Source organism: Aquarana catesbeiana, linkage group LG07 (assembly GCF_042186555.1).
Source record: "Aquarana catesbeiana isolate 2022-GZ linkage group LG07, ASM4218655v1, whole genome shotgun sequence".
Taxonomy (NCBI): Eukaryota; Metazoa; Chordata; class Amphibia; order Anura; family Ranidae; genus Aquarana; species Aquarana catesbeiana.
In genome coordinates this window covers 3,054,198-3,126,286 of record NC_133330.1, presented here as the reverse complement: position 1 = coordinate 3,126,286, position 72,089 = coordinate 3,054,198, and the positions used below count along the sequence as shown (strand labels likewise).

Sequence of the window (72,089 nt, the reverse complement as noted above, 5' to 3'; positions counted from 1 at the left end):
GTGTCCCATCATTGGTATCAATGGGAGGAATAGTGCCCCATCATTGGTGTCAATGGGAGGAATAGTGCCCCATCATTGGTGTCAGTGGGAGTAATAGTGCCCCATCATTGGTATCAGTGGGAGGAATAGTGTCCCATCATTGGTGTCAGTGGGAGGAATAGTGCCCCATCATTGGTGTCAGTGGGAGGAATAGTGCCCCATCATTGTATCAGTGGAAGGAATAGTGCCCCATCATTGGTGTCAGTGGGAGGAATAGTGTCCCATCATTGGTATCAGTGGGAGGAATAGTGTCCCATCATTGGTGTCAGTGGGAGGAATAGTGCCCCATCATTGGTGTCAGTGGGAGGAATAGTGCCCCATCATTGGTATCAGTGGAAGGAATAGTGTCCCATCATTGGTATCAGTGGGAGGAATAGTGCCCCATCATTGGTGTCAGTGGGAGGAATAGTGCCCCATCAATGGTATCAGTGGGAGGAATAGTGCCCCATCATTGGTGTCAGTGGGAGGAATAGTGCCCCATCATTGGTATCAGTGGAAGGAATAGTGCCCCATCATTGGTGTCAGTGGGAGGAATAGTGCCCCATCATTGGTGTCAGTGGGGGGAATAGTGCCCCATCAATGGTATCAGTGGGAGGAATAGTGCCCCATCATTGGTGTCAGTGGGAGGAATAGTGCCCCATCATTGGTGTCAGTGGGAGGAATAGTGCCCCATCATTGGTGTCAGTGGGGGGAATAGTGCCCCATCAATGGTATCAGTGGGAGGAATAGTGCCCCATCATTGGTGTCAGTGGGAGGAATAGTGCCCCATCATTGGTGTCAGTGGGGGGAATAGTGCCCCATCAATGGTATCAGTGGGAGGAATAGTGCCCCATCATTGGTGTCAGTGGGAGGAATAGTGCCCCATCATTGGTGTCAGTGGGAGGAATAGTGCCCCATCATTGGTGTCAGTGGGAGGAATTGTGCCCCATCATTGGTATCAGTGGAAGGAATAGTGCCCCATCATTGGTGTCAGTGGGAGGAATAGTGCCCCATCATTGGTATCAGTGGAAGGAATAGTGCCCCATCATTGGTGTCAGTGGGAGGAATAGTGTCCCATCAATGGTATCAGTGGGAGGAATAGTGCCCCATCATTGGTGTCAGTGGGAGGAATAGTGCCCCATCATTGGTGTCAGTGGAAGGAATAGTGTCCCATCATTGGTGTCAGTGGGAGGAATAGTGCCCCATCATTGGTGTCAGTGGGAGGAATAGTGCCCCATCATTGGTATCAGTGGGAGGAATAGTGCCCCATCATTGGTGTCAGTGGGAGGAATAGTGTCCCATCATTGGTGTCAGTGGGAGGAATAGTGTCCCATCATTGGTGTCAGTGGAAGGAATAGTGCCCCATCATTGGTATCAGTGGGAGGAATAGTGTCCCATCATTAGTGTCAGTGGAAGGAATAGTGCCCCATCATTGGTATCAGTGGGGGGAATAGTGTCCCAAGGGCCAGATAAAAGCAAGCAAAGGGCCGCAGTTTGGAGACCACTGGTCTAAATTTTGGTGACAGTAAAAAGTTGAGAATAAAAGTTAAGTGATAATTCTGTCTCAAGACTTGAAATTGCTCCCGAATTTTAGGTACCAATTTTGAACAAACTTGTAATTTTAGGTTTTTCAGCTTTTGAAGCTTCTGTACTTTTTTTATCAAAAATTTGAACCAACTTTAAGTTCATCGTCTCTTTGAGCGAAGCGTTGGACGCAGGAGCCCCGTTAATAAACATGAAAAGCTCGCCGGTTTCAGTCCGGAAATGAGACATTGTTCACAGCTGGATTCCAAAATGCTAAAGTCAGAAATGATTGGAGCCAGTGGACCGTGAAGGGTGCAAAAACCTTCGCCCACCAATCGCACTCGCTGTTTCAGTAATCGTTTTTTTTTTTTTAGAATAATTCGGGTGAGCGACTCAGGGCTCTGTTTAGAGAGGTTGTGGGGAGGTGAATGCAAATGAAAGAACGAAATGAATGTGCCGTCAATGTGTGGCGAGTTTGCGGGAAACGTGTGGCGAGTTTGTGGGAAACGTGGGCCGAGGTTCAGAGGGGTTGCTTGTTGGAAGTCGTTGGATAATCAGAGTGCCAGATAATGGACCTGGACTCAAAAAGTTCTATTCCAAACGGGATATCTTCGAATTCTAATTGTGTGTAAGCAGAACTCCGAAGAATCTTCCTTTTCTCTGGAATTCCTCCTGGGAAGTTTCCATCCACTGGACACTCCTGTATCCTCATAGCTGTATATATTCAGCGTGAGATCATCTAAGACACTGCTGCCCCGGACTGATAGTCTCATCAGATTTGGAGTGAGGTTTGGTGATGTCATCATTGTGCTGCTCACTGTTCTCTATGCTGCAGACTCTGACCAGTGGCATCGCTATGGGGGTGTGGGGGGGGGAGCAGACCGCACCCAGTTGGTGTGACACCATGAAGTAGGAAGTGTTATCAGACCACAATGGTGTCACTCCCATTCATGACAGCGCATGGAATGACGTGTTGGCACTGACCATATCATTTACAGGGGTCAGTTTGGGGGGCATCGGGCACTTTGGCAGGCTAGACAGGGGAAAGCCCAGTGCTGGCCCAGTGTCTATGGCTCTGTTCTGCCGTCACTCCGCTGCGGCAGGCAGGCTGGGGGGGGGGGACACCCCGTCTTTTACCGCACCAGGTGACATAAACCCTAGTGATGCCACTGGCTCTGACTCAAGGAAGCAAAACTCTGCCCCTACCAAGATGGCGGCCTCCATGCAGAGACACAGCACACAGCTTGTAATGGTAAGTCAGTAACGGGGCAAAGATCATCTGCAGGGAGACCACAGGAAATGCTGGTGACTTTGTGCTCTTGTTGGCAATGCATGTCACTGGGGGAGGAGACAGAGCATGCATGTCACTGGGGGAGGAGACAGAACATGCATGTCACTGGGGGAGGAGACAGAGCATGCATGTCACTGGGGGAGGAGACAGAGCATGCATGTCACTGGGGGAGGAGACAGAACATGCATGTCACTGGGGGAGGAGACAGAGCATGCATGTCACTGGGGGAGGAGACAGAGCATGCATGTCACTGGGGGAGGAGACAGAGCATGCATGTCACTGGAGGAGGAGACAGAGCATGCATGTCACTGGGGGAGGAGACAGAGCATGCATGTCACTGGGGGAGGAGACAGAACATGCATGTCACTGGGGAGGAGACAGATGATGCATGTCACTGGGGGAGGAGACAGATGATGCATGTCACTGGGGGAGGAGACAGAACATGCATGTCACTGGGGGAGGAGACAGAACATGCATGTCACTGGGGGAGGAGACAGAACATGCATGTCACTGGGGGAGGAGACAGAGCATGCATGTCACTGGGGGAGGAGACAGAACATGCATGTCACTGGGGGAGGAGACAGAGCATGCGTGTCACTGGGGGAGGAGACAGAGCATGCATGTCACTGGGGGAGGAGACAGAACATACATGTCTCTGGGGGAGGAGACAGAGCATGCATGTCACTGGGGGAGGAGACAGAGCATGCATGTCACTGGAGGAGGAGACAGAGCATGCATGTCACTGGGGGAGGAGACAGAGCATGCATGTCACTGGGGGAGGAGACAGAACATACATGTCTCTGGGGGAGGAGACAGAGCATGCATGTCACTGGGGGAGGAGACAGAGCATGCATGTCACTGGAGGAGGAGACAGAGCATGCATGTCACTGGGGGAGGAGACAGAGCATGCATGTCACTGGGGGAGGAGACAGAACATGCATGTCACTGGAGGAGGAGACAGAGCATGCATGTCACTGGGGGAGGAGACAGAGCATGCATGTCACTGGAGGAGGAGACAGAGCATGCATGTCACTGGGGGAGGAGACAGAGCATGCATGTCACTGGGGGAGGAGACAGAGCATGCATGTCACTGGAGGAGGAGACAGAGCATGCATGTCACTGGAGGAGGAGACAGAGCATGCATGTCACTGGGGGAGGAGACAGAACATACATGTCTCTGGGGGAGGAGACAGAGCATGCATGTCACTGGGGGAGGAGACAGAGCATGCATGTCACTGGAGGAGGAGACAGAGCATGCATGTCACTGGGGGAGGAGACAGAGCATGCATGTCACTGGGGGAGGAGACAGAACATGCATGTCACTGGGGGAGGAGACAGAGCATGCATGTCACTGGGGGAGGAGACAGAGCATGCATGTCACTGGGGGAGGAGACAGAGCATGCATGTCACTGGGGGAGAAATCAGAGCATGCATGTCACTGGGGGAGGAGACAGAGCATGCATGTCACTGGGGGAGGAGACAGAACATGCATGTCACTGGGGGAGGAGACAGAACATGCATGTCACTGGGGGAGGAGACAGAACATGCATGTCACTGGGGGAGGAGACAGAGCATGCATGTCACTGGGGGAGGAGACAGAGCATGCATGTCACTGGGGGAGGAGACAGAGCATGCATGTCACTGGGGGAGGAGACAGAACATACATGTCACTGGGGGAGGGGATAGAGAATGCGTGTGGTTTGGATAGGAGGCAGAGCATATTATTATTAGTACATAGATGAGGGGTGGAGACAGAATACATACAGCGGGGGAGGAGGGGGACCATAATTCTAAACTGTGTGGGTGTTGGGGGGAGGGGACAGAGGGTGTAGCTGACTGGCCGGGGGGGGGCAATTATTTAGTATTTTCAAACTTTTGCTACTGGTGACCCCGATGGACATTTTTTCTAAACTTTTTCTAAAAATTGGGTTCCTTTTTTTTTTGTTCTTTATATAATTCTTCTGATGTTTTATATCTGTTATTTATAGTTTCTGCATTTGCATCCCCTAAACAGACCGCAGAAGGCGGTCATCTGCCAATTATTGTCAGCCGCAAACCAATTGTTTCACACAGATTGTTTCATCACAAGTCACTGCTGTATGTATATATATATATATCTGTAGTGGACATCTGTATGTGAGCTATGACTAAGCGCTAAGGAAGAGTGAAACGCGTTAGCTGGTGATGCTGTTCCCCTCTATTTGTGTTTTTATGGACTTGCTGAAATAAAAGTGATTTTTTTACTGGATGTGCGGCCAGCCAGAATGATTTTTTGCTCACAGGGCAATTATTGGAGTGGGGGGGGGGGATCAGACCCAGACAGTGACATTGTAATGACATTCATGTCCTCCATTCTACCCCCTCCATAGGAATATCCCAATGAAACCTTCGTTATGTATGAGTGGTTGGCTGTTCCCCGCGGTCTGCATGTAGAAGTGGCCGCCGTTGTCATGGAAAAAACCAACGAAGATGTTGAAGTCATACAAGAGACGGGCAAATCGGCTTCAGCAGATCTCCCCCCATTTCCAGGTGAGAGAGAGGACTGTCACATCGACTAATATTGTCATTATTATTATTATTATTATTATTATTATTATCATCAGTATCTTCATTATTATTATTATTATTATTTGATTATTATGATCATTATCTTTATTATTATTATTAGTAGTATTAGTATCTTCATTATTATTATTATTATTATTATTATTATTATTATCATTATCTTTATTATTATTATTATCTTCATTATTATTATTATTATTATTATTTTATTATTATGATCATTATCTTTATTATTATTATTAGTAGTATTAGTATCTTCATTATTATTATTATTATTATTATTATTATTATTATTATTATTATTATCATTATCTTTATTATTATTATCTTCATTATTATTATTATTTTTATTATTATTAATTATTATTTGTTTTGCTTATTTTTCAGTAAAAAAAACAAACAAACATAAAGATAATAGTGCAAATAATTAATGTAACCACTTCCTACCCAACGACACCCCCGTACATCTCATGTGTCTTCGGGTTTGTTTTCGGGTTATATTGGGACCATGGCTGCAGCTGCACTCATGACTCCGGTATATTTTTTTCCAGCCAGAGATGCTCTTCAATGTAAAAATGATCTGAGCTGCTGGATCACCTTTACATGTGGTGGAAAGGGGTTCCACCCCCCCCCCTGCCACCTTTCTGGGCTCTCCTGCCCCACCGGGGAGCCCAGGACTGATGCCAGTGGCTTTGCCGGCGGACCATAGAGATGACCGGGGACTAAGGTTGCCACCTGTCCGGGATTTATTTATTGGCGCGTTTAGCTGTTTGCTCGGAGTTCAGCTCATGTCTAAGCAGATAGATGTCAGAGCTGTATGTGGGGGAGGGGCACAGAACGCGTTTCGTCCCGACGTTTATTTCTTATATTCTTATTTCAGGAGATGAAGGGACGGCGCCAACAAACGTGAACTGCGGCTTACAGATCGATGAGCCTGGGAGGCATTGGCTTTGCTGTGATTGGCTTCCCGGAGAGAAGGCTCCATTGGATACCCAGTATTACCTTTACTTCAGGTATCATCCAATCAGATCTATATCTCATCAGCCTGCCTTTACACACACATGAACTTTAATGACATCCCAGTCTTAGTCCGGAGGGTTCAATATTGAGTTGGCTCCGCCCTTTGCAGCGATAACAGCTTCACCTCTTCTGGGAAGGCCGTCCACAAGGTTTAGGAGGGTGTCTATGGGAATGTTTGACCATTCTTCCAGAAGAGCCTTTGTGAGGTCAGCCACTGATGTTGGAGGAGAAGGCCTGGCTCACAGTCTCCGCTCTAATTCATCCCAAAGGTGTTCTATCGGATTGAGGTCAGGACTCAGCAAGGTCTTTCTGGACCTTGCTTTGTGCACTGGTCCAAATTATTTGGTAGAGGGGAGATTTTGGTGGAGGGGGGATTATGGTGTGAGGTGTTTTTCAGGGGTTGGGCTTGGCCCCTTAGTTCCAGTGAAGGGAACTCTTAAGGCGTCAGCATACCAAGACATTTTGGACAATTTCATGCTCCTAACTTTGTGGGAGGAGTTTGGGGACGGCCCCTTCCTGTTCCAACATGACTGCCCACCAGTGCACAAAGCAAGGTCCATAAAGACATGGATGAGCGAGTTTGGGGTGGAGGAACTTGACTGGCCTGCACAGAGTCCTGACCTCAACCCGATTGGGATAAATTAGAGCAGAGACTGCCAGCCAGGCCTTCTCGTCCAACATCAGTGCCTGACCTCACAAAGCCCCCCCCCCCCATATGAAGGAGTGTGAGATACATAGTACCCCTACCCATTCTTCAAAAAAGTGTAAAAAGTGAGGACACAGCACAAGTTTTTGACAATTTCTTCATTAAAAAATAAAAAACAATGCCCCCTGATCCATCTTCATTCACACCGCACCACCGTACCCGAAAACCCCCCCTCCTCCAGTCTTGTCGAGCGCTGCTCCTCCCCCATGTTGAGGGCATGCGGCCTGGTATGGTTCGAAAGGGGGGGAGCCCTCACTCGTCCCCCCCATCATTTCCTGGCCTGCCAGGTTGCGTGCTCTGATAAGGGCTTGGTATGAATTGTTGGGGGTGAGGGGAGGGGCATGCTGTTTTTTGGGTTTTTTTTGGAATTTTCTATTGCCGGCATTATATTGTTTACATTTCAGCTGTTGGTGGGGAAGTCCGCTGACAGCTGATGACTCATTGGTTGCTAAGGATGAGGCGGCCGGCTTCCCGACCCGCCCCTTAACAACCAGCTATTTCTTCACACAGAATTCGAACTGGTACGAAAATTTGGAATTCGTTACTATTTCGTTCGGTGATTCAGATACCAAAATTCGTCTGAATTCACATATGGATCAAAAATGACCAAAATTAATTGCACATGTCTAATAGATAGATAGATAGATAGATAGATAGATAGATAGATAGATAGATAGATAGATAGATAGATAGATTTTTGGGGTACGTTTTTCCGGCTCAGGTTGGACGTTCGGTGGGAATCTCATAGAATGTTCTTTTTTTTCCGCAGACATATAAATGGGGCTCAGGAGTGCCTCTCCTATGTGACCGAGCCCGGTGGGGGAAGGGCGATCGGCTGCCAAACGCTCTTCGGTGACTCCTCATTGAAAGCGGTTCAGTTTCTGGTTCACATCAACGGGTCCAGCCAGAGCCGGCAGATCCGCGCCACAGAACACGTATACAACATACACGACGCAGGTGAGATACGAAGGCGGAACTCCGCTCACAGCTGAAAAGGTAAAGCGTATCTGAGCCCAGCAACAAAAATGTGACAGGTTGCAGCTCATTGCTCCTTAGTTGTGGCGGCTGCATTCCTTTTCTTTTCTCAGGCTAAGAACATTTTCAACAAGTAGAGAAAATACCTGTTGATCCTGCCAGAAATACAGTGTCCTCGTCACTTCCTGTGAGCTAAACCGACAGCAAAAACAATGTTGTAAACTGCGAATCCCATCAGCCCCCCTGAAATGGAGATAACGGGGGCAGATCAGTTTGAAGGCCTCCATAGATAGAGGAGTGTTGTCATGGTGGAGTGGCAGAGCCTCATCCTCCGCACCGCATACACTATCTGGGAAAGCTCGCCCAGGTTGGATGTGCTCCATGAAGGCATCCCATGGATTCTTTTTCAGTTCTGGCTGGAGAGTGCCTTTCATGCCGGAAAAGATGTGCTTCTGGGCATGGGCAGCCTGCGACCTCCTCCTGCCAGTGCTTGGCCCTGAGCAGCCAATTACCACGTTCCAACACAGTCACCTGATGGAGTGATGTCATCCCTCTGACACCATGGGACATGGAGCTTACACTGAGTTCCTCTCCCGGCTCTGAGAACGGAGTGGACCTTTCACTGGGTATAAGTGTCTCAGGTGTGAATGGGGAGCAGGTGTGTTAAATTTGGTGTTATCGCTCTCACTCTCTCATACTGGTCACTGGAAGTTCAACATGGCACCTCATGGCAAAGAACTCTCTGAGGATCTGAAAAAAAGAATTGTTGCTCTACATAAAGATGGCCTAGGCTATAAGAAGATTGCCAAGACCCTGAAACTGATCTGCAGCACGGTGGCCAAGACCATACAGCGGTATAACAGGACAGGTTCCACTCAGAACAGGCCTCGCCATGGTCCACCAAAGAAGTTGAGGTCACGTGCTCAGCGTCATATCCAGAGGTTGTCTTTGGGAAATAGACGTATGAGTGCTGCCAGCATTGCTGCAGAGGTTGTAGGGGTGGGGGTCAGCCTGTCAGTGCTCAGACCATACGCCGCACACTGCATCAAATTGGTCTGCATGGCTGTCATCCCAGAAGGAAGCCTCTTCTAAAGATTATGTACGAGAAAGACCGCAAACAGTTTGCTGAAGACAAGCAGACTAAGGAGATGGATTACTGGAACCATGTCCTGTGGTCTGATGAGACCAAGATAAACGTATTTGGTTCAGATGGTGACAAGCGTGTGTGGGGGCAACCAGGTGAGGAGGACAAAGACAAGTGTGTCTTGTCTACAGTCAAGCATGGTGGTGGGAGTGTCATGGTCTGGGGCTGCATGAGTGCTGCCGGCACTGGGGGGCTACAGATCATTGAGGGAACCATGAATGCCAACATGTACTGTGACATACTGAAGCAGAGCATGATCCCCTCCCTTCAGAGACTGGACCGCAGGGCAGTATTCCAACATGATAACCACCCCAAACACACCTCCAAGACCACCACTGCCTTGCTAAAGAAGCTGAGGGTAAAGGTGATGGACTGGCCAAGCATGTCTCCAGACCTAAACCCTATTGATCATCTGTGGGACATCCTCAAACGGAAGGTGGAGGAGCACAAGGTCTCTAACATCCACCAGCTCTGTGATGTCATCATGGAGGAGGGGAAGAGGACTCCAGTGACAACCTGTGAAGCTCTGGTGACCTCCATGCCCAAGAGGGTTAAGGCAGTGCTGGAAAATAATGGTGGCCACACAAAATATTGACACTTTGGGCCCAATTTGGAGATTTTCACTTAGGGGTGTACTGACTTTTGTTGCCAGTGGTTTAGACATTAATGGCTGTGTGTTGAGTTATTTTGAGGGGACAGTAAATTTACACTGTTATACAAGCTGTACACTCACTACTTTACATTGTAGACAAGTGTCATTTCTTCAGTGTTGTCACATGAAAAGAGAGAAGAAAAGATTTACACAAATGTCACTGAGGGGTGCACTTACTTTTGTCAGATACTGTGTATCTATCTATATTTAGATAGATATATATACCCACACATATGTGTGTTTGAGTTTTCGGGTGCACCCTGCTATGGGCTTGCTTTGGCTATTACATTCTCAAATGTTTTGTGTAAGAAGTTGACGTTCCGATCGCTCCACATGCTGATACAAAAATCGCTTTATGTGTCTTAGAAATGATTCCTCCAGTCTGGAATCTGAGTATAAAGGAGAACAAAAGCCTGAGCTGGAAGAAGCCCATCGGGTCATTTTCGGACACTTGTTTTAACTATCAGATCAACATCTGGTCACAGGATAAAAGTGAAACGGTAAGGAGCAACCGGTGTGGGGGTGGAGCTGAGATCTCCTCACCATGGCTGATATCTGGAGGTGGAGTAGACGACTTACATTAGAATTTTGTTCTTTTTGTCTTCTGGGGGGAAGATCACAATCAGTAAAGACCAGCAGTATTGGAAGGAAGATCTGTGGAAGTCAGCCAGCAAGCACCATGTGCGGGTCAGGGCGGTGGGGAAGGCGCCCTGCTGGCAGGCGGAGAAGTACAGTTCCTGGACCTCCTGGATAGAAGTCATACATACAGGTAAGGGCAGGATTGTTCAACTTGTGTGATTTATAGATATACTGATTATAGGGATCCTTCATCACTAGATTAAACATTTGTGGTCTTCTACAAGTCTTGTGGTCTTCATTCATTGATAGGAGGGGGAAGGAGACGGGACACTTGGACAACACAGATGTTGGTCTTAGGCACAACAGGGCCAAACATTCCTGGCTGTGGCAGGTATTACACTCATCTCAGAAGTAATAGTGCTCCATATAAAGTACTCATCACTAGTAATAAGGAAACATTGAACGTTCCTTCTACTGCCAGCTGAGAAAAAACAAATGAGATGTACAGAGGGGAAAATAACGATCGGCCCTTCTGCAGTTTGTGTAAGTTTGCCCACTTACAAAGAAATGAAGGGTCTATAATTTTTATCATAGGTGTATTTTATATGATAGAGACAGAATATCAACCAAAAATCCAGAAAAATCACACAATACAAATGTTATAAATGGAGTAAAATAAGTATTTGATCCCCTACCAACCAACATTAATTCTGCCCCCCACAGACTGTCTACAGTAGGTGCTCATGTGGTATATATATGGAGTATATAGAGAGTGTATATAGTATATATGGAGTATATAGAGAGTGTATATAGTATATATGGGGGGTATATATGGAGTATATAGAGAGTGTATATAGTATATATATGGAGTATATAGAGAGTGTATATAGTATATATGGGGGTATATATGGAGTATATAGAGAGTGTATATAGTATATATGGAGTATATAGAGAGTGTATATAGTATATATGGAGTATATAGAGAGTGTATATAGTATATATGGGGGGTATATATGGAGTATATAGAGAGTGTATATAGTATATATGGAGTATATAGAGAGTGTATATAGTATATATGGGGGGTATATATGGAGTATATAGAGAGTGTATATAGTATATATGGAGTATATAGAGAGTGTATATAGTATATATGGGGGGTATATATGTTGTATATAGAGAGTGTATATAGTATATATGGAGTATATAGAGAGTGTATATAGTATATATGGGGGTATATATGGAGTATATAGAGAGTGTATATAGTATATATGGAGTATATAGAGAGTGTATATAGTATATATGGGGGGTATATATGGAGTATATAGAGAGTGTATATAGTATATATGGGGGTATATATGGAGTATATAGAGAGTGTATATAGTATACATGGGGGTATATATGGAGTATATAGAGAGTGTATATAGTATATATGGGGGTATATATGGAGTATATAGAGAGCGTATATAGTATATATGGGGGGTATATATGGAGTATACACAGACACTACAGTAGGTGCTCATGTGGTACACAGATTAGTCCTGTCAATGTAAGAAGGTTCTCCTAACGACAACTCGTTATGTGTATAAAAGACACCTGTCCACAGAATCTCTTTCTTCCATCCAATCCTCACCATCATGGGGAAGACCAAAGATCTGTCAGAGGACGTCAGGGAGAAGATTGTAGACCTGCACAAAGCTGGGATGGGCTACAAGACCAAGGAGACAACTGTTGGAGTGATTATTCACAAATGGAAGAAATACAAAATAACCATCGATCGCCCTCGGTCTGGAGCTCCATGGAAGATTTCTCTTCATGGGATGAGGATGGTCATGAGAAAAGTGAGGGATCAGCCTAGAACTACACGGGAGGAGCTTGTGAAGGATCTTAAAGGCAGTTAGGACTCTAGTCCCCAAGCAAACCAATACGCCGCCATTGATTGAAATCCTGCAGAGCCCGCAAGGTCCCCCTTGAAGAAGACACATGTACAGACCCGTCTGAAGTTTGCCAATGAACATCTAAATGATTCAGAGAAGGATTGGTGGAAAGTTCTGTGGTCAGATGAGAAAAAAATTCAACTCTTTGGCATCAACTTGACTCGCTGTGTTTGGAGGAAGGAAAATGCTGACTATGACCCCAAGAACACCATCCCTACAGTCACACCATCCCTACAGTCACATCATCCCTACAGTCACACATCATCCCTACAGTCACACACGGAGGTGGAAACATGATGATTTGGGGCTGTTTCTCTGATAAAGGTTCAGGCCGACTTTGCCTCATTGAGGGGCCAATGGACAGGGCCATGTATTGTAAAATCTTGGAGGAGAACCTTCTTCCCTCATCCAGAACACTGAAGATGGGTCATGGATGGGTCTTCCAGCATGACAATGACCCAAAACATACCGCCAAGGCAACAAAGGAGGGGCTCAATAAGAAGCACATTAAGGTCATGGAGTGTCCTAGCCAGTCTCCAGACTTTAATCCTATAGAACATTTATGGAGGAGATGAAACTTCGAGTTGCCAAGAAACCTTCAGGATTTAGAGAAGATCTGTAAAGAAGACAAAATCCCTCCTGAGATGTGTGGAAACTGATCACCACCTACAAGAAACGTCTGACCTCTGTGATCACCAACAAGGGTTTCTCCACCAACTACTAAGAGGATCAAATACTTATTTTACTCACTCCATTTATAACATTTGTATTGTGTGATTTTTCTGGATTTTTGGTTGATATTCTGTCCCTATGATATAAAATACACCTATGATAAAAATGATAGACCCTTCATTTCTATGTAAGTGGGCAAAACTTACACAATCTACAGGGGTTCAAGTTTTATTTTCCCCTCTGTAAGTCCTCTTCCTCTCTGCCTAGTTGTAGGATGTTCCTGGAGGGGCTCTTGGCAATGAAATGGTTCTCCGACTAATTGGCATAGACCACACTTCACCACCGATCTCACACCTCCACCTGAACCTTCTACTGCTCAGTCCACCGGAGCGCGCTTCTGCCCTGAAGGGAAGGCTTTGCTCTACCCACGTGGACTGGCACAGAGTTTGAAATATATACCTATATTATTATTAGTAGTATTATTATTATTATTATTATTAGCAACTGTAAAAATTATATTAATGACAATAGTAATAATATAAATCAATAATAATAATATAAATCCTGAATAATAATAATGTAAATTCAGTCTACAATAATAATATTATTAGTATTATTATTATTCAGGATTTATATTATTATTAATTTATATTATTATTATTATTGTTATTAATATCATTTTTAAAGTTGCTAATAATAATAATACTACTAATAATAATATAGGTATATATTGCAAACTCTGTGCCAGTCCATGTGGGTAGAGGAAAGCCTTCCCTTCAGGGCAGAAGCGCGCTCCGGTGGACTGAGCAGTAGAAGGTTCAGGTGGAGGTGTGAGATCGGTGGTGAAGTGTGGTCTATGTCAGAGAACCATTTAATTATTATTGTTATTCATTTAGATTATTATTATTATTACTGTTAATAATGTAAATGCAGTATAATAATATTATTAGTATTATTATTAATAGTAACAGTAATAATAATAATAATCGTAATGAATAACAATAATAATAATCATAATATTAATATAAATGCAGTATAATAATATTATTATTTTTATTATTAGTAGTAACAGTAATACTACTACTACTACTACTAATAATAATTTAAATCCTGAATAATAATATAAATGCAGAATAATAATAATATTAATGTAAATGCAGTATACTAATAATAATATTATTATTATTAGTAACAGTAATACTACTACTAATAATAATGTTATAAATCCTGAATAATAATAATAATAATAATATAAATGCAGTATAATAATAGTATTAATAATAATGCACCTGACACTGTATTATTTCTCTATAGGGGGCGCTACTGCTGTATAGTATATTAACATTGAAAAATGAATTTTCCAGCAGAGGGCGCTGTTACAATACCCCCCTGTAGTGGTAAACTGTTTATGCCAATAGGGGAATGTTGTTTCATCCAATTCTTTCCGAACAAAATTCTATCCTGCGACATTCTCTGCTTCTCTCTAGAGGAGACCAATGGAGATACGCTGTGGATCACAATGACGGTGTGTCTGTTTGTAGCGTGCCTGGCGCTCTGTCTGCTCTGCATACGGTAAGTACTGCCGGGTACCTACCTCATATAATCTGTGCTTACAATCCTCAGTGAAATCGCAACAGCATTTTTTTCTGAATCAGTCCTCAGCCTATCATATTGTGTGGTGATAATGATATCCACTTCAGCTGCAAAAGATTTTACCCCCTTCATGGCCAGGCCATTTTTTGCTATTTAGCACTGTGCTACTGAACTGGTAATTGTGCGGTCATGCAACACTGTATCCAATGAAACTTTTATCATTTTTTCCTTCACAATTAGTGGTGGTATTTGATCTCCACTGGGGTTTTTTATTTTTTGCAATATAAATAAAAAAACTAAAAATGTTGAAAAAGAAAGATATTGTCTACTTTCTGTTATAAAACATTTCCAAATGTATTCTACTACATGTCTTTGATAAAAAAAATCCCAATAAGTATACTGTATATTATTTAGTCTGTTATAGCGTCCACAAAATATGGTATATATATATATATATATATATATATATATATATATATATATTAAAATTGATCAATCTCTCCTTGAGGCCCTTAAAACACCAGGACAGTACAAATACCCCCCCCCCCCCCCCCATGACCCCTTTTGGGAAAGTAGACTTTTTTAGGCATTTAGCAAGAGTCCTGAGTTTTTGGAAATATAATTTTTTTTTTGTCACAGTTTTTAAAAAAATGTACAAATGAAATTAAAAAAATTCACATTTTTTTTTTTACATACCGTCACCAGCGCATCATGATATGACTGTCAGGGACCCTGACTGGTGACAGCATGTTAAAAAAAAAAAAAAAAAATGATTTTTTTTTATTCAATATTTTAAATATTTCTATGTATTTTTTTATCATTATTATTTATTTTTTTATATATTTTTTTATCAGAATAGTTCAGTGTTACCATAGTAACATTGTACTACTCTGGGGGGTGATTTTATTTTATTTTTTTAATACTTTGATTGTTGGTACAATGAAGATCTTTGTACCAGCAATGCTTTCAACTGTCATGAATGGGTTAAGTTCATGAAAGGTGTGAATACTAGTGATCTGTGATTGGCTACAGCTAACCACATGGTACCGGGTGCTGTGATTGGCCCAGGTACCATGTGATAGCTGTGGGGCAATCACAGCTTACTAGCAAAGGAAGCAAAGCGGTTATGAATGATATTGATTCATAACAGCCTTGTCGACATAGTGATCATGTGATCACCACACAGCGATCACATGATCATTGGGCCCCAAGTATCGCATGTCTGGTGGACACACGGGGGACCCCCTTGTGTCTGTATAGGCAAAATTACACACGCCTGTACATGTTGTCCGCCTGTAGAAAATGTACTGTGGGCGCTTGGCAAGTAGATATATACAGTATATATATATATATATATTATGCTTATACATTCATTAAAAAGAATCTCCTTTAGGCTCCTTCTTCTGAATATTCTTTTATTATGAACATTGCTGAAATACCACATTATGACCATTAGATGGAGCCAAGGAGCACAGGAAATAAATACTTCTTTGTAATAAGAGATACACCGATACATTTATTTGCTACTTTTGTTTTGCTACTTTTGTTTATTTGTTACGTCTTTAACTTCTGGTGTTTCTTTCTTTATTTGAAGATTGTGGAGGAAAATATTTCCTCAGATCCCCAAACCAAAAGATGATTTGAAGGACGCATTTAAGAGCGCACAACATCAGGTATCTGCCTTCCGTGAGCTAATTAATAAAAACATTATCAATATTGATAGGAAATCATAAAGCAGAACTTCGGCTTGTGCTTTATTTTTCAAATAATGGAGATTAGGAGATCAGACAGCGAGGAGAAATAAGATAAAATGCAGGGGGGGGGTGAGGGTTGGGATTGGGGGTTGGTGGGGGGTGAGGGTTAGGATTGGGGGTTGGTGGGGTGGGGTTGGTGGGGGGTGAGGAGTGGGATAGGGAGTTGGTGGGGGGGTGAGGGTTGGGATTGGGGGTTGGTGGGGGTGAAGGTTGGGATTGGGGTTGTGTGGGGTGAGGGTTGGGATTGGGGGTTGGTGGGGGGTGATGGTTGGGATTGGGGGTTGGTGGGGGGGTGAGGGTTGGGATTGGGGGTTGGTGGGGGTGGGGTGAGGGTTGGGATTGGGGTTTGGTGGGGGTGGGGTGAGGGTTGGGATTGGGGGTTGGTGGGGGGGTGAGGAGTGGGATAGGGAGTTGGTGGGGGGGTGAGGGTTGGGATTGGAGGTTGGTGGGGTTAAGGGTTGGGATTGGGGGTTAGTGGGGGGTGAGGATTGGGGGTTGGTGGGGAATGGGATTGGGATTGGGGGTTGGTGGGGGTGGGGTGAGGGTTGGGATTGGGGGTTGGTGGGGGGTGAAGGTTGGGATTGGGGGTTGGTGGGGATGGGGTGAGGGTTGGGATTGGGGGTTGGTGGGGGGTGAGGGTTGGGATTGGGGGTTGGTGGGGGGTGAGGGTTAGGATTGGGGGTTGGTGGGGGGTGAGGGGTGGGATAGGGAGTTGGTGGGGGTTGGTATTGGGGGTTGGTGGGGGGTGAGGGTTGGGATTGGGGGTTGGTGGGGGTGGGGTGAGGGTTGGGATTGGGGGTTAGTGGGGGGTGAGGATTGGGGGTTGGTGGGGAATGGGATTGGGATTGGGGGTTGGTGGGGGTGGGGTGAGGGTTGGGATTGGGGGTTGGTGGGGGGGTGTGGGTTGGGATTGGGGGCTGGTGGGGGGTAAGGATTGGGATTGGGGGTTGGGGGGGTGAGGATTGGGATTGGGGGTTGGTGGGGGGTAAGGGTTGGGATTGGGGGTTGGTGGGGGGTGAGGATTGGGGGTTGGTGGGGAATGGGATTGGGATTGGGGGTTGGTGGGGGTGGGGTGAGGGTTGGGATTGGGGGTTGGTGGGGGGTGAGGGTTGGGATTGGGGGTTGGTGGGGGGTGAGGGTTAGGATTGGGGGTTGGTGGGGGGTGAGGGGTGGGATAGGGAGTTGGTGGGGGGGGGTGAGGGTTGGTATTGGGGGTTGGTGGGGGGTGAGGGTTGGTATTGGGGGTTGGTGGGGGTGGGGTGAGGGTTGGGATTGGGGGTTAGTGGGGGGTGAGGATTGGGGGTTGGTGGGGAATGGGATTGGGATTGGGGGTTGGTGGGGGTGGGGTGAGGGTTGGGATTGGGGGTTGGTGGGGGGGTGTGGGTTGGGATTGGAGGCTGGTGGGGGGTAAGGATTGGGATTGGGGGTTGGGGGGGTGAGGATTGGGATTGGGGGTTGGTGGGGGGTAAGGGTTGGGATTGGGGGGTGAGGGTTGGTATTGGGGGTTGGTGGGGGTGGGGTGAGGGTTGGGATTGGGGGTTAGTGGGGGGTGAGGATTGGGGGTTGGTGGGGAATGGGATTGGGATTGGGGGTTGGTGGGGGTGGGGTGAGGGTTGGGATTGGGGGTTGGTGGGGGGGTGTGGGTTGGGATTGGGGGCTGGTGGGGGGTAAGGATTGGGATTGGGGGTTGGGGGGGTGAGGATTGGGATTGGGGGTTGGTGGGGGGTAAGGGTTGGGATTGGGGGTTGGTGGGGGTGGGGTGAGGGTTGGGATTGGGGGTTGGTGAGGGTGGGGTGAGGGTTGGGATTGGGGGTTGGTGAGGGTGGGGTGAGGGTTGGGATTGGGGGTTGGTGGGGGAGGGGTGAGGGTTAAGATTTGGAGTTGGGGGAGGTAATGGGCACCACCACAGTTCTGATTTTGTTGTCTTCTTCCTAGGCTCTGATTCGCTGTAATTCCTGGGACACAGAGGAAGTCATCAGTTACATCGAGGTGATGGGAGGCGGGGACAAGCAATGTGGGGTTCCCGGGGACTACGGCCACATCGCAGATTAAGGGGGTCCTCCGGGATTCCTCCATTGGATGTACTGCAGCCGGAGATTTGGGTTTCCTCCCACAGCAATGGGCGGAGTCTTCTCACTTCATGAAAGGAAACGCAGAGGGGAGCTCCGCCTCCTTCCATGGCAGCTCCACCCCTCTCCCACCTTGTCCTTCATCTGTCATAGCCGGGATGGGGGGAGGGGGGACTGTGTTCATCAGAAGATTCATATACATTGTATCTGAGAGCTCAGAGGGGGGATGGGTTGGGTCATGTGACCCCCCCATAAGTGGACATTGCATCGGATACATTGTTTCATATGTAACATGCTGAGTATTGTGTGTGACGCACTCGCTGGTATTTATTACCTCTCACAGAGATCATCTCCATACCGCTCTTCTCTCCAGAGGGATGGCGCCATCTTTGTTCCGGCATCACCAGGGTCTTCGTTCTCTTCCCTCACAATCATGTGACTCCTGGTGCATGCGCTGCTCAGCAACTGCTGTCAGGTTGTTACTCCATCAGTTCTTATATAGATCTGTAAAGTCCCCCAAGCTTTGCCTTGTGATGATGGAGGGGGGGAGAAACTTTGCCTGCCGAAACGCGTTGAATGTTTTTTTATATACTATTATAGACTATTTTTTTAACCAGAAATAAAGATTATCTTGGACTTTTTCATACAGCTTTAGTCTGGTGCTCTTTTCTGTATTTCTAGAGCCTGTGCAGTTCCTGGGTGTTCACAAATGTCTGACACAGATCAGCCCCTGCTGCAGCATCTCACCTTGTGATTTGTTACAATGTACAGTCTGATCTCCGGGCTCCTCCTACAAAGTTACAATGTACAGTCTGATCTCCAGGCTCCTCCTACAAAGTTACAATGTACAGTCTGATCCCCGGGCTCCTCCTACAAAGTTACAATGTACAGTCTGATCTCCGGGCTCCTCCTACAAAGTTACAATGTACAGTCTGATCCCCGGGCTCCTCCTACAAAGTTACAATGTACAGTCTGATCTCCGGGCTCCTCCTACAAAGTTACAATGTTGCAGTTTGATCTCTGAGGGAGAGAAGACTGGGGAAAGGCCTCCTCCTGCCTGCAGCAGACTGAAGGTATAATTTAGGATGAGGCAGATAAAAGGTGAAGCTTTTGGTGTATATTGTGACACTAGGGGGCAGACACAGCTGTCTCCATCTCTCAGCTGCATGGTGATGGGTGGAGAAAACTGTCAATCAGACAGCCAGGTGGATCTTGACAACATTGTTGGGATCCTTCCAGGAACCTGAAGTGGCTGTGTTTCGGCAATAGCAATAGCCCGCTATCAGCTGAGTAAAAAATAACTGTACTCCTATCACCCACAAGAGAACTATGGCCAGAAAATAAACTCTGACCACTTTAATGAATGTGTGAATGTTAACCACTTCAATACCGGGCACCTTCGCCCCTTTCCTTCCCAGGCCAATTTTCAGCTTTCAGCGCTCTTCCCCTTTCAATATGAATTGCTCGGTCTTGCAACACTGTTCCCAAATGAAATTTTTATCATTTTGTTCACACAAATATAGCTTTCTTTTGGTGGTATTTATTCACAAATCAATTTTTTATTTTTTTGCGATATAGGCGAAAAAAAGAGCGGAAATTTTGAAAAAAAATGTTGGGGAAAAAAAATATATTTTCTACTTTGTTTGTTTTAAAAAAGATCCAATAAAATCTATTTTTTAATAAATTTAAGCCAAAATGTATTCTACTACATGTCTTTGGTAAAAAAAATCCCGTTAAGTGTATAATAATTGGTTGATCACGTACAGATGTGCGCAGATGATCACGTACAGATGTGCGCAGATGATCACTGACATATGTGTGCAGATGATCATTGGGACATATGACTTTAGTGTTATGTATGTGGGGACAGGTGTGTGGGGATAGTGTTTTGGGGACACTATTTTGGGGACATTGTGTGCTTACATTATGTGTTTACAGTGTGGGGTCACTGGGCCGGTGATCAGTGTGTAAAAAGCTGTAAAAAAGAGCTCATACTCACTGATCACCAGCTGGCTGCAGTGATCTCCTCTCCTCACTGACCCCTTCCGTGTGAGGAGAGGAGAGCCAAACGTCTAGCAACCAGCTCTTTATTTACATCACATGACGGCTCTGATTGGACACAGCCGTCATGTGATCAGGAGGGACAATCGCAGAACCCTCCTGCTGATCAGAGATGAGCCGTGTCCGGGTGACACGAGCGCATTGGGATCGCGCTGCTGCACAGGCGTGCGCGTGATCCCCCTCCTTTCAAGGGACATTCCTGAACGTCCACTCAGAAGGAGGAAGCTCCCACCCGGCCGTATATGTGCAGAGGCCGGGTGGGAGGTGGTTAAGGTCCAGGTCGAATGTTATTCATTCATTCAGAATACAGTGAATCAGAAAACTGCATTATGGCCACTAGATGGAGTTACTTATGTTATGAGTATTTCAGCTCCATCTAGTGGCCATAATGCAGTAGTTTACTGTGCTGTGTATCATAACCTGCCGTTTTTAAAATTCTGTATCCATTTTTTTTTGGATCATTTTTTTGTATCTCAGTGCTGATCTCTTTGCAGCCTCTTTCATTCCTGAATGAACACAGTGAGTGATCTGTACCAATCACACCTGTGTCCATTCACCACTGAAGCACGATAAACTGTGTTATGCTTCAGTTTTTGAATGAGCAGGAAGCCTCAGAGCGCTTCCTATTCCTTCATCTGTGCAAAGGATGCTGCAGAGAAAGGGACTGATAGATCTAGGCCCTCAGTCACTTTCGACCGGGGGAGGGGGGCCCTATCAGGTAGGGCTATATGGGGCCCCCGTGATTTCTAACAGCAGCCCTGCTCCCAGTACATACCAGTATAGATGAATCCCCCTATAGTGGGGGTACGATTGCAGTCCTCCCAGTACATACCAGTATAGAAGGGGTATGATCCCAGTCCTTCCAGTACATACCAGTATAGATGAATCCCCCTATAGTGGGGGTATGATCGCAGTCCTCCCAGTACATACCAGTATAGAAGGGGTATGATCCCAGTCCTTCCAGTACATACCAGTATAGATGAATCCCCCTATAGTGGGGGTATGATTGCAGTCCTCCCAGTACATACCAGTATAGAAGGGGTATGATCCCAGTCCTTCCAGTACATACCAGTATAGATGAATCCCCCTATAGTGGGGGTATGATCGCAGTCCTCCCAGTACATACCAGTATAGAAGGGGTATGATCCCAGTCCTTCCAGTACATACCAGTATAGATGAATCCCCCTATAGTGGGGGTACGATTGCAGTCCTCCCAGTACATACCAGTATAGATGAATCCCCCTATAGTTGGGGTATGATCGCAGTCCTCCCAGTACATACCAGTATAGAAGGGGTATGATCCCAGTCCTTCCAGTACATACCAGTATAGATGAATCCCCCTATAGTGGGGGTACGATTGCAGTCCTCCCAGTACATACCAGTATAGATGAATCCCCCTATAGTTGGGGTACGATTGCAGTCCTCCCAGTACATACCAGTATAGAAGGGGTATGATCCCAGTCCTTCCAGTACATACCAGTATAGATGAATCCCCCTATAGTTGGGGTATGATCGCAGTCCTCCCAGTACATACCACTATACAAGGGGTATGACCCCAGTTCCTCCCAGTACATACCAGTATAGATGAATCCCCCTATAGTGGGGGTACGATCGCAGTCCTCTCAGTACATACCAGTATAGAAGGGGTATGATCCCAGTTCCTCCCAGTACATACCAGTATAGATAAATCCCCCTATGGTGGGGTATGATACCTGTCCTCTCAGTATAGAAGGGGTATGATCCCAGTTCCTCCCAGTACATACCAGTATAGATGAATTCCCGTATGGTGGCGTATGATACCTGTCCTCTCCGTATAGAAGAAGTATAATCCCAGTCCTCCCAGTACATACCAATATAGAAGGGTTATGATCCCAGTTCCTCCCAGTACATACCAGTATAGATTAATCCCCCTACGGTGGGGTATGATACCTGTCCTCCCAGTATAAAAGGGGTATGATCCCAGTTCCTCCCAGTACATACTGGTATAGATAAATCCCCCTATGGTGGGCTATGATACGAGTCCTCCCAATATAGAAGGGTTATGATCCCAGTTCCTCCCAGTACATACCAGTATAGATGAATCCCCCTACGGTGGGGTATGATACCTGTCCTCCCAGTATAAAAGGGGTATGATCCCAGTTCCTCCCAGTACATACTGGTATGGAAGAATCCAGCAGCAGCCAGTTGCTCCGGGGTAAGCCTGGTGTATTGCGGTCAGTTGCGGAAGGTTCCCTGGTCATGTCCAGTAGCTCGGGGTAGACAGCAGGGTCAGCGTTCTCCTGTTCCCCGGGCAGTCGGTGGAGCTGGCTGAGGATGTGTCCGTCTGGTTGCTGGGGGATGGGGACGTTGCTGGGCTCGGTTCCCCGGAGGAAGGGACAGGTAGGGAAGTATTTGCAGTATTAGGCCAGTCCCCGGGCTCCTGGCTCTGGAGGATCTCCCTGCAGGAGAAGCACTGGACCAGGACCCTGGTGCCCAGATAGAAGAAGCCAGCCTGGGCCAGGTGATGGGGGGACACCGAACCAGTCCCAGAATGTCCGCAGTTGGCTCATCTCTCTCTCTCCATCCCTGACTTCACCACACCGGGGGGGGGGCAGGAGCCCAACACCTCCCGTATCAGGTCCATGGTGGAGCGCTGACCAGTGACACTGCCCAGAGTCACCGGAGCAGAGGAGCGGAGGACATTCTGGAAGAGACCACGGACAAAGTTCCTTAAGCGCTAGAACTGTCAGCCGTATATGTGGGTTTACGAATCGTGGAAAAATATAAAATGGGCTAAAACCCAGCGCAGCCGCCAACCACTGGAAAAAATGGATAACAAAACACAAAAACAAAGAAGCATTATATAATTACTTTTATTGAAAAAGGGTCTTCATTTTTCTCCCTCCAGGCCGGGACCCAATAAATTCGGCCTTTTTAAAATTCTAAGTAAATGTATTCGTTCCCTCAGTTTGAAACAACATTATGCCAAGTGTCTTTTCCCGAGGAATCCCAATGAGATTTTGACACCAGGGGTCACTAATGAGGCCATTCTTCATTCTCATGACGATATCTTGCAGGTCCTTGAGGACTTATGGTCAGAAGGGAATATAGAAAGCCAAACCCAATGTCCATTCTTAGATCCAGACATTGAACATACCAGCTTCAACCCCCATTTATATTTAATCGCACACAGTCTAAAGGTCCACATATTGAGACATTTTACCAAGCAGTCTATAAAGATTTCATACAGCCCTGTGATGTCTCGGCAAAGAAGAGTCCTTGCAAACTTAGTGTAGCTGAACATCAAGCCCTCAAAGATCTAACATCCAATAAAGACATTACAGTGAGACAGGCAGACAAAGGAGGCAGCCTGGTTGTCCAAAACAAATCAGACTACCTCCGAGAGGCTTATCGGCTACTAGCCTATACCGATACTTAAAACTTCTTTCTGACCCCGTTCCCCAATATCAGCAGGAGCTCACTGCTTTGGGTTAAAGCAGCCTGCAGTGATGGTGTGCTAAACAATAAAGAGAAGCGGTTTTTGCTCCCGAAAGTGTGCAGCACCCCTTTTTGTTACCACCTCCACAAGGTGCACAAATCCTTGGTGGATCCTCCAGGTAGACCAATTGTTGTCAGTACCAATAGCTTTACCAGTGGCCTGTCAGTCTATATAGATCATTTACTATAGCCTATGGTCTGTCAGTTGGCATCGTATATCAAAGATTCTAGTCACATCATCAACACTCTACAAGGCTATTCCTGGCAGGATGGGTATCTGTGGGCCTCTTTGGATGTCGCTTCATTGTACACATCCATACCCCATGAGGTTGGAATCACTGCTGTACATTACTTTCTCACCAAGAATGGTGGGATAAATTCCAGACAATCTGAGTTTTTGCTCAACAGTATAGATTTTTGTTTACAGCACAATTATTTCACTTTTTTAGATCAGTTTTACCTCCAATGCAAGGGGACAGCTATGGGGACTAATTTTGCCCCAGTGTACGCTATTCTCACTATGGGGTACTGGGAGGAGATGCACGTCTGAGCCGACAACCCCTTCTCTGAGCGCATTGTCTTTTATGGTCATTATATTGACGATGTCTTGCTCATTTGGAGTGCTGGCCCAGACTTATTTTCCTCCTTTGTTACCTATTGTAACAACAGCATACTGGGATTATTGCTCACACGTGTGCTAGATCCGAAAGACTTCATTTTCCTTGATCTGGTCCTATCTCACGACCAACAGAACATCATTACCAGTAATTGTATTAAACCTACATGTGGTAATTCATATCTTCATTTCAACAGTTGCCATCACCCAACGTGGAAGAAAAATATTCCCAATGGTCAATTTCATAGACTAAGAGGAAATTGCACAAAAATGGAAGATTATACCACACAGGGCGAGCATACGCAGAGAAAGTTTGAGGGAAAGGGGTACCCCAGAGATTTGGTCATGAATGCTTTCCTTCTGAATAAGAATAAACAATCTAAACACAAAGATAACACCTCCAAAGAAATAGAAAATATTGATGCTAGATTTGTGTCGACGTTTAATACTAAATATAGGGCTATATCAGGAATAATTTACAAACATTATAATATTTTCAAATTAGATCAATATTTAGTTCCTTTGCTTTTCCTCCCAAGCCCCAAATAACTTTCAGAAGATCACACACTATAAAAAAACATAATTGCTCGGAGTAAGATTGGAAAAATCGAACAAAAGACCTCTGCCTCGACATTAGGGCCTATTTTGACAACAGGGCAGGTATATATTTCAATGTCGAAAAAAAGAGGTCGTCTGACTTGCCAATTCTCTTCTCATGGATGTTCGAAGATTGTCACCAATAGACGAATTTCCGATTCAGATCTAACAGTTCATCACATGTTCAACTGAATTTGTCATCTATGTTCTGCAGTGCCCATGCAGACTCCTGTATGTGGGTCATACGATACGTACCCTTCGCACCAGAGTGGGTGAGCACCGCAGGTTTATCAAAAAGGGTCGTGTCACACACAGTGTCCCACGCCACTTCCTCCAGGCGCATAATAAAGGTTTCGGATGCCCGGAGGTTTTTGCGATTGAGGCCATCCCCAAGGGTACGCTTACCCACCACGAGAGGTTTTCCCTCCTGTGTAGGAGGGAAACTTTTTGGATTTATTTGCTGGGTTCCCTCTTGCCGGGGGGCCTCAATGAAGAACTTGATGTTTTTAGTATTATGTGACATCACACTGTAAGCCTTTCTAGTATTAGAGTCAGTTGGCTATATTGACAGCACAATAGTACTACACCAATAGAACTGTATAACTGTTAGCTATATGTGTGAATATGTACATGTGATGGATTCATACATGTAGTTTTTCTTTCCCTTTCATTATACATTTGTTTTTTTCACAATATTGGGTTACTCTCATAGCACATAGTCAAGTGTCGGTTTTATCCGGATAGGTTGTCACATGATGGTACCCAGAGTTTCATTGGTAATTTTTTAATTTTTTTTTTTTTCATTTTTGTCTTTTTCTCTCATTTTTTATTATTTTTTTTATATTTTTTATCGTATCTTATTTTATTTTAAATTTACTTTTTACCATTTTTCACTAATTATTATTATTTTTTTATTAATTTTTCTTATGAATTTTTATTTCATTTTTCCATCATTTTTCATTTTTATTTATGATGAATTATTTTGTTGATAATTTATTGCCAATAATTTCATGAATTGTTTATTTGTTTTCACCAATTTGTTCTTACCAATGTTTTTGATTCAGTCTCATTTATGTATGTCCCATTATTAGCGTATTACTATTAGTATATATTTCAACATTCTGCATGCTTTGTTCAAGCTGTAGGGTTGAGTGAGGGGTTAACATCATACTTCATGCTTATTTTCTCCACCCCCTCCCCATTCCCTTCAACGTGCTTAAATTCCGCTGTTCCCGTGAGTTTGAAAAAGCGCAATTCGCGCAAAAAATGTAAGCCACGGTAGTCACGGCAACCTAGAGCTTGCGGTCCACCACGACAGATTGACATCCTGGTTACCTTCACTTCCGGCGTGACGCCCACGTCATCCGGTGCGCCTGGTGTTCTGCTGAGAAAGTTCCGCTCGGCGGCTAAGTTCCCCCCTCTACTACGCAGGCGCTGCGCCTGCGCAGTAGGATCCGGCGGAAATAGCCGAAGCGGAATAGCTGAAAATCAGCTGTACACAGCGCCTGTAAGAGGGCCCCTTGCGGGCTCGCTTCGCTCGCCACGCTTCGGGCACGGCCTCGCTTCGCTCGCCACGCTTCGGGCACGGCCTCGCTGCGCTCGGCACTTTTAGATTCCCCCTCTAGGTCCACTTGGATGGTGGGGAAGGAACCTGGACCCAGAGCGCAGGCGCCGTGTACAGCTGATTGAAGCATTTGAGCTTCGGCTATCTACGGCGGCTGACAGTAGTCCGTACTGCGCAGGCGCTGCGCCTGCGCAGTACAGGGGGGGAACTTATCCGCCGAGGAAACATTCTCGGCAAGACACCGGCTCCAGCCAGCTCGTACGGCTCTCCTGGTCCCATTCATCGGCGGTGGACATTACACCACACCTCCTGCAGCATAGCGGGGTTTACACCCGCGATCAGCCATAGAGCTGCCCACAAGGATTCTCCACCATTGGGGTTGATCTTGGACACTGGTTTGAGTCTGACTTCTGGTTTATGGTTGATGTTAATCCCTCTCCACCCGGATGTCACAGTGATACCACTTTTATTCTTTCACATTAATATTATCTACATTGACTACTTGCTTTTTATGATTGCCTCTGCAACCCCTGCAAGTTTTTATCATTGACAGTTGTTTATCCCCCAGAAGTGCAACTAATAAATGAACTTTTTACTTGGCCAAAGGTCTGCAAGTTTTTTATGCTTCACCCATCGAGCGCTGCTTCTTTGTTTTTGTGGAAGAGAGCGCGGACAGTCGCTTCTCCTCCCGGCCAATCAGGTCTTAAGACCCGCTTCCTGATTGGCCGGGAGGAGAAGCAGGAAGACGATAGTAAATATTAATTTCGCTAATCTCACACGAGTGAGTGGGCTCAGGGCTCAGTGCTCTACACCCCAAGCCCACTCTTTTTAAAGCCAATTAGAGCCTCAGGCTCTAATCATGTGCTTAAAAAAATGTAGATGTAGATACATATAGATTAGGGGGGCGGTGACCCTTCCCCCCCTATGACCGGCCGCCCACTGGATGAGAACCTTCTTCCCTCAGCCAGAACACTGAAGATGGGTCATGGATGGGTCTTCCAACATGACGATGACCCAAAACATACCGCCAAGGCAACAAAGGAGTGGCCTAAGAAAAAGCACATTAAGGTCATTGAGTGGCCTAGCCAGTCTCCAGACCTTAATCCTATAGAAAATATATGGAGGAGCTGAAACTTCAAGTTGCCAAGAGAGAGCCAAGAAACCTTAAAGCGGAGTTCCACACAAAAATGGAACTTCCGCTTTTTGGAACCCTCCCCCCCTCCGGTGTCACATTTGGCACCTTTCAGGGGGGAGGGGGGTGCAGATACCTGTCTAAGACAGGTATTTGCACCCACTTCTGGCATAGACTCCCATGGGAGTCTATGCTTCTTCCCATCCCCACCGCGCTGTCTCCTGGGAAACACACAGCTCCCAGCAGAGAGCGGGGACCACTTGGGACGCGTATTGCGACTCGCGCATGCACAATAGGGAACCGGGGAGTGAAGCCGCAACGCTTCACTTCCTGATTCCCTTACTTAGGATGGCGGCGGCAGCTGCCGAGAACCGAGCGGGTTCTCGGCGTCCCCTGCCGACATCGCTGGACCCTGGGACAGGTAAGTGGCCATGTATTAAAAGTCAGCAGCTGCAGTATTTGTAGCTGCTGGCTTTTAATATTTTTTTTTTTTTGGCGGTGTGGGTGAACCCCCGCTTTAAGGATTTAGAGGAGATCTGTAGAGAAGAGTGGACCAAAACCCCTCCTGAGATGTGTGGAAACTGATCACCACCTACAAGAAACGTCTGACCTCTGTGATCACCAACAAGGGTTTCTCCACCAACTACTACATCACCTGCCGCCGATATTGTGTTTCCAGCGTGATGGGATCGCGCTGGAAATCACGGCTGCGAGGCTGTGCTTCTTGCGCTCGCCGTCCCCACGAGATGCCGCGCATCCATAGGAATCCATTGGGGGCGGCGAGGGGGAGGAGCGACAGAGCTCGGCGCTGGCTCCCATGACGGGGCTCGCAGGCGTCAATCTCACCGCTGTTGACACAATATCGGCGGCACCTACTGTAAGTCATGTTTTGCTTGGGGATCAAATACTTATTTTACTCACTGAACTGCAACTCCATTTATAACATTTGTATTGTGTGATTTTTCTGGATTTTTGGTTGATATTCTGTCTCTATCATATAAAATACACCTATGATAAAAATTATAGACCCTTCATTTCTATGTAAGGGGGCAAAACTTACACAATCTGCAGGGGAGACGATCGTTATTTTCCCCATTGCACTGTATGTATTTCTTCTGTGCAGCTGTTTGGCCAGAGTTCAGCTCTAAACCACGCACACACATTGGTTGGATGTTGACACTCAGCGGATCGTATCGATCATTTCATATAAAAAGTTGTCTTTTATTATCAGTTTTATCCCATGTATGAGAATACACAGAACGCCCCGGCGCCTCTGCTGCTTTGCCTCTGTTGGGGCATCTCCGTGAATTTCCAGCATCGGACGATCCCCACACGAGGCTGCGTTATTCTCTGCGGGGCGATTAATATTAATATTTGGAGGTTATTTGCTTGGTGGATGGAGAGTGTCTGCAGTCTGATCCATTCTCATCGATCGTCCTCGTCTTCTCTCCCTCCCACCATTATCTGCGTTACACAGAAGTGACAACGTGTACAGAATGTGACCGAATGCGATCGTTTGGCTGTAACATTCGCCCACAGAAGCTCCTCATTGACTGTCAGCGCGCCGCGTGACATCATCCTCCAGGAATGCTGGCCGCAGTTACGGGGCGAGGCCGCGGGCTCACACTTCACCGCTTAGAAATAAAAAAGAATTTCAGGAAACTTTTTTGTGAACAGAGAAGAAATGATTTGCTTAAAGCAGTATTAACCCCGTCAACCCCGAGGGTAAAACAAGTGTTAATGCCTAAGCACAATTTTGTGACTTTGACATGTGTTAGTAAAACTGTACATATTATTACATCTACTCTGTGTATCCAGGTGGATTATACCGCATTTTTTTTCAGGATAAATTGGGCTTTCATATGGTGGTAAATAGTGATGGATATCTCCTGATTCATTTTTTATTATCTAAGGCCCAAAATGGTAAAATAAAAAATCTTTTTTTTTTTTTTTTTTTTTAATTTAGCGTTATATTTTTTGCTATTACTATAACTTTCCACCAAAGAACAACCCCAAATCCATTCTCCTTCTCCTGACGATCGCAGCGATACCCCATGTGTGTATGTGAGGTGTTGTTTGTACCCGGAGTACCGCCCAGAAACAATAGTGCGCATTTTTAAAAAAATGTTTTATTTTTTATATCCTACCTGAAACACGCCGACACTGATACTAATTAAAAAAAAAAATCTGTCTCCCCCCCCTCCCAAAAAAAACCCCACTGACCCTGACCTTGACCCTGACCTTGACCCAAACACTAACCCTGGCACTGACCTTGATCAAACCTTAATCTAGGTATTTTTTCTTCATTTTTTCTTTTCTTTTTTGTTATTATTTAATTTTTTTGTTTTTTTTACACGCTTCTTTTTTTTTTCCTGTGCAAGGACAGAGAGTGATACGTTGTATCTCTCTCCTCCATTCACAGAAAAAGATACACGGGGGCGGGCTTAACAGTGACCGATTACCTAGATACCCAATCAACGGAAGTTGCGGGTCCCGAGTTAGTATGGGGCCTGGGGGGCTCACGGTGGGACCCTGGTCTCTTTGAAAAGAGCACAGCACGGTGTGCTCCCAGCCAGTGGCGGCCGGTGGTAAATTTTTTTTTTTGGGGGGGGGGGGGCAGCAAGCAGTAACACCCCCCTCCCTGGTCGGTCAGCCGGTGGGGTGGGTCTGGTGCACTTACCCCATCTATGGTGGGCAGTTCCTCTCCCGGGCTTCACCAGCGGCTTCCCTTGCTCGGCGGCGACGGCTTTCCCTCCCCCTGCTCTCCATGGGCATTGTGGCGGCTTCTGTTTCCTCCCTCCTCCTTCGGCGGCCAATTAGGACGCTTCTCTTTTTGGCCAATCTGAAAACGGGTCCCAGACCTGCTTCTGATTGGCCGGATTGAGGATCAGTGTTTCAATAGTGAAAATTAATTCGCTGTTGTAACACCTGGGTGGGCTCCTGGCGCGATGCTCTGCACCCCGAGCCCACCCTATTCTGACGCCTATTAGAGCCTCTGGCTCCAATCAGGTGCTTCAGAAAAACACCCACACCATAGGAATTCATGTGCCCGACGTCCTTAAAGGGGCCAGACGCATGAATAGGGGGTGGTGGCTATGGATAGAGCATGGGAGTGGCGGCCATTGATAGAGGGGGCGGCGCTCAGGCGCCCCTAACGGATGGGCCACCACTGCTCCCAGCACAGAGGGAGGTACGCTAATATGTGGCTGCATGGCTGCTGTCTGTGTCAATGGAAGCAGCGGTGGGGACTCGGGAGCGAGCCTACACAGGTGCCCCATGGAAAGTGGCTTTCCCTGGGGGGGCACCCAATGAAAGGGAGGAGCCAGGAGCGCCGGCGGGACACCCCAGAAGAGGAGGATCGGGGCTGCTCTGTGTAAAACCCTTGCACAGAGCAGGTAAGTATAACATGTATATATATATATATAAAAGAACCTTTACAACCCCTTTAAACCTCTATGTAACAATTCTAGAGAACGCTGGAGGGAATTAGCAAATAAATGTAACTAATAGTTTCCTTTGCTGATTCCCCCCTAGTATCCTTTAGAATTGTTACATCGTCTCCAATGGTTAAAGTGATGACTCTATTCACACTTGTGCAGTGTTGTGTGACTTTGGAGTGCAACTTTGATGGATGCGGCTTGGATGCTTTGGCTTTGACCAATTATAATGGACGACTGTCGCATGCATAACATTCAGGGGCGACTTTCATGCAGTTTATAACCACTCGCCGACCGCAATATGTATATCTACATTGTGGCTTGCAAGTGGTTTACCGGGATTACGGCTGAAGCAGTCATTGTATTTTTTTTTTTCAGCTGGCGATTCTCTTTTTTATTAAAAGCAGTTGAAGCAGCTAATTAGCCGCTGGATCACTTTTAGAAGCAACGGGAGGGGTCACCCCCCCTCCCCCTCCAGTGTTTCTCAGGCTTACAGATTTCCCCGGTGAACTCTGGAAAAGATCTGACAGTGCGTGAAGCTGGCCAGAGAGGTGAACAGAGACCAGATCATCTCTGATCGCCTCTATGGCCTTGGAGGACCGGACCAATGTCATGACATCACTTCTGGTCTAGGGCAGAAGTAAACTTTTTTTTTTTTTTTTTTTTAAAGCATACTTATTTTTGATATTTTGCTTTCAAAGATAGATGAGAGATTTGGGGTCTAAATCCCTAAACAGTTACCTGAGCCTGTCAGCGATCCAGAGCTGTTCCCGGCTGCAGCTCTTCCTGTGAACCAATGACAATCCTGCTCAAGGCTCCAACAGGTTCTCTTCTATATTAAGCCGCTGGGAGCGCAGACGAGGGCGGAGCTTGTCCTATCTCCGTGGATACCAGTGCAAAGAGAGAGGAGTCCTAAGCTGCACATCACTACAAAATAAGGGGAACACCGCATGATTAGGCCCCATGGTTGGGGCGAAATGCGTTGGATGGGGTGGCCTGGTTGGAGCCTGTTTTCACTTCTCACATACAGGCTTTTGTAGTGATGTGTGGCTTAGGACTCATCTCTCTCTCTTCACTTCCGACCAAGGGCTGCTGCCAGTCAAATCTGGTGAGGAGGGAGCAGGGGGGTGTGGCCAAGCCACGCTGTGTGTGTCTTTGGATGCACACAGCCTGGTTCAGAATCCCAGAAGAGGAGAATTGGGGCCACTCTGTGTATTACCATTATGAGAATTGTATATTTTTTATTTTAATGCACATTGAGAAGATTATTTTTATTACATCGGACCTGTTAGTAACTCTACACACCACCTTTTATTGAAAGCCATCATTGAGCTCCAGTCAGTGACCTTGCCGAGGCTAAGATGATGTCATCAGTCTGCTGCAGGCAGGAGGAAGCATTTCCTCAGTCTCCCCTCCCCCAGTGATCAGATTGCAACATCGTAACTCAGTAATACATCAAAAGGTGAACATGAGAAATGCAGAGGCAATGATGGACCACAGATTCTTCATTTACTTCAATGTTAGCAAAACTTTGCTGCCCCCTAAGGGCTGGGGAAGCCCAGACGTCACACATCAGAAAACAAAAAACAGGACACTCCAGTCTTGGGTACTGTGTAAGGGTGAGTGTGGGGGGCCGTGCCGCAGAGGGGTGAGTGCAGGGGGGGAACCATGCCGTGGAGGGGTGAGTGCGGGGGGACTGGGGTGTGGAAATGTGAGTGTGGGGGACCGCACTGTGGAGGAGTGAGTGCGGGGGGATGTGTCGTGGAGAGATGAGTGCGGGGGGGATGTGCCGTGGAGGGGTGTGTGCGGGGGGGGGGGGCGTGCCATGGAAGGGTGAGTGCGGGGGCACCGTACAGTGGAAGGGTGAGTGCAGGGGGGGCGTGCCATGGAGTGATGATTGCGGGGGGATGTGCCATGGACGGGTGTGTGTGGGGGGGCGTGCCGTGGAGGGGAGAGTGCAGGGGGCGTGCCATGGAGTGATGAGTGCGGGGGGATGTGCCATGGACGGGTGTGTGTGGGGGGGGCGTGCCGTGGAGGGGTGACACCATAGTGTGGAAGGGTGAGTGCAGGGGAGGCCGTGCCATGGATCGGTGTGTTCCGGGGGGGCGAGCCATGGAGGGATGAGTGCAGGTGCACGGTACCGTGGAAGGGTGAGTGCAGGGGAGACCATGCCATGGAGGGGTGTGTGAGGGGGGGCGTGCCGTGGAGGGGTGTGTGTGCGTGCCTTGGAGGGGTGAGTGTGGGGGGATGTGCCTTGGAGGGGTGAGTGTGGGGGGATGTGCCATTGAGGGGTGTGTGTGGGGGGCGTACCGTGGAGGGGTGAGTGTGGGGGGGCGTGCCGTGGAGGGGTGTGTGGGGGGGCGTGCCGTGGAGGGGTGTGGGGGGGGCGTGCCGTGGAGAGATGAGTGCGGGGGGGATGTGCCATGGAGGGCTGTGTGTGGGGGGGTGTGCCATGGAGGGGTGAGTGCGGGGACACCCTACAGTGGAAAGGTGAGTGCAGGGGAGGCTGTGCCGTGGAGGGGTGTGTGTGTGTGTGTGTGTGGGGGGGTGTGCCGTGGAGGGGTGAGTGCAGTGGGGAGGGTGAGTGCGGGGGGGGCGTGCTGTGGAGGGGTGAGTGCAGGGGGGACCGTGCCGTGGAGGGGTGAGTGCAGGGGGGGACCGTGCCGTGGAGGGGTGAGTGCAGGGGGGGACCGTGCCGTGGAGGGGTGAGTGCAGGGGGGGACCGTGCCGTGGAGGGGTGAGTGCGGGGGGGACGTGCCATGGAGAGGTGAGTGCGGGGGGGTACGTTCCTGTGGTGGGGAGAGTACAGGGGGGAATGTGCCATGGAGGGGTGAGTGCGGGGAGGGGACCATGCCATAGAAGGGTGAGTGCGGGAGGGATGTGCCGTGGAGGGGTGACGTGCTATGGAAGAGTGAGTACGGGGGGGACGTGCCGTGGAAGGGGGAGTGCAGGGGGGGCATGCCGTGGAGGAGTGAGTGTGGGGGGGGGAATATGCAGGTGGAGGGGTGAGTGAGGGGGGGAGGACCGTGCCGTAGAAGGGTGAGTGCGGGGGGGATGTGCAGTGGAGGGGTGAGTGCGGGGGGGGACGTGCCATGGAAGGGTGAATGCAGGGGGGGATGTGCCGTGGAAGGGTGAGTGCAGGGGAGGGGTGCCATGGAAGGGTGAGAGTGGGGGGGTGCCGTGGAGGAGTGAGTGCGGGGGGACCGTGCCATGGAAAACTGAGTGCGGGGGGGGGACTGTGCCAGGGAAGGGTGAGTGCAGAATGGGGGGGGACCGTGCCGTGGAGGGGTGAGTGTGGGGGGACCATGCCATGGAAAAGTGAGTGGGGGGGGGCGACTGTGCCATGGAAGGGTGAGTGCAGGGGGGGGGGACCCGTGCTGTGGAGGGGTGAATGCTGACCTGGGGGGGTTTGTTTGCCTCCCCCCAAAAAAAGTTTAGCACTAGCCACATCAGCAATCAAGCACATTAGTATCCACAGTGTCCTGATAACCTGATCAACTGAACAAGTCCCAAAAGCAAGATGCTGATGCATTTGAGGGGGGGCCATGGGCTCTGAGGAAGAGGGGATTCCCCCCTCGAAATGCGTTAGCTATTTGTGAGGGTCTTCTTGCGTTAGGGACTTCTTCATTTGACCAGGTCATCAGGACACTATGGATACTGATGTGTTTGATTGCTGAGATTGTTTGTGAGTATACGTCTCATTATTAGGGTAATGCGAAGGGCTGGTGTGCCCCCCCCCTCTGTTTTTTGTTTTCTAGTGTAAGTCAAAAGGTGTGAGACCACAGCAGGGGGCTGACCTGTGTCAGGCATTTGTGAACACAGCCAAGAACTGCTCAGGCCACCAGGATTTAGAGGATTGTGTCATCTCAGTCCAGAACGGTGACCCTGGATGATGGCTGAGCAAAGATGGCTCCGTTCTTCTGGAGTGAAAAAGCAGATGAAGGCATTGTCGGGGGGAGTCCTGTAATCTCTGGGGAGAGGTAATAAATACCTGGAGGTGTTACACTGACATTGTACTCAGCATTTAACATAACAAAAAAAATATTTAAATTTTTTTGGACCTAAAGGCAGGTCCTCTTTAGGTTTTCATGCTGATCTCTGTATCTAAAATAATACAAATAAAAAAATTCTGCATACTGAACTCTGTGTATAAAAAAATATATATATATAAAGCAAAGCAACACTTGTAAACAAAACAAAAACAATACAAAATCAGAACAAAAGTAAAAAAAAAAGAAAAACCAAATACAAACATTGTATCATTTAACAAAAGTGGAAACAGTGACACCTGCAGGCAGCTGTTGGAATGACATGCGCTGTACAATGCCAGCAGAGCTGTATATGAATTGTCATCCAGTATATAGATCTGGGATCTGTCTCTACATCTGCAGACATGTGCTGAATATAAAAGTGAATGTGAATAAATCAGCCATCCGATCCTTAGGAACAGAAGTTTAATGAACCGCATGGCAGACATGTTTCTGTACAGAGAACCTTTAAGAAAAAAGTTGCATACTGGAGATTTGTAAACAGAATCACAAAGAAGCAGATTTTATGTGAAGACAAATGAAATGTCCGGAGATCAGAGGTAAGAAAATAAAGTGCCTTTAATGAGTTCATGAATCCGCGCTCTCCCCCTCCACCGAACGCTTCTCCGGGGCTCCGCTGCCTAAAGGTGGCCATACATGTATTAATACGATCAATCAATGCGATCAATCAATGCGATCAATCAATGCGATCAATCAATGCGACCAAAATGAATGGAATATAAATCTTAAACCACAGACCCTCCATTGGATCGATTTTGTGAGTTCTCAACTCTGACGCTGGCAAGGTGATTGGCTGCGGTGGAATTTTATTAAATGTTTGCGATCGATCGAAGGAAAGTCTGTGCGTGTGTCAGACAAGCGATCATTGATACACATTGATTAAATAATTGTTTTGAATAGTTTGTGACAGATCAGATATTCAACTGATACATACAGTGTCTATTGAATTGTTTGATATTCTATTTGATAATCGATGAATTATAAAAACATAGGAATCTGTTTATATATAAAAAAAAAAAAATCTGCATAGCCGTTCATCCAACAAATCTGTGAATGTATATTCATTCTGTGCAAATTGGCAAAAATGAATGTTCTGTATCACAGGTGTCAAACACAAGGCCCGCGGTCCGAAACCGGCCCTCCAGGTCATTTCATAGGGTCCTCGCACCTCCCCTGCAGCTGCAGGAGAGCTCCGGCCCTCCTCTGGTCCTCCTCCAGACCCTTACTTTCTGCTTTCAAGCAATGTATTCAGCTTCTTCCCTGCAGTATCATAAGGAAAGGGGGGGCACTGTGATGTTAGGGAGAGTGGGGGACTCAACTTCTGATGGTGGGGTGGCTCTTGACATCTAATGTAAGGGGAGGGGATGTGCTGGACATCTAATCTTACAGATACAACCGGCCCTTTTGAGGACAATCATAATGCTGATGTGGCCCACAATAAAAATTGAGTATGACACCCCTGATCTATAGACTATTTTCTCCTCTGAGCAAATGGGCAATGGTAAAATACGGCATTTTGGTCACTAGATGGAGCTATGGGAATTATATACATCATTGTAACAAGAGATGCAGCAATTTTAGAGAACTCCGGAGACAAATGTAACCATTGGATACAATGTAACAATTCTAGAGAACGTTGGAGGGAATTAACAAATGAATGTAATCAATAGTTTCCTTTATTTGCTACTTCACTCTGGTTACATTTATCTCTAGTGTTCTCTAGAATTGTTACATTGTATTCAATGATTATCTTTATCTCTAGTACTGTTACATTGTATCCAATGGGTACATTTAAGGGGTTGTAAAGGAAAAAATATTATCTCCTAACTAGCTTCCTTTTACCTAATGCAGTGCTCGTTCACTAACCTCTTCCATTGATTTCCTTTGCAAATGTCCTTTTTTCTTCATTAAAATCCCCACTTCCTGTTACTCTGTATGTAACTACTCACCATCAGGCGAGCCGTTCTGCCTGGTGGTGAGTGTCGTGCTCACCCCCACCCTTGGACTACATGAGTGCGTCAGGACGCTCTCTACGTTGAACATAGAGACACAAGGGCTGTGTGTTAGTGGGCGTGTATATCACACAGCAGCGCCACCTCCCTTGGCTTAGTTTCTATTCTTCACTGGCCCGCCTTGACTCCGCCCCCTTGCTGCCTAGATGAAATAGTCCTGCTGCGTAGGCTGGGGAGGCGGGAATGGGTGGATACTATGGGTGGCGTGTGGACGAGAACTTTGCTCGTTCTCGTAAGGCGAAAAAAAAAAAGGCTCTGCACATGCGCGATGACGCTAAGCGTAATGGGAACTGTAGTTCCGTTATTGCCGTGACGTCGCTGTAGTGCACGCATACCGCAAACCAGGAAGTACAGCATACTAACTACACAGGAAAGCCGGAGGATGATTTATAAGCGCTATTTTAACAGATATCTAAATTTTTTTAATGAAAATAATTACTTTTTTTGATATAAGCACCTGACAAGGAATAATTATAGGGGAAAACATTTTTTCCTTTACAACCCCTTTAGCTCCGGTATTCTCTAGAATTGTTACATTGTATACAATGGTTACATTCATCTCTAATGTTGTCCAAAATTGGTACATTTTATCCAATAGTTACATTTCTCTCCAGTGTTCTCTAGAATTGTTGCATTTTGTATCTGTTCTTACAAAGCTCATCAGCTCCATCTAGTGGCCATAATGCAGTATTATATTACTGCCTATAGATAAAGAACATTTCTTCAGAAGAGAAAATCGTCTAAAGAATATTCCCTTTTGTCCAATTCGCACAGAACGAATGTACAGGCAGATTCCTTAGATTAATGGCTATGCAATGTATTTATTTGTATATATATATATATATATATATATATATATATATATATATATATATATAAATAGACCCCATACAGTGATGGCAGAAAAAAGATCAAGTGGTCCATGGAGTTTTTTTACCTTTGATATATTTATATATGTATTTTATAGATCTTATCTCACACCAAGCATGTTAAGCCCCTCACCACCGACTCCTGCTGGCCCATTTCCTTCAACCCAGAGGGTCAGCCATTGGCCAAAGGCGCTGATGGGGATGCTGATTGGCTGCTGGTTTTCCAGTACAATCGTTCGACAGAAGTCAGTCATGAGATCGGCTTCTAATGGGCGAGCAGCTGTACACACATTCCGAATGTCAGCCCGTGTGTACGAGGCTTATAGGCCACCAGGTATACAGGTACGGCCCGTCGCAATACATTCACCTAATCGCTTGTTTGTGATCGCTCATTCATAGATCAATCAGAAATCAATAATATATAGGCCCCTTCCCCCCGCACCGGTACAATGTCACATCATCTAATATCCACATTCAGTACATTCCTCTCTGTGTCCATACAAGGGAAGACTCCACAATCACAGGGTGTATCTAAAACAGCCCCCCTCCAACACCCCAAACCCCCCCAACACCCCCCCCCATATCACATCATAAAAAATACAAGAGAATGAAAGAAAGACGCTGTTTATGGCTTTCATCTCCCGCTAACTGCCGGACACACAAGGACAGGAATCAAAATTTTGGGGCAGTGGTGGCCCCGCAGCCCCCCTATCCATGTGCCCGGCCCCTAATCTACATGCAGGGCTCCGGACACATGGATTCCTATGGGGTTTTTTTTTTTTTTAGTGTGTGATTGGAGCCAGAGGGTCTAATAGGCTTCAAAAAAGGTGCCCATCCAGTTGTGTGACAATAGTGAATGAATATTCACTATTGTCTTCCTGATTCTTCTCCCAGCCAATCAGAAAGTGGGTCATGAGACCTGATTGGCCGAAAAGAGAAGTGCTCCTATTGGCCGCCTAGGAGGAGGGAGGGAGGGAACGCACGGCGGTAGCTGCCATGATGCGGAGGAGGAGGAGCCGCAGGGGAAGCCACCGCCCGTCGTCCGTCAGAAGCACTGCCCGATAGATGGGGTAAGTGTGGGGATGGTGACCGACCGACCCGGGTTGGAAGGAGAGTGCAGGTGACCCGCCGACCGACTGACCGGGGGGGAGTGCAGGTGACCCGATCACTGACCAAGTGACCCAGGGGGAATGCAGGTGACCCGATCACTAACCAAATGACCCGGGGGGAGTGCAGGTGACCCGACGACTGACCAATTGACCCGGGGGGAGTGCAGGTGACCCGATCACTGACCAATTGACCTGGGGGGAGTGCAGGTGACCCGATCACTGACCAAGTGACCCGGGGGGAGTGCAGGTGACCCGATCACTGACCAATTGACCCGGGGGGAGTGCAGGTGACCCGATGACTGACCAATTGACCCAGGGGGAGTGCAGGTGACCCGATCACTGACCAAATGACCCGGGGGGAGTGCAGGTGACCCGATCACTGACCAAATGACCCGGGGGGAGTGCAGGTGACCCGACGACTGACCAATTGACCAGGGGGGGAGTGAAGGTGACCCGATCACTGAACAATTGACCTGGGGGGAGTGCAGGTGACCCGATCACTGACCAAGTGACCCGGGGGGAGTGCAGGTGACCCGATCACTGACCAATTGACCCGGGGGGAGTGCAGGTGACCCGATGACTGACCAATTGACCCGGGGGGAGTGCAGGTGACCCGACGACTGACCAATTGACCCGGGGGGAGTGCAGGTGACCCGACGACTGACCAATTGACCTGGGGGGAGTGCAGGTGACCCGATCACTGACCAAGTGACCCGGGGGGAGTGCAGGTGACCCGATCACTGACCAATTGACCCGGGGGGAGTGCAGGTGACCCGATGACTGACCAATTGACCCGGGGGGAGTGCAGGTGACCCGACGACTGACCAATTGACCCGGGGGGAGTGCAGGTGATCTGATCACTGACCAATTGACCCGGGGGGGAGTGCAGGTGACCCGATCACTGACCAAGTGACCCAGGGGGAGTGCAGGTGACCCGATGACTGACCAATTGACCCGGGGGGAGTGCAAGTGACCCGATCACTGACCGACCCGGGGTTGGAAGGGGAGTGCGGGTGACTGACCGACCGTCCTGGGGGGTGTGGGTAAAGTGGGTGACCCGACAACTGACCGACCCACCCAGGGGGGAGTGCGGGTGACCCGAGGACCAACCAAATGGGGGGGGTTGCATTGTTTGCCACCCCCCCAAGAAAATATACCAGCAGACGCCATTGATTTTGGGTACTTTGTTTCTCCTTGGTGTGTAAAGTCTGATCCAGAAAAAAAAGAGGGCAGCTCCCAGGATGCACTGCAACATTCTGTGCTTTTCTCCTGTATGAGCTGTGCTGCCAAACATTCTAACTGATTGATTGGTTGATAGGCACAAGCGTGTCCGGTGCTGGAGAGCTACCAATGGCTACTCTTCTACTGCAAGCAAGCTGGGGGGCAATGTTAAAGTAGAACCCCAGCCAGACGCACAACTGAAATACATGTTTTAGCCAGCAAGATCCATGTAATCCTGTGCAGTGAATGCCGTGATTCACGTATCCCTCCCATGGTGCACTGCGGTGACACCTTTTCAGTTCCTACGTCTTCAAGCTGGGCTATAAATGAGCCGAGTTCCCCTTTTGTAGGCTGCTTAGACAAGAAACCCCCAGTACCTGAAACATGTTACATGGCTATATCTGTATAAAATATAAAAGACCTTATGACCTCTTTTTGTTATATTTAGTAACATTTCACAACAATCCTCCTCAGATTCTGCGTTTTAGTTGAGAGTTCTGCTTTATAGGCAGTAAAATCATTTTGTGATAAAAACTCAAGTTTTCAAAGCTGCAATATATGAAGGAGCGGCTTAAATTGCCAACACAGCAATATGAATTTAGGGGCTGCCACACCCCTGGTTTAAGATAGGGGCGGCCCTAAGGGGGCAACATGGGTCAAGGGCCCTAAGGGGATAACATGGGTCAAAGGCCCTAAGGGGGCAACATGGGTCAAGGGCCCTAAGGGGGCAACATGGGTCAAGGGCCCTAAGGTGGCAACATGGGTCAAGGGCCCTAAGGGGGCAACATGGGTCAAGGGCCCTAAGGTGGCAGCATGGGTCAAGGGCCCTAAGGGGGCAACATGGGTCAAGGGTCCTAAGGGGGCAACATAAGTGAAGGGCCCTAAGGGGGCAACATGGGTCAAGGGCCCTAAGGGGGCAACATGGGTCAAGGGCCCTAAGGGGGCAACATGGGTCAAGGGCCCTAAGGGGGCAACATGGGTCAAGGGCCCTAAGGGGGCAACATGAGTCAAGGGCCCTAAGGGGGCAACATGAGTGAAGGACCCTAAGGGGGCAACATGGGTCAAGGGCCCTAAGGGGCTAACATGAGTCAAGGGCCCTAAGGGGGCAACATGGGTCAAGGGTCCTAAGGGGGCAACATGGGTCAAGGGCCCTAAGGGGGCAACATGGGTCAAGGGCCCTAAGGGGGCAACATGAGTCAAGGGCCCTAAGGGGACAACATGGGTCAAGGGCCAAATGTACACTTTCCAGCTTTCTGAAAAGGGAAAGAGGGACACCTTAGAGCACAGAGTAGGTAAGCAAAAGACACACCCCTGCCACGCCCCTAATTTAGCAGCCCATAAAGTATATTAAATATGCTTGGTTAAACCCACAAGGTATTTTTCACCTCCATTTTTAATTTATGTGAACTTTTTAAAATAATAAATGCAATAAATTCAGTCCTGTTCACACTTGAGCTGAGCGTCTTTGGTGTTTTTTTAGTGCTTTTACAGGCGTTTTTGTACATGTTTGTAGCACAGCCTGATCTAGAGGGGTGCTGGGGGGGGTGGGCTGTGCTCCCCCAGATTTTACACATCTTCAGCAAAGCTTGATGAAGAGGAGGGCTGGGGTGGGCTGTGCCCCTGAGACTTTGTATGTCTACAGCAGAGCTGGATCAAGGGGGGTTCTGGGGTGGGCTGTGCCCCTGAGACTTTGTATGTCTACAGCAGAGCTGGATCAAGGGGGGTTCTGGGGTGGGCTGTGCCCCCCAGACCGCAATTGCTCAAAAAACCACTTTGATGTCACAAAGGATGAACAACATCACTTGTGATAGTATGGGCAATGGCAGGTACTCTTTACTGAGACGTCTATTAGACCCCAGATCTCTCCTCTGCCCTTCAAAGCATTGGATCAAACTGAGATGGGTTTGATCCGGAAGTGACAAAATACTCGTTGATTCTGGTTTACCTAGACTATAGAGATGATTGAGGACGTTCCGGTCCCCGGTCATCTCTATGGTTAGCTGGGTACATCGCTGGGGCTGAAGTGGATACTCTTGTAGAAGCTCTTGTACTTTTTTTGAGGGGCGACCTTCAAATGACTTCAAGTTCCGGTGTGAACTGCTGAATATGATGGAAATCCTGAAGTGCTTCTGGTGAAGCTTCCAATCTCTCAGGTGTGGGGCCTTAGAGGTTGCAATGAAAGGGTTTAGTGGAATAGACATCTATGGTGGTTCAAAAACAGAAGGATTTAGTTCTAAATGAGGGACAGTTGGGAGCTACAACCTCCAGAATTTCCAGTTAACCAAGAGACATCAGCCACAGACATCTATGAAGATCTCTCAATCCCTGTGATCTGAACCCTAACACCAAAATTCCTGGTCTACAAAACTGCTTCTTACAGAAACTGAGGGTGACGGGTCCACCTGGAGAGCGAGGTCATCATAACTGAAACCCCTAAAACAGGGGTCTCCAAACTTTCTAAACAAAGGGCCTGTTTACTGTCCTTTAGGCTTTAGAGGGGCCAGATTGGGGCCAGTGGGAGTAGAAAATGTCTTGGCATCCGTGGGAATGAACAATCACCCATTTTTGGTATATAAGAAATAGTGCCCCATCATTGGTATCAGTTGGAGGAATAGTGCCCCATCATTGGTGTCAGTGGGAAGAATAGTGCCCCATTGTTGGTACCAGTGGGAGAAATAGTGCCCCATCATTGGTGTCAGTGGGAAGAATAGTGCCCCATCATTGGTGTCAGTGGGAAGAATAGTGCCCCATCGTTGGTACTAGTAGGAGAAATAGTGCACCATCATTGGTGTGAGTGGGAGGAATAGTGCCCCATCATTGGTAGCCAGAGGAATAGTGCCTCATTATTGGTGTCAGCGGGAGGGATGGTGCCCAATCATTGGTGTCAATGGGAGGAATAGTGCCCCATCATTGGTATCAGTGGGAGGAATAGTGCCCCATCATTGGTATCAGTGGGAGGAATAGTGCCCCATCACTGGTATCAGTGGGAGGAATAGTGCTCCATCATTGGCATCAGTGGGAGGAGTAACGCCCCATCATTGGTGTCAGTGGACAGAATAGTGCCCCATTGTTGGTGTCAGTGGGGGGAAAAGTGCCCCATCATTGGTGTCAGTGGGAGGAATAGTGTCCCATCATTGGTGTCATTGGGAGGAAGAGTGCCTTCATCATTGGTATCAGTGGGAGGAATAGTGCCCCATCATTGGTGTCAGTGGGAGGAATAGTGTCCCATCATTGGTGTGAGTGGGAGGAATAGTGTCCCATCATGGGTGTCAGTGGGAGGAAAAGTGCCCCATCATTGGTATCAGTGGGAGGAATAGTGCCCCATCATTGGTGTCAGTGGGAGGAATAGTGCCCCATCATTGGTGTCAGTGGGAGGAATAGTGCCCCATCATTGGTGTCAGTGGGAGGAATAGTGCCCCATCATTGGTGTCAGTGGACACAATAGTGCCCCATTGTTGGTATCAGTGGAGGAGAAAAGTGACCAAAGAGCCAGATAAAGCCAAGTAAAGGGCCACATCCAGCCCCTGGGCCACGGTTTGGAGACCACTGCCTTGAAATTTCAAGAAAACATGAAAATATTGAATTTTAACCCTCAGTCGCTGGCAGAATACATCCCTCAAATTTTAGCAAAATTTGAGAGATTTCAGCAAAACTTTACCATGACAGCAAAGACGTGTTGTAATCAAAGGGGAAGGAGAAGATAAGGGTGGTTTTTAAAGGTGCAAAAAACTATAAATTCATAGAAGACTTCAATAAAATCAACAAAAATACCGTAAACATACCCCAAAACCCAACAACTCAATGAGCCAACTGAGTTTACACATTGGCAAAATGTTGCCTACTGCTAAAGTAGTCATTTGGCAGCAAAATCGGTTTTGCCAAATTCACTCCGCTTATCCCAAATCCAGGAAATCCGATTCAAGCTCTATTCGAGCCTTAATCTCGGCTTTCTAGTGATCTTTTCTCTGATCCGAACACAAATCATTGTGTTCAAACCCTGAAGAGGGACTGTTCCCTCAAAAACTGTTGGCTGCATCTGATGTTCTTATACATTTTAGAGGCGCCTACAAGCGAGATAAACTTTTTGTACCTGGTACTCCTAACCAAACATCCAGGAACTGAACCGTCTGATGAGGGATTTTTCCATCATGACCAGAGAGGTGGCAGCCCAGGACCAAAACCAGGTCCACCAGACTTCCACCGCAGGTTGACTTCCTTATAAAATAATGGAACAAAAAACCTATCAGCTTAAATTTTAACATATTTTTATGACTTCCATGACTGTTGATCCCTCATCTAAAAGGCCAGTTCATCTAAATACAAGTCCCTGAAATCTACTTTTCATATCCTAGACTCCACATTTGGAGTCTGCAAACACGGGTCTCAGAAGCAACGCTGATCTACAAGAGTACCTTTCATCACATTCATGAAAAAATACAAATATTGATGGCCCTCACTTGGTTTAGAACAACCATTCTTAACCTTTTTACCACCAGAGGAACCCTTGAAAAAAATGTAAGGTCCTATGAAACCCCTAAAATGATATCTACTACGCAAGGAATGTTATCAATGTCATAATATATAAAAGGAAATACAAGAATAAAGATTATGGCATACACTCATGGTGGATCATTATTTAAGTGATCTAAATAAAAAATAAAAATTTCAGTTATAATTACAAAATATTTAACACTAATAATAACACAAATAAAAAAGTAATAATAATGTGTAGAAAAAAAACACAGACTCCTTTACACCAGCGGTCAGTGGAGAAGGACCTCCTTACAATGGTGGTCAGTGAGAAGAATGGCACCTACAGATGGCTGAAAAGATGGTTGATGCCCCCCCACTGACTCTGCCAAGAGATGTTGGCCCAGGAACTATGCAGGCACTATCAGACGGGAGGTCAGACCGCAATTGCTCAAGAAACCACTAGCAACTTCTGGAGGAACTTTAGGGTTCCATGGAACTCTGGTTGAGAATTGCAGGTTCAGAATGTCCCTGTAATGCGTTTTTAGAATTTTGCGTTTAATCAACAGCTGTTAATCATAAACAAAGATTGAATTTGACACAATGTGGTGGAAGCACCCAAAATGCAATGCAACATGAGTGTTTTAAAAATAAAAAAAACTGAGCTCAACAACCTTAAAAAACAGAAAATGCAATTGCAAAAGCAACACAGATCTACCTGTCCATGTACGTAAGCCCTATTGTTGATGTCAGGTGGATGCATTTTACAATGGAAGCACATTGGGGACAATGTAACACTTGCAAATGTTTTTGCTACAGGCTAATCTGCTGGCGGTGTGGACTGCACTTAAAAAAAGATAAAGATCTCTAGTTTTCTGTCACATGTGGCAAGACCATGAAGTCCTTACACTCATAAAACCATCAAGCGAACATTTTCCATCATTTAGACAGGTGCTCCTCTATGTCATTAGCCTGAGGGCCATGTTACACTATTGTTGCTGACAACTGGCCAGTAGCAGGATTGCTAAGAGGTACCTTACCCTCTCCTATGGCATTGTACCTTTACTGTCTGAACCGGCAAGATACTGCTTTGTCGCTGTTCTCTTGCTAGTCAACAGTGTTTTGGCCAGTGGTGTCAGTGGTGGTAATTCTGGTGTCGAAGGTGTGAGGTCGGCTTTATGCAAAACTTGCACTACATTGTATTTACATTTACTGTTGTGCTCAATCTTGGAGTGCCTCATGCGAAAAGGGACACCAGGGAACTGACTGGCCAAATGTCCAGTCCAGTCCAGCTTGCAAAATACAAATGCTATATGGCCACGAGTTTGTGAACATCTGATCCTCACACCTACATAAGCCTGCTGAACATCCTATTTCAAAACTTTGGCCATTAATTTGGAGCTTATTTGTGGCTTTAACATCCTTCTCTCTTCTGTGAGGATTTTTCACAAGATTTTGGACGGTGTCTATGGGAATTTGTGCCCATTTGTGACATCAGGTACTGATGTTGGATGAGAAGACCTGGCTCGTATGTTGGGCACCAAAAAAAAACAAAACTGGTTCACAACCTGCATTCCAAGTTATGCCAAAGGTGTTCAGTAGGGGTTAGGTCAGGGCTCTGTGTAGGACACTCTAGTTCCTCCACACGAAATTTGTCAAACTATGTCTTTATGGAGCTGGTCCAAACTGGTCAACCCATGTCTTTTTTGGAGCTGGTGGTCCAAACTGTTCAACCCATGTCTTTATGGAACTGGTCCAAAGTGGTCAACCCATGTCTTTATGGAGCTGGTCCAAACTGGTCAAACCATGTCTTTATGTAGTTTGCACAAACTGGTCAAACCATGTCTTTATAAAGCTGGTCCAAACTGGTCAACCCACGTCTTTATGGAGCTGGTCCAAACTGGTCAACCCACGTCTTTATGGAGCTGGTCCAAACTGGTCAAACCATGTCTTTATGTAGTTTTTCCAAACAGGTCAAACCATGTCTTTATGGGGCTGGTCCAAACTGGTCAAACCATGTCTTTATGGAGCTGGTCCAAACTGATCAACCCATGTCTTTACAGAGCTGGTCCAAACTGGTCAACCCATATCTTTATGGGGCTGGGCCAAACTGGTCAAACCATGTCTTTATGGGGCTGGTCCAAACTGGTCAAACCATGTCTTTTATGGAGCTGGTCCCAACTGATCAACCCATGTCTTTACGGAGCTGGTCCAAACTGGTCAAACCATATCTTTTATGGAGCTGGTCCAAACTGGTCAAACCATGTCTTTATGTACTTTGTCAAAACTGGTCAAACCTTGTCTTTATAATGCTGGTCCAAACTGGTCAAAACATGTCTTTATGGGGCTGGGTCCAAACTGGTCAAACCGTGTATTTATGTATTTTGTCAAAACTGGTCAAACCTTGTCTTTATGGGGCTGGCTTTGTACGATGGAGTATTACCAGGACCATTCACTGGAGACACCTGAACTCCATCATTTGGAGGGGAATCCACATACTTGTGCCCATATAATGTACCTATTTTTTGGTTCATTCACAAATCTAAAATGAACCTTAGACACTTTAAAAAAAGTACATTCAAATTTGATCATTTAGCTTGGGAATATGGCTAACCTACCCAGGCTATTACTTGAGTAAGCCAGCCAGACCCCCACCCCCCACTTTATCCACAGGTTTCTGGTGTTTTTAGAACACCTTATCCTAACCAGGGATTTTGTCAGTGAGCGATTCTCAACTCCACCCACCTCAAACTGCGCTCCCCCGATTAGTCAGAAGGAAATGTCTAATTTTACCCCTTTTCTGCCCCCTCTGGAGTCTACAGGCAGACACTTCCACTCCATTTTAATGCAAGGGGCTGCTGGAAAAATAATTTAGCATCTGAAATAGGATAAATTGATTAGCATTGCTAAAATATTGGTATTATTAGCAATTCACTGACTGATTTTACTTGTCGCCCTAATATAAATATTTTCCCACAATAACTTAAAGAAACGCACCCCGAATTCTTATCTTGTACCAAAATGGGCAGAATATGTTCTACTTCTAAGTACTGCCAAAACTCACACCACCACCAAGCAATCATCAACAAATAATTTGCCGCTAAACACCTCTGAGGTCTCAGTATTCTTTATACCGGGGAGATGAAGCTGAAGCTGTGCCTCATTTTTTGGAACATTTTCTGTGGAAGAAACATTCCACTTAACGATATTCTAAAATGGCTGCGTAACCGAACCCAGCTATGCATTTTAAAAGCTACAACTTTCTGCTGAAACAAAACAAACAAAAAAAAAAGTACTGATGCCACCAACTGCCAGGCACATGTGGAAGAATGTGAATTGTTGCTCCTGTGTGTGGTCACTCTTCATACAGCTGAGAAAACAAGAGAAACCCTCAGATCCCATTGATTCTAATGGCTGCTTATTTTTAAAAATATCTTGCTTTCAAGTAAGGCTGGTGTTACAAAATTCTGCATTTTTCATGTTGGGTGGAGTTCAACAGATGACAACAATTCGGGAACCTCTGAAAAAAAAAAATCTACGTACATACAATCATTTTTATATTAACCCCAATGCATATCTCATTTCAAACCATCTTCTATGCATAATGTACATTATATCGCCCATAAGTACCTTTTATATAGTCTCTATAATATAGATATATATATATATATTAAAAACTCTGATTTGGATATTTAACAAAATTCATTATGTAAGGGTATATTTTATAAATATATTAGAGGTTTTAATTGATTTTGATTGTTTACAACCAAGATATGAGATGAGGAACATAGCTTAACTGTCTTCTCCAATTGGATTGGACGACAAAATGGATGGCAGCCTTGCCTTAGTTAAGCCGATGTTTATATGAAACCTTTGACCTCGAAAAAGGCCTGGTGAGTCATCTGCAACGGGAGCCTTACTCAGGGTTTATATAATATCCAATATATCCAATATCCTACATCTTAACCGCTAAAAGGTGAGAACATGAAGCTTTTCTAATGGTCCTTCAAGGAAAAAAAAAAAGAAGTGTCCTAAATGGCGCTTACTTCCTGTAGAAATGAGATTATGACTAAAACTCATAAACAGATTGGAAACTCTGCTTCCAAAGAAAATGATTTTAAACTGATCTTAATCAGTCTTGTAACATACGAAGGCAGGTCCCTGTCTACTCTTCAAACGCAAACATCATGATCTCTTGTAGGCTAGAAAAAGTCAGAGCTCCAACTCATTGTCCATAAGAAACCTTAGGGTTATGTCCTTGGACAACTTCGACCACATGCGATGTCCATAACAAACCTTAAGATATTGTCCTTAGACAACTTCAACCACACGCAATGTCCATAAGAAACCTAAGGGTATTATCTTTAGACAATTTCAGCCACAAACAATGTCCATAAAAAACCTTAGGGTGTTGTCCTTGGACAACTTCAACCATTAGCAATGTCCATAGAAGACACTGTCTACTAGTCACTACCAGTCTTCAACTCACTGCCTATATGGAATTGTCCTTGGATAACCTAAATCATTGTCCATAACAATTTGTTTTTATTGAGGCGATACCTTCTACTAGCCACTCTTCACATAAGACTGGAACGTCACTTGCTGCCTATAGAAATTAAGGATATCTTCAAATCACTGTCCAAAAAGAACTACCATTTCCTCTACAAGACCTTTATAGTCTATAAAAGGTTATGTCTTCAACAAGATATCCATAACAGGTTTTGCATATGAGTTCAATGGCTATCAAGCTCCTTTAATTTCTGTCCATAAAAGATGAAGACTTATTAATGTTCATAGGACATCACCTTTAAATAAAGTTCATAAAATATTAAGGCTTTCCATGTCCCTATTTCTAAAAATTCATTCAGAAGATCTCAAAGAGGGGACCTTCTGCCGAATGACCCATAAAAAATGGACATCTTCTTCTTACTGCCCAAAGAACGTCTTTTCACCCTTCATGCACTGAAGAGCTCTTCCATTTACAGCCCCTACAAGGTCTAGTCCTCACAAAATTGCATAATATCAAGTCTGAGAACCCTTGCAGTGCCACCTCAGTGATATCAGGTATAATCTTGGATCCAGTATCTCCTGGAACATCTCAAAGATATCAGGTATATACCTTGGATCCAGTATCTCCTGGAACACCACTTTGATGTTATCACCCGACAGTCCAAAGACACTCTTTCTGGAATGAAAATGGAAATGACTGGTGAAAGCCAAAGATTATGGAATGACTGAAACTTAGGGGCTTCATACCAGTTAAATGTCATAAAACCCATGAGTAAAACAACCAGCCAAAGATGACAAAGACCTTTCCAACAAACCGTGTTTTTGTTTTCTGTTGAATTATCAAGACCCTCCAAAAGTCAATTTCCAAAAAGTCTTGTCCCCCGTACCCCATTCCAGCCTACGCCGACTTCTTCAAAGGTCCAGAGAATGGCGTTGACGATTGGTCTTGTGACGCCAATAGTTGGGTTCAGGGTATGTGACATAGAAATAGATTACAATCTATAAAATATTATAGTCCTGGGTAATTAATCGTTACATAAGGAGAGGAAGGACAGAAAAGATTTGAATGACACCTGCAGCATTTTACAGCAAAAAACGTAGATATCTACATCATGTTAACCTTAAAAAACTCTATAAAACACTAGATATTAATAATAAAAAATATGCATATACGGCATGTAAACTGCTTTGGTAACATCGTATTCCAGATGTCGTCAGTGCATAAGAATCCTCCCCCAGGAGAGGAGAGGAGGAAGCTCAATAAGCTGAGGGCTATCTCCGGATATTCCTACGGAGCCATCGCTGTGTGGAGGATAATCGCGGTCCACCGTCCGAGAGTAAATAGGGAGTCTCTGGGGGATCTGGCAGGCTCGAGGTCATAAACTGGAGCGCGCAGTGAGGGAGATCATTAAGGTGCTGATGGCAGATAAAGTGCAGGCATTTGACGTGGAAGCACCTGATCCTTGTGCGTAGGCATCTGGAAGACAGAAAAGTGGAGAAAAAGCTGTTTTTACCGTGCCACTGAGGAGAAGCCATCCGCTAGTGATGTAAACAACCTCAACATCGCTCATTATCCAAATCTCAAGTAAATGATTGCTTTGAAAAGTGTTTCCTATATCCTAGGCAATCTTTTTGTGATTGATCTATAATTGTCCTCGTTTACCCCTGGGAAGGTAAATTACTGTGCATATGCCTGTCACAACAAATTGAAGGCAACAATCACAGAGATGTATCAGCAGAAGAATACTGATCTGAAGACTGGCGGATCTTGGATCTACAAAGCCTGCTCATCTATGGCCTACCTGGCATTAGAACCCTCGTCAGTACTAGATGACACATAAATGATAGCAGTCTCTTCTACTTCTGGTGTGTGACCCAACAGTTCAGGGGGTGCAGGACCAGTGGCGCATCCTCCATGGGTGTGCAAGGTGTGCACCCCAAGGGAGGAGCCCAAATTTGGCACTCAGGCAGAAGGACCCAATTTATGATCTTGAACACAGGCCCACTGCTTGCAGAAAATGAACCTGTGCGGGACAGAGGGACAAAAGAAACCTCAAGCTCCCCTTGTCCAGAGAGATCATGTACCCAGGAAGCAATGATGTGCAGCCTAAAAACAGAATAAAAAAGGAATGTATAAGACTTACTACCACCTTTGATAGGGCGTAATAAGCCTGATAAGGTATCATTGTTTTACGATGCCAAAGGTCTGTGTAGTGGGAGGAGCATATAAATAAATATCCATAATACAGTTTGAAACATTGAATATCATCTCCATTAACACTTTCCATTCCGGACGAACCCCCAATATGCCGACATATACATGAATATACGAAAAAAGAAACAAATATGCAAAATAGCTCAAAGTATATCTGTAGATCTGCTTACATTGTAACAAGTACACAGAAGCCATATGAGTTAAAGTGTTACTAAACCCAAAACAGTAAAATCACTCTGTATATGCAGTAAAGCATGCTCGTTATATGCACTGTTGTACCTAAGGGGTTAATCCTCTTCATTGTGTAAAAAAGGCTGTTTGATCCTGTCTTCTCTGATCCTCCCCTTCTTTTACTGGCCCTAATCCATCTGCTGATAGTACAGAGCCTTGGAGGCACTCTGCCCATGCTCAGTTTGGTGTGTATTGCTAGAGAGTTTTTTTATTTTTGGGAGGGTGCATGTGATCAGCACAGGGCCAATCAGCACTGTCCAGACAGAGGGTCAGGGGTCATGCAGCCTCATAGGACAGTCAGAGGAGAATGAAAACTCCTCCTACAAGCTTTAACCAGTGTGCAGCTGGACAATGATAGAAGTCATAAGGCTGCTATGTACTGCTGAGAAAGGGTGTTTAGCAGTTAATATTTACTAAAATAATTGCATTTCCATGTTCTGTGTACTGTATGAGACCAGATATAGTGAATGCAGAGTCCTGTGGAGATCAGATATAGTGAATGCAGAGTCCTGTGGAGATCAGATATAGTGAATGCAGGCTCCTGTGGAGATCAGATATAGTGAATGCAGAGTCCTGGGGAGACCAGATATAGTGAGTGCAGGCTCCTGGGGAGATCAGATATAGTGACTGCAGGCTCCTGGGGGGAGCAGATATAGTGACTGCAGGCTCCTGGGGAGATTAGATATAGTGAATGCAGAGTCCTGGGGAGAGCAGATATAGTGAGTGCAGGCTCCTGGGGAGATCAGATATAGTGACTGCAGGCTCCTGGGGAGATTAGATATAGTGAATGCAGAGTCCTGGGGAGACCAGATATAGTGAGTGCAGGCTCCTGGGGAGATCAGATATAGTGAGTGCAGAGTTCTGGGGAGATCAGATATAGTGACTGCAGAGTCCTGGGGAGACCAGATATAGTGACTACAGAGTCCTGGGGAGACCAGATATAGTGACTGCAGAGTCCTGGGGAGATCAGATATAGTGACTGCAGAGTCCTGGGGAGACCAGATATAGTGACTGCAGAGTCCTGGGGAGACCAGATATAGTGACTGCAGAGTCCTGGGGAGACCAGATATAGTGAATGCAGAGTCCTGGGGGTACCAGATATAGTGAATGCAGAGTCCTGGGGAGACCAGATATAGTGACTGCAGAGTCCTGGGGAGACCAGATATAGTGACTGCAGAGTCCTGGGGAGACCAGATATAGTGAATGCAGAGTCCTGGGGGTACCAGATATAGTGAATGCAGAGTCCTGGGGGTACCAGATATAGTGAATGCAGAGTCCTGGGGAGACCAGATATAGTGACTGCAGAGTCCTGGGGAGACCAGATATAGTGAATGCAGAGTCCTGGGGGTACCAGATATAGTGAATGCAGAGTCCTGGGGAGACCAGATATAGTGACTGCAGAGTCCTGGGGAGACCAGATATAGTGACTGCAGAGTCCTGGGGAGACCAGATATAGTGAATGCAGAGTCCTGGGGAGACCAGATATAGTGACTGCAGAGTCCTGGGGAGACCAGATATAGTGAATGCAGAGTCCTGGGGAGATCAGGTATAGTGAATGCAGAGTCCTGGGTTTAGTAACACTTTTCATCCCGGACAAGCCCCCAATATGTCAGGATATGCAGAAAATGAAACAAATATAAAAAATAACTCAGCTTAATTCTGTATATTGGCTTGCATTGTAACATGTACACAGATAACAAGGAGTCAAACATTTAACAGGTTATTTAATTGGTTAGCAGTCCACATATATACAGAAATATTGTCTTAGGAAAGTATATGACAGACAACGCAATAGATGAAAACATACATGCAAATAATAATTGCTTCTGAAAAAAAAAATGAAAATAAGAAAAATGCTTCTCCTGATAGCCTCCAATATTCGTTTTGTACAAAAGTTTGATAAATTATAAACAGGAAGGCTTAGTCAGGACTTTACCCTTCAGGTGAGAACTCAGTTTGAAGGTAATACCGTCATGGTGGATTTAAGGATTTAAAAAAAAATATTTGCTAAGCGGCTACAGCTTAAGCTTAAAGTGGAAAAGTAAATTTGAAGTGAAGCCTATGACTAAACCTCCATTTACTGATGTATGTGTATCTGCCGTACATTAAAGTAGAATTCCAACCTAAATCTAAACTAAATAATGTCCCCTCCCCCCTCCTAACACCTATGTGAAAGTGAGAGGAGGGAGCACCAACAACGGCTGGGACATGGAAGTCTATGGGTGACGTCACCTCTCTTGGAATCCTTAGCCATTGTCAGAGCGCTCCCTCCTCTTCCCTGCAGCTGCCGCTGGCTGACACAGGGGGTCACCAGACCAGAACGGGCTGAAATTAGGTAAGTATATACAGCTTTCCTACATAGGTTAATCGGCATGGGTTTTCAGAGGGAAGAGGGGGCATTTTCAGGACTAATTAAGTTTAAGCTGGAATCCTACTTTAAGCTTCTGTTGATAGTTTTTGGGCCCACCATTTAACTGATACTCCACAGATAAGCGAGTAAGATCCAGTACATAGTTACATAGTTACATAGTAGGTGAGGTTGAAAAAAGACACACGTCCATCAAGTCCAACCTATGTGAAATTACATATTACCCTGGTACTTGTTCCACGGAGTCCACTTGATAACAACGACTTCAAACCCTGGCGAAGGAGTGTGTTGGCCCCTGAAACGTGTTGGCTGTTTTATGTGATCATAAGATGAATCTTTAAAGTGACTTGGACTCTCAACATTTGGTCTAGCGATCCTGTTGTGTTTTTTTTACATTGGGAGTCACATTCTTGGTACCCACGGAAGGAAAGCCTACTTTCATGTGAGTGGCCTCACCAATACAAAGAAGTGAAGTCTAAGCGCCTCTTGGAAATGTCTTTTTGGAGTTCATCTCACTTTCTGTCACCTGGAGACTGAAGACCCTGAGATATGGAAAGGCCCAGAGAATGGATACCCCGAGATATGGAGAGACCCAGAGCCTGGAGACTCTGAGATATGGGGAGACCCAGAGAATGGATACCCTGAGATATGGGGAGACCCAGAGCCTGGAGACCCTGAGATATGGGGAGACCCAGTGAATGGATACCCCGAGATATGGAGAGACCCAGAGCCTGGAGACCCTGAGATATAGGGAGACCCAGAGAATGGATACTCTGAAATATGGGGAGACATTGAGATATGGGGAAAACCAGAAACCCAGAGACCCTAAGATATGTGGAGACCCAGAGACTGGAGACCCTGGGATATGGGGAGACTCAGAGACTGGAGACCCTAAACTATGGGGAGACCTAGAGAATGGAGACACTAAGATATGGGGAGACGCAGAGACTGGAGACTCTGAGACATGGAGAGATCCAAAGACTGAATACCCTGAGATTAGGGCAGACCTAGAGATTGCAGGCCCTAAGATATGGGGAAACCTAGAGACTGCCCACCCTAAGATATGAGAAGGTCCAGTGACAGAAGACCCTGAGATCTGGGGAGACACAGAGACTGGAGACCCTGAGATGGGGGGAGACACAGAGACTGGAGAACCTGAGATATGTAGAGATTCAGAGACTTGAGACTCTGAGATAGGGGGAGACCTAGAGACTGTAGACCCTAAGATATGAGGGGGCCCAGAGACAGAAGACCCTTAGATAGGGGGTGACACAGAGACTGGAAACCCTCATATATGGGGAGACCCAGAGACCGCAGACCTTAAGATATGGGGAAACCTAGAGACTGCAGATCCTAAGATATGAGGAGGTCCAGAGACAGAAGACCCTTAGATAGGGGGTGACACAGCGACTGGAGACCCTGAGATATGGAGATACGCAGAAACTGAAGACCTTGAAATATGGGGAGACCCAGAGACTGGATGCCTTAACATATAGAGAGACCAAGAGACTGGGGACCCCCTAGGTAGGGGGAGACTTAGAGACTGGAGACCATTTAGAATTTCCTAAGTATGCCCGCACCAGTCTTTATAGCGATGTACGATCCAGGTTCACTCAAGATCCAGGGGTCACAGACACAGTCCAGCACACCAATCTGGCCAAAATTGGCAAAAATTAAGATGCACCAGAGAGTTTTTTTTTTTTTTTCACTTTTGTTCTCACCGACCACTCACTGGATATCCGAGGAATGCGGATTGGTTCGCTGCTTCTGCCCTCTCCTCCATCACTGATCGGTCGGATCTCAATGACGTAATCCTCATCGTAGGGAAGGGACAGTTCCACTGAGGTCTGATTGGTCTCGATCATGGTGGCTCCAGCCTGGCGGTTCCACCGATAGGAGACCTACAACAATAATAGATGAAGTCACACTGAGGAGAAAAAGTCCAGTCTTCCTTGTATGCAAAATTTCCACCAATTTCATTATGATTATTCTGTGATTGGCCCATAAAAAATCCAAGCTCTGTCCCCTGGTTTAACCCCCACCCCTCAGGAGACCAGAGCACCCACCTTCCCACAAACTGGAGCATGGGGTGGGTTTTGCCACGCACAGAATCATCTAACAGGAGTGTACAGTGGTGCCCGGACATACAGTACAAAACCTGCAGAAATTCAGAGAGAGCTAAACTAAAGGGATTTTTTTCTTTACAGTGGAATCCCCTTTATTTCACAGTGCCCCCTTTACATCACAGCACCCCTTTACATTACAATGCAGCCCCTTTATTTCACAGTGCCCCCCTTTACATCACAGCACCCCTTTACATTACAATGCAGCCCCCTTTATTTCACAGTGCCCCCCTTTACATCACAGCACCCCTTTACATTACAATGCAGCCCCCTTTATTTCACAGTGCCCCCCTTTACATCACAGCACCCCTTTACATTACAATGCAGCCCCCTTTATTTCACAGTGCCCCCCTTTACATCACAGCACCCCTTTACATTACAATGCAGCCCCCTTTATTTCACAGTGCCCCCCTTTACATCACAGCACCCCTTTACATTACAATGCAGCCCCCTTTATTTCACAGTGCCCCCCTTTACATCACAGCACCCCTTTACATTACAATGCAGCCCCCTTTACATCACAGCCCCCTTTACATCACAGTGCCCCCTTTACATCACAGCCCCCGAGGGCCGCTGATAAGGCAGTACAGTCAGCCCTTCTGTACTGGGCCTGGGCCCCATCAGTTTAAAAGGGGGGCCCGGGCACCTGCTGAGTAGGAGGGCTGGCTCTACCGTCTTATTAAACACACCGATCCTCTTCTGCCTCCCCATGCAGCACTGCCAGCTTCTCCTCCTCTTTCTCCCTCCGGCTCCACTGAAGCGGGGATTGGTTCTAGTACATGCACCCCTTCCATCTGCTGTCCGGGCCCCCCGTTCCCTCACAGTGCTTCCGGCTTCCCTCCTCTCCTCTCCCACTGGCAGCTGCTGCAGGCACACAGATGGATGTTTCAGGATAGAGAGCGGGGGGAAGGGGCGGGTAAATATGTCATTTTCTGGCCAATTCCTTTCCTGAATGAACATAGTGAGAGATCGGTACCAATCACTCCTGTGTTCATTCATTGCTGAAGCATAGCACACTGTGTTTAACTATGCTTTATTTTATGAATGAGCAGGAAGCCTCCGAGTGCTTCCTATTCATTCATCTGTGCAGCTGCAGGTTACAGGGAAAAGGACTGATAAATCGATCTCGCCATTCACTTTTGCACTGTCATCCTATTAGAGCAGGGCAGGGGGAGGAGCTCTCCATTCTGATCTGCAGCTCCTCCCGCCCCCTGCCCTGCTGATTGGATGACATTGTCGGGCGGGCGGAGAAGCCGTGAGAGGACACGGCCATACAGAAGGAGATGAGCGGGTGATGGGGGTCTGTGATAGGCCTGTGTGGACCGCGTTCACCACCCATCTCCTGGTCAACAGACCATGGACCGGCACAGATCTGCGGGGCCCGGGGGGGGGGGGGTTGGGGTCCCCCATCCTAAACCTAAAGAGGGTGACAACATTTATGTGAAGCAGCAGCTCTACAGACTGCCGGATGTGCCACTGCCCCGCCAAGGAGGTGGTACCAAAGTATAAAGGTGATGAGGGGTATATGGGGGGGCTTCAAGGAGAACAGAAAAGCCCCCCTGAATATTTCTCCTTCCCACCTATCAAAGTCTATTGTGGAAACCCGTCCTGCAAGCCTGATTTCTGCTTGTAGCTGCTGTGCTGCTTTGGCACATTTGTCGCACGTAGGGCAGCGCTGTCTTATGCGGTCACGTGGCAAACACGAAAAAAAAAAGCGCAGTAAAAAAATCAACACAATGAAAACAGCCCGGCTCGATCGCCCTCCAATCCGGGGTCAGTCGGATCGGCATGTGACTAGCGAGGTGCAAGACACACGGGAACGGCTTGTCAGGCTCTCGTAGACTTCAACAATATGGCGGCCGTCTGGGAACAGACACTCCCTCCCTGAATGATAAAAAATGCTCCACCACTAGAGAACTCCTCAGACGTGTTTCGCCCTTTTCAGGACTTCATCGTAGAAAGGTGATAAACACCTTCCCACCCGGCCTATAGCAGAATGACGGTGGGTGGTGGGGGTGGGGGGGTTGGTGATTTCTATTGTCCTGAGTGGACATCATATGACGTCCAACAGAACAATCCGCTTATGCAATCGGTAGTGCGGCGTGTTGCATCTCTGATCACGGTAAAGAGCCTATGACAAAAGCTCTTTACCATGTGATCAGCTGTGTCCAATCAGATCACAGGGTTCATAGGAAGTGTCGGTTATCAGCTTTCCTCTATTCACACTGACAGGGGGGGGATTATCAGTGCAGCCCCATGAGTGATTCCCACCAGTGCCCATCAGTAATGTCTGTCAATGCCTCCTCATCAGTTCTGCCTATCAGTGCCACACATCAGTGCCCATCATTGCCCATCAGTGCCGCCTATCAGTGCCCATAAAGGTTGCAGATCAGTGCCCATCATTGCCCATCAGTGCTGCCTATCAGTGTCCACAAAGGCTGCCCATCAGTGCCCATAATTGCCCATCAGTGCCCATCATTGCCCATCAGTGCCCATCATTGCCCATCAGTGCTCATTAGTGCTGCCCATCAGTGCCCCCTAAAGGCTGCCCATCAGTACCACCTATCAGTGCTGCATATCAGTGCCAGGTATTAGTGCCCATCAGTGCTGCATATCAGTGCTGCCTATCAGTGCCACCTATCAGTGCCCATCAGTACAGCATATCAGTGGCAGGTATCAGTGCCCCTCAGTGCTACATATCGGTGCCACATATCAGTGCCGCCTATCAGTGCCCATCAGTGCTGCATATCAGTGCCGCCTATCAGTGCTAATCAATTGTGCCCATCAGTGCCCATCAGTTTTGCATATGAGTGCCACCTATTAGTGCCCATCATTGCTGCATATCAGTGCCAATCATTTGTGCATATAAGCGCCGCCTATCAGTGCTGCATATCAGTGCCACATCATCAGTGCCTGCCAATGAAGGAGAAAACCTACTTATTTACAAAATTTTGTAACAGAAATTTTTTTTTTTCAGAATTTTCAGTCTTTTTTAATTTGTTTAGCAAAACATAAATATCACCAAAAGAAAGTTCTACCGTCTCCAAAAAATGATAAAAATGTCCTCTGTGTACAGTGTTGTATGACTGAGTAATTGTCATTCAAAGTGTGACAGCGCTGAAAGCTGAGAATTGTCCTGGGCAGGAAGGGGGAGGGGAGTGCCCGGTACTGAGGGGGTTAAGATACGATTAAATCCCGAAAAGGGCGAAACGTTTCAGAGAAGCTCCCTACAGGTGGAGAACAGGAGCTGAAGCCATCTCTTATCCGTCTCTTTCACATTCATGCAGCGGGGAGTCGGAGTCGGTGTGCGGACGCCCGACGCGTTGCGTGAATGCGGCCTCAGGATGTCTCCGGGCCGAGTCCTGACAAAGGCCGATCACTCAGAGAGATCCATTAGAGGAGGAGATTATGGTCCGCATGGGCCACACTTACCCGGTAACCTTTCACCTCGGACTCGTCCTCCTGCGCGGTCACCTGATCCCAGTTCAGGATAATCTTGGAGTTGGAAGAATTCCAGACGATGTTTCCAGGCGGTTGGCTCGGAGCTGCAACAAAAAAAAAGAGTCTCAGGGGAAAGAGAGTCGCAGACGTGATTTTGTGAAAAATCTGTGAAAGTTGATAACATTTTGGTTCAGCCCACAGGAAGTTACATCAACACCGGATTTCTGGCAGGATCAACAGGTATGTAATGTAATTGTTCTTACATTGAACAAAAGAAAATGAATGTGGCACCTCATCTATGAAGAGGTGAGACGCAATATGTTACATTGTTGTTTTTGGGGTTTCCATTACACTTTAAAGAAGATGAAAAGGCCCCGCCCCCCGGTAAATGTCGCGTCCCCATCGCTCGGATACTCCCTGCATACATTTTCCGATCGTTCTCTATCTGAACACCTTCATTGTGAAGTTTTGTCACATGACTGCAAAGCTGGAGCTCAGTCCTCTTTCTCTGTGATTGGTCGGCGTGAACTTTCTCCAAACCGACAACGCCTTGGAGCTCCGGAGGACCGTCAGGATGACATCACTGCTCTACGGGACACAGCAGCGTTGTCGGCCCTCCATGGGACACACAGACTAGCTGGAGCTTTGTGGTGACGTCACAATATTACACAAAGGGATCTATTTATTAAAAAACTGATGGGTGAAAGTCTTAAAGTTCAACTAAAGTCCACAGTAAAATTAGAAGAAAAGATGTTTAACCTTAAACTATGTAGAGGGTTCTTTACTGTAAGAGCGGCAAGGATGTGGAATTCCCTTCCACAGGCGGTGGTCTCAGCGGGGAGCATTGATAGCTTCAAGAAACTATTAGATAATCACCTGAATGACCGCAACATACAGGGATATGTAATGTAATACTGACATATAATCACACATAGGTTGGACTTGATGGACTTGTGTCTTTTTTCAACCTCACCTACTATGTAACTATGTAACATCAGTGGCGGCCTGTGCATTGTGGGCACACGGGTGCCACCCCCTCCTAACACCACCGCCGTCCTCCCTATCCATGTGCCCGGCCCCTTTCAGGACGCCGGGGGCATGAATTGTTATGGTGAGGATGGGGGGGGGGGTTGATTTTTGGAGCACATGATTAGAGCCAGAGGCTTTTAATAGGCTTTAAAAAAGGGTGGGCTCGGGGGGAGGGAGCACTGCGTCCCGATCCCACCCAGTTGTGTGACGATAGGTCGATAGCGAATTAATTTTTGCTATTTTCACACTAAATCTTCTCACTGCCTATCAGGAAGCAGGTGTGTGAGAAGTGAGGTTTCCCGATTGGCCAAAATGCCAGGTGAGCCCAGGAGGAAGCCGCTGGAGCCAGAGGGACCCCGCACCCGCTAGCCTGGAGTCGCTGCCCAAACCCCACACCCGCTAGCCTGGAGCCACTGCTCGGACCCCACACCCGCTAGCCTGGAGCCACTGCTCGGACCCCACACCCGCTAGCCTGGAGCCACTGCCTGGACACCACACCCGCTAGCCTGTAGCCACAGACCCCCACACCCACTAGCATGGAGCCGCTGCCCAGACCCAGCACACGCTAGCCTGTAGTCACTGCCCACAGACCCCGCACCCACTAGCCTGGAGCCGCTGGCCGGACCCCGCACCCACTAGCTTGGAGCCACTGCCCAGACCCCGCACCCGCTAGCCTGTAGTCACTGCCCACAGACCCCACACCCACTAGCCTGGAGCCGCTGGCCGGACCCCGCACCCGCTGGACACTGCCCACAGACCCCACACCCGCTAGCCTGGAGCCACTGGCCGGACCCTGCACCCGCTAGCCTGGAGCGGCTGCCTGTACCCGCTAGCCCGCACCCCGCCGCGCTGGATGACACCCTTCATCTATCTGGATCTATCACGCGGGTGGGGGGGGGGGTTGTTAGTGCTGCACCACCGGGGGGGGGGGGTTGTTCGCCCCCCCCCCCCCCCCCCGAACAATAAACCCACCAGCCGCCCTTGCTGCACACTGATGACCTCACACCATGTCAATTTATTCCGGCTGGCTAGGTGACAGTCCCTGCTTGAGGCAATGCTGCTTTAAAGTGGCTGTAAACCTCAGACATGAAATATGAACAAAGCATATCTCTCTATAGTGGGTACTTGTCTCAGTACAGAGCACTAAGTGTCATTTCTGTCTGCTGCCTTCTTCCTCTGCATGAGACACTATTGAACAAGTTTTCCTGACACCAAGAGAAAAAGGTGGCAGGGCAGGGACATCCAGCACACAGCCTGTGATTGACAGCCTCAGCTCTGTTCCTGTGAGCTGTTTGGAGGGGGGTGTCTCTTCCCTCCAAGAGCTCTCAGAACTCTCCTCATTGAGCTCTACATAGTGTAATCAGTTCTCTACCCCCTTTTTTTCTGAACTCTTATACAAGATTTAAAAAATCAGGACTTTGAACAGCTGTAGAGAAGAGAATACTGCAGATAAACAGGTACAACTTATGTTGGAGAATTAGTTTAATCTCTGTGTATCACCTGAGGATAGCCCCTTCACTGGTTATATGTGAGGGTTTGCAACCACTGTAACGTGTTTCACCCCCAACTTGGCTTAATTGTATGATTATGCCCAACAGGGGTGAAATGCGTTAGAGGGGAGTGGCCACAGCTGAGGACTGTGGAACCACCTAGTCAAGCAATATAAAGTTACACAGAGTGAGGTCATCAGTGTGCGCCCTTTGTTCTGTTGTTTGCTGCATGGCAATGAGTGGTGGGCGGACTCCTGGAGGCCATCACTTGATATCCTACAGACTGGAGGACTTCCCCGGAGAATCTCTCTTCTGCAATAAAAAGCTAAAAGCTGCCAGCTCAGTTTTTTTTAAAACTTTAGTTCCACTTTAAGAATTTACACAGCCATCAAAAATCATTTCCTATAATCATCAGCTCCATCTAGTGGCCATAATGCTGTATTTTCATGGCGGATGTGTTTCAGAAAATTACCACATTATGGCAACTGGGTGGAGCTGATGATCATAAGAAATAAAGATAGTGAAACGTATTCAGTGCAGGATCTTCGTATATTCAATGAAAGTGCCAAACTGGACAATTGGAGGATCCCATCAGCATTCAATACAAAGTAAGACTGATATCCTGCTACTAGGTGACTAACTGGGTCCATGTAGATTTATATTCTGTATTTACTGACAGATGAGACACTGAGTTGGTATTTCCGGCTCAGTATCGGCTTCCCTGCTCTGCAGTTACAGGACCTCATCAATAAACAGGTAGAAAATAAATCTGATGTAAAATTATCTCTGGCCCCCCAAAGTACAGACATGGAACTTCCCAGAACCTCAAACCAGCCTGAACATGGAACCTCCCTAAACATGGAACCTCCCTAAATATGGAACCTACCAGAACAAGGAACCTACCAGAACATGGAACCTACCAGAACATGGAACCTACCAGAACATGGAACCTACCAGAACATGGAACCTAGCAGAACATGGAACCTACCAGAACATGGAACCTAGCAGAACATGGCACCTCCCTGAACATGCAACGTCCCAGAACACAGAACCCACCAGAACATGGAACCTCCCAGAACAAGGAACCTACCATAACATGGAACCTACCAAAACATGGAACCTCCCTGAATATGTAACCTTCCAGAACATGCAACCTCCCTGAAAATGGAACTTACCAGAACATGGAACCTACCAAAACATGGAACCTACCAAAACATGGAAACTCCCTGAACCTGGAACGTACCAGAACACAGAACCTACCAGAACATGGAACCTCCCTGAAAATGGAACCTACCAGAACATGGAACCTCCCTGAACATGAAATCCTACCAGTATAAAAAGAACAAGAACAGTTTGGGACTTTGTATGAGGCGGTGTGACCTGGTAAGGTCCAGTGCCTCCATCCTCGTCTAAATGAGTGGGGAAAAGGGTGGTGGGACTTTAAATGAGGCTACATTAATTGATGATAATAGCAATATTCTGCTATATGAAAACTATCAGAATTGCTATTATCGTCAATAAATCTTCATATACCTTTGCACTTCATTTAAAGTCCCACCTCCCTTTTCCCCAACTCAAGGAACCTACCAGAACATGCAACCTCCCTAAAAATTGAACCTTCCAGAACATGGAACCTCCCTGAACCTGGAACATCCCAGAACACAGAACATGGAACCTCCCTGAACAGGGAATATCCCAGAACCTGGAACCTCCCGGAACCTGGAACTTTCCTGAACATGGAACCTACCAGAACCTAGAATTTCCCAGAGAGGGCGGACAGTTTGGTGGTGGATCACTCACGTGGTTTTCTGGTGGTCACATTGGTGGTAGGGCTGGCGGGGCCGGTGCCCGCGCTGTTGTACGCCCGCACATTCAGGTAATAGAGCGTGTGGCCCTGTAGATGGCTCAGTTTGGTGGACGTTTGGTTTCCCAGAGTTCGTAGTTTGCGTGCGTTCTGTTCCTTCTCGTTTTGCTTCCAAAACCGAACCTGGGTGACAAGTGAAGGGTTACTGGTGTCAATGATGAGCCAATGGTTGGGATCGATCGGTGGGGGAAAAAAGAGGGTTCGTATCCTCACCTCATATCCCTGGATTCTCCCTTTGCTGAGGCTACTCAGTACTGGTATCCAGGACACCTCGATGTCCCAGGCAGTGAGGCTCCGGGCCACCACCCCCGCAGGGGCCCGACTTGGCTCTACACAAGAGATGGATATACATGAATCACTCAGATGGGGAAATGTTAGTTAATGAGAATGCAGACCCAAGCCTAGAGAGAGGAGCCAAGACTAAAATCCCTACAAACATTAACACTTCCCCAACCCCCATTATATACTCTGCCCCCCCATTATAAACAACTGGATACACTGCACCCCAATATACACAACTAGATATGCTGCCCCCCCATTATAAACAACTGGATACACTGCCCCCCCCCCCAATATACACAACTAGATACACTGCCCCCCTATTATACACAACTAGATACACTGCCCCCCCATAATACACAACTAGATACACTGCCCCCCATTATACACAACTAGATACACTGCCCCCCATTATACACAACTAGATACACTGCCCCCCATTATACACAACTAGATACACTGCCCCCCCATAATACACAACTAGATACACTTCCCCCCATTATACACAACTAGATACACTGCCCCCCATTATACACAACTAGATACACTGCCCCCCCCATTATACACAACTAGATACACTGCCCCCCCCCATTATACACAACTAGATACACTGCCCCCCAATATACACAACTAGATACACTGCCCCCCCCATTATACACAACTAGATACACTGCCCCCCCCCCATTATACACAACTAGATACACTGCCCCCCAATATACACAACTAGATACACTGCCCCCCATTATACACAACTAGATACACTGCCCCCCATTATACACAACTAGATACACTGCCCCATTATACATGACTAGATACACTGCCCCCATTATACACAACTAGATACACTGCCCCCCCATAATACACAACTAGAGACACTGCCCCCCCAAATATACACAACTAGATACACTGCCCCCCCATTATACACAACTAGATACACTGCCCCCCAAATATACACAACTAGATACACTGCCACCCCAAATATACACAACTAGATACACTGCCCCCCCATTATACACAACTAGATACACTGCCCCCCATTATACACAACTAGATACACTGCCCCCCCATTATACACAACTAGATATACTGCCCCCCCCCCCATTATACACAACTAGATACACTGCCCCCCAATATACACAACTAGATACACTGCCCCCCATTATACACAACTAGATACACTGCCCCCCATTATACACAACTAGATACACTGCCCCCCCATTATACACAACTAGATACACTGCCCCCCCCCCCCATTATACACAACTAGATACACTGCCCCCCAATATACACAACTAGATACACTGCCCCCCATTATACACAACTAGATACACTGCCCCCCCATTATACACACTAGATACACTGCCCCCCATTATACACAACTAGATACACTGCCCCCCCATTATACACAACTAGATACACTGCCCCCCCCCCATTATACACAACTAGATACACTGCCCCCCAATATACACAACTAGATACACTGCCCCCCATTATACACAACTAGATACACTGCCCCCCATTATACACAACTAGATACACTGCCCCATTATACATGACTAGATACACTGCCCCTCCATTATACACAACTAGATACACTGCCCCCCCATTATACACAACTAGATACACTGCCCCCCCATAATACACAACTAGAGACACTGCCCCCCAAATATACACAACTAGATACACTGCCCCCCCATTATACACAACTAGATACACTGCCCCATTATACATGACTAGATACACTGCCCCCCATAATACACAACTAGATACACTACCCCCCCATTATACACAACTAGATACACTGCCCCCCATTATACACAACTAGATACACTGCCCCCCCCCATTATACACAACTAGATACACTGCCCCCCATTATACACGACTAGATACACTGCCCCCCCATAATACACAACTAGATACACTGCCCCCAATATACACAACTAGATACACTGCCCCCCATTATACACAACTAGATACACTGCCCCCCATTATACACAACTAGATACACTGCCCCCCATTATACACAACTAGATACACTGCCCCCCATTATACACAACTAGATACACTGCCCCCCATTATACACAACTAGATACACTGCCCCCCATAATACACAACTAGATACATTGACCCCCCCAATATACACAACTAGATACACTGCCCCCCCATTATACACAACTAGATACACTGCCCCCCATTATACACAACTAGATACACTGCCCCCCATTATACACAACTAGATACACTGCCCCCCATTATACACAACTAGATACACTGCCCCCCATAATACACAACTAGATACATTGACCCCCCCAATATACACAACTAGATACACTGCCCCCCATTATACACAACTAGATACACTGCCCCCCATTATACACAACTAGATACACTGCCCCCCATTATACACAACTAGATACACTGCCCCCCATTATACACAACTAGATACACTGCCCCCCATAATACACAACTAGATACATTGACCCCCCCAATATACACAACTAGATACACTGCCCCCCATTATACACAACTAGATACACTGCCCCCCCATTATACACAACTAGATACACTGCCCCCCCATTATACAAAACTAGATACACTGCCCCCCAATATACACAACTAGATACACTGCCCCCCCATAATACACAACTAGATACACTGCCCCATTATACATGACTAGATACACTGCCCCCCCATTATACACAACTAGATATACTGCCCCCCCCATTATACACAACTAGATACACTGCCCCCCATTATACACAACTAGATACACTGACCCCCCCAATATACACAACTAGATACACTGCCCCCCATTATACACAACTAGATACACTGCCCCCCCCCCCCATTATACACAACTAGATACACTGACCCCCCCAATATACACAACTAGATACACTGCCCCCCCATTATACACAACTAGATATACTGCCCCCCCCCATTATACACAACTAGATACACTGCCCCCCATTATACACAACTAGATACACTGACCCCCCCAATATACACAACTAGATACACTGCCCCCCATTATACACAACTAGATATACTGCCCCCCCCCATTATACACAACTAGATACACTGCCCCCCCATAATACACAACTAGATACACTGACCCCCCCAATATACACAACTAGATACACTGCCCCCCATTATACACAACTAGATACACTGCCCCCCATTATAAACAACTAGATACACTGACCCCCATTATACACAACTAGATACACTGCCCCCCATTATACACAACTAGATACACTGCCCCCCCATTATACAAAACTAGATACACTGCCCCCCAATATACACAACTAGATACACTGCCCCCCATAATACACAACTAGATACACTGCCCCCATTATACACAACTAGATACACTGCCCCCCAATATACACAACTAGATACACTGCCCCCCATAATACACAACTAGATACACTGCCCCCCATTATACACAACTAGATACACTGCCCCCCATAATACACAACTAGATACACTGCCCCCCATTATACAAAACTAGATACAACTGCCCCCAATATACACAACTAGATACACTGCCCCCCATAATACACAACTAGATACACTGCCCCCCCATTATACACAACTAGATACACTGCCCCCCCCATTATACACAACTAGATACACTGCCCCCCCATTATACACAACTAGATACACTGCCCCCCCATTATACACAACTAGATACACTGCCCCCCCCATTATACACAACTAGATACACTGCCCCCCCCCCCATTATACACAACTAGATACACTGCCCCCATTATACACAACTAGATACACTGCCCCCCCATTATACACAACTAGATACACTGCCCCCCCCATTATACACAACTAGATACACTGCCCCTCCCCCATTATACACAACTAGATACACTGCCCCCATTATACACAACTAGATACACTGCCCCCCATAATACACAACTAGATACACTGCCCCCATTATACACAACTAGATACACTGCCCCCCCCCATTATACACAACTAGATACACTGCCCCCCATAATACACAACTAGATACACTGCCCCCCATTATACACAACTAGATACACTGCCCCCATTATACACAACTAGATACACTGCCCCCCATTATACACAACTAGATACACTGCCCCCCATTATACACGACTAGATAGTGGGGCACTTTGGGACCACCCAACATTTGACTTTTGTTGCACCTCACAGACAGACAGAAGTGGTGCTACTACCATAGATCCCAACTGAAAAAGATCATTGGGGGGGGGGGGCACCGGGTCCCGGCACTGTGTAATTCAGTTCATACAGTCAGATAATGAAGGGGGGAGTAGAGTTGCCCCCTCATCCCTTTAAAACCGAACACATCTGAATTACTCGGGTTCTGAGGCTGAATTAATGCAGATGAGGCACCAAGTGAGTTTAATGACCACCTTAATCAGCCCCAGAACCTGTGTAATTAATATGTGTTCCAGTTTAAAGGGATGAGGTGGCAACCCTAGAGGGGGAGGGGGGGGGGTTAGAATTGTACAAATAACTGAATTTGGTCTCTTTTTTTTGCCTTCTTTTATATACTTTTATTACATCTCTACCAGGGAATAGGACCCCCCCCATCCAGTCATGCACAGCTCAATATTTAAATGCCGGTCTTGGAACAGTCCCTGTCTGGACTGATGAACAAAAGAGGAGAAGGCCAGATAACCAATCACAGACTGGAAAGAAAGGAGCAAACCAGACAGCCAATCGCAGGCCAGAAAGAAAGGGGGCACATTAGGCAGCCAATCACAAACATGCATACCTCCCAACTTTTTGAGATGGGAACGAGGGACACCTATTAGCAAAAGTATGTAGGCATAGGACACACCCCCTGCCACACCCCTTAAAGGAAAGTAAACAAAAAAAAGATTCATTAAAACCCATAAGTGCTTTTTTTTTTTTTTACCACTACTATTTCTTTTAAAGCAGAAAATTAGATGAAAGGTTTAGAAGTGAGAAACACTTTTTGAAAGATAAATAATACATTTTATATATAACTATATAGATCAGAGCAACATGAGGGACAAATGAGGAGGAAAGGGGGACATTGCTCCAGATCAGGGGCAGTTGGGAGCTATGAACATGGGCAAATCAGCCAAACAATGGCCGGGAAGGTCAATTAAACCAACAGTCAGACTTCAAGTGAAGCAAAACCGACCAACAGCCAATCACAGAGAAGAATTTCTCAACAGCCAAACACAGAAAAGAAGACCTCAGTACTCAATCACAGAGAAGAAGACCTCAACAGCCAATCACAGAGAAGAAGACCTCAACAGCCAAACACAGAGAAGAAGACCTCAACAGCCAATCACAGAGAAGAAGACCTCAACAGCCAATCACAGAGAAGAAGACCTCAACAGCCAATCACAGAGAAGGAGACCTCAACAGCCAATCACAGAGAAGAATTCCTCAACAGCCAAACACAGAAAAGAAGACCTCAATAGCCAAACACAGAGAAGGAGACCTCAATAGCCAATCACATAGAAGACCTCAACAGCCAATCACAGAGAAGAAGACCTCAATACTCAATCACAGAGAAGAAGACCTCAATACTCAATCACAGAGAAGAAGACCTCAACAGCCAATCACAGAGAAGAAGACCTCAACAGCCAATCACAGAGAAGGAGACGTCAATAGCCAATCACAGAGAAGAAGACCTCAACGACCAAACACAGAAAAGAAGACCTCAACAGCCAATCACAGAAAAGGAGACCTCAATAGCCAATCAAAGAGAAGACCTCAACAGCCAATCACAGAGAAGAAGACCTCAATACTCAATCACAGAGAAGAAGACCTCAATACTCAATCACAGAGAAGAAGACCTCAACAGCCAATCACAGAGAAGAAGACCTCAACAGCCAATCACAGAGAAGGAGACGTCAATAGCCAATCACAGAGAAGAAGACCTCAACGACCAAACACAGAAAAGAAGACCTCAACAGCCAATCACAGAAAAGGAGACCTCAATAGCAATCAAAGAGAAGACCTCAACAGCCAATCACAGAGAAGAAGAACTCAACAGCCAATCACAGAAGAGGAGACGTCAATAGCCAATCACAGAGAAGAAGACCTCAACAGCCAATCACAGAGAGGAAGACCTCAACAGCCAATCACAGAGAAGAAGACCTCAACAGCCAATCCAAGAAACTGATCAGACCCACAACCATCCAATGACAGCTGAGCCAAGCCACCAGAAGACCACTTACCTTCCTCGGCAGTGTAGACCACAGTCAGGGGGCTGAAAGGTCCTTCTCCCCGGTTGTTGAACACGCCGACCTTCACCTCGTATGGAGAGAAGGACGGCAGACTCTCGTTCCTGTAGACGTAGCGAGCGGCGTCTGCTGAGGCCACAACCGTCTGCATCCAGCTGATCGTTCCAAAGGGCCGGAAAGCCACCACATATCCAAATCCTCCACCATTCTGGTATTCCTCAGGGACCGGCTGGAAGGTCATTTATTAGGAGGGTCAGTAGGAATACAGGCTTAATGCTGAAGTGTGATCTGCTTATATTTTACATTCTCTGGTTCCCCCTCCCCCCATCAACATGCTAATTACATTTTTAAATAGAACTTTTCCATTTTCATTCCAAACCTTATTTTCTCTATGCAATGCAGGCAGATCATGGCTGATGGAGGGACTGGCAGGGGGCTGTACATAGATTCCTGGAAACATCCCAGCCCCCGCCTCAGTACTCCTCTTCAGAGCCCTCAGTCCTGATGCAAGCAGTGGGAGGAGTTATGCAAAATGGGTGGGTGTCAGTCTGGCGGAGTGGGCGTTCCTAGACAGGCTGTATTGATATAAGACTGAAGGTGGACCAGAGGTCAGATATAAGACTGAAGGGGGGGCGGAGGTCAGATATAAGACTGAAGGGGGGGCGGAGGTCAGATATAAGACTGAAGGGGGGGCGGAGGTCAGATATAAGACTGAAGGGGGCCAGAGGTCAGATATAAGACTGAAGGGGGGCCGGAGGTCAGATATAAGACTGAAGGGGGGGCGGAGATCAGATATAAGACTGAAGGGGGGGCGAAGATCAGATATAAGACTGAAGGGGGGGTGGAGATCAGATATAAGACTGAAGGGGGGGGGCGAAGATCAGATATAAGACTGAAGGGGGGGCGGAGATCAGATATAAAACTGAAGGGGGAACCGGAGGTCAGATATAAAAGACTGAAGGGGGGGTGGAGGTCAGATATAAGACTGAAGGGGGGGCCGGAGGTCAGATAAAGACTGAAGGGGGGCCGTAGGTCAGATATAAGACTGAAAAGGGGGGACCGGAGGTCAGATATAAGACTGAAGGGGGGTGGGAGGTCAGATATAAGACTGAAGGGGGGTGGAGGTCAGATATAAGACTGAAGGGGGGGTGGAGGTCAGATATAAGACTGAAGGGGGGCGGGGGGCAGATATAAGATGAA

The 72,089-nt window shown here is 46.8% G+C and overlaps 2 protein-coding genes and 1 long non-coding RNA gene across 4 annotated transcripts in view; 1 reads left to right on the top strand and 2 right to left on the bottom strand.

Annotated features, from left to right (window-relative positions):
* Window positions 1-19,142, top strand: part of IL5RA (interleukin 5 receptor subunit alpha) — a gene marked incomplete in the record, with an annotated part of 42,438 nt that extends 23,296 nt beyond the window's left edge. The window contains 8 exon segments of the mRNA XM_073591525.1: window positions 5,203-5,362; window positions 6,279-6,411; window positions 7,894-8,081; window positions 10,262-10,395; window positions 10,511-10,664; window positions 14,568-14,652; window positions 16,268-16,346; window positions 18,363-19,142. Of these exon segments, the coding sequence (XP_073447626.1) occupies window positions 5,203-5,362; window positions 6,279-6,411; window positions 7,894-8,081; window positions 10,262-10,395; window positions 10,511-10,664; window positions 14,568-14,652; window positions 16,268-16,346; window positions 18,363-18,479 (1,050 nt within the window).
* Window positions 19,143-29,143: 10,001 nt separating this feature from the next.
* LOC141102619 (uncharacterized) lies at window positions 29,144-38,846 on the bottom strand. The gene is made up of 2 exons (XR_012235173.1): window positions 37,296-38,846; window positions 29,144-29,577 (listed from the first exon to the last, which is right to left on the bottom strand). It is a non-coding gene; the product is annotated as an uncharacterized lncRNA (long non-coding RNA).
* Window positions 38,847-39,824: 978 nt separating this feature from the next.
* Window positions 39,825-71,118, bottom strand: LOC141102617 (contactin-4-like; the record flags this gene model as incomplete). Of its 2 annotated transcripts, none has more annotated exon segments than XM_073591524.1 (6): window positions 39,825-51,096; window positions 56,155-56,334; window positions 59,989-60,101; window positions 64,317-64,503; window positions 64,594-64,709; window positions 70,884-71,118. In XM_073591524.1, coding segments are annotated over 6 exon segments (900 nt in total), but the record flags the coding sequence as incomplete, so codon positions are not given.
* Window positions 71,119-72,089: the final 971 nt, after the last annotated feature.